Raw genomic sequence first — 72089 nt, forward strand, 5'->3', positions numbered from 1 at the left:
CGCCACCCAAAATTTTTGATTAAGTTTGACAATTTATAACTTTATTACTTGTGCTCCGATTTTCAAGATTCTTACATCAGTTTGTAGGTACATGTATTCATATTGTTTGGTATTATTCCGGTAACAAAAAATTTCGCTTGCATGTCATTGTACAGGGGTGAAAGGAAGCGTTGTATTTTCTCCTAAATTTAAAAAATTCTGTGGAAAAATGGAATAGCTGATTTTGTTTCATAGTCCTGTCATATTTACAAAAAATGGTACAGCTCTTACAAGAAGACTCCTTGTCAAGGAAACAAGAAATCTTGAAATAATATTTTAACATAACATATTTTAATTTATGGAACACTTTTTTTGCTAAAACGAATTACAAGCATGTAAATTAAAAATAATAATAATTAATGATACTTACCCAATCCTATTGAAAATAAAATTGCAAACTAGATTTTATTTTAAATAACAAATTTAGCACATTTTTAAATCGGAATAAAATTGATAAGCCATGAATTAAGGCAGATAACTCTTCTCATGGAGTCAACGCCTAGCAGATATCTTGGCTTTGCTATTGTTAAAGCTGCTATTGAAAATATAATTTCCGCAGGTACAGATGTTGCTGGCGTTCCGAGAAAATCCTTGGCCATTTTCGATAATGACGGGTAGATATTTTCGTGTCTTCTTCACCAATCAAGTATATTCTCAGACCAGTATATTCTGACCTAGGCTCATTTATGTATTTTTCAATTTCATACTTCCAAGATTGTAAGTTATCATTGTCAGCGTTCTTAAATAGGTAAGTAATATCTAAATCAAATTCGTGTTCTTCTTTTTTCAGACTAAGTTCTGGCTCTGGTATTGGATTATGTAGATCATTCTGGGATTTATGAAAATAGTAAACTTTAAATATTTCTTCAAATTATTGTACTGTCTCCGATTGTAGAAGCTTTCTCCAAGATGAAGAGAAAAATGCCTGTACTTTATGCTGAGGATCCGAAATAAGAACTATGCAGTATATTCAATAATCAGTTTTGTTATAGTGTTTCAGTATTTTATCTCTCGCAGCTTGAATGAAGTAAATTAACTACTCCGTCGGTAGTGTCTCTATCAATTTAATTATCAAGTTAATGAGCCCAATATTTCCAGTGTGTCTAAAAGTAAGTTTACTCCAATTACCACCAATAGGAGTGTGCGATATTTTTGCCCTTCGAACCTTCGAGTATTGAAGAAAGTGTTTTAAAGCTTCTCAGATACTGACAAAATTTACTGATCAGAACCCATTCTTTATCTAATATTTTGCATTTATTTATATTTTCGATCGGGACTCCCCCTAGTGGACGTGTTAGCACGCAATGCAATAAAAAGTTCGCCGGGGGAATCACCGAACCGGATAATCAAGAAATTTCAAGATCTTGAAATTTCTTGAGTCAAGACAAAATATAAAATGTCAAGAAAACGTCAAGACGAGATTTTTTTAAATTGCTTGATTTTTTCTCAAGACAACACAAGAGGTTGTTGTCAAGACAAGAACTCTTGTCTTGTCGACCCCTACATTTAAAGGGGTTTCACCCTGATATTTCTTTGGTGGCTCAGCTAGCATTCAACCTGTAAGTATAGCTAAATTGCTTTAACCTTGGTTAAAATGTCAAATATCCACTTTGTATTCATTAACGCGGTTGTACTTACTTTTTAGGTTTATTTTTTAACACTGATAATGACTTTGTAAACGAAAACGTTCTGTGATATAGCCCTTAAAGGGATTTTAATAAAAATTTTTATACCGTTTACAAAACATTTTTTAATAAAATTTGTGTGACTGATGGTATACAGACAGCTACAGGAAAAATTCTTTCTTTTCCTTGTAGATTTTCACAAATATAAATTTTGTTAAAGAGTAAAGTACCGATCCTTATATTTCATAATATCAAAAGTTGTTATTATGAAAAGTTGTTTGGCATTTTAAATGTTTTAATATGCAATTAGATCCTTCAAATTGAAAAAAAAATGCAAATTTTTCTCAAATTATGAATAACCAATATCATTTTATTACAATTATTAGGATAATAATTTTATTATCAATTTCAAGTAAAAAAGTTATTCTTCATAAAATGCTCTACCTGGTCTAAAATCTAAGATGCAACCATGAAATATCAAAATTTATCAATTTTATACGAGTTATGTAAAAAATATGAATTTCGCTTAACAGTTAAGTACCTTTATAGGGTAAGAATAGAACAAGTAGGTCGAGGTGGAGGTGTAGGTCGCGGTGGATGCTACTAGTTTAGTCATAGCAAGGTGGTCATCTGCGCTGTCAGTCGAGCTAGAACCACTATCAAGTGAAGTACTTTAATGAAATTTGAATGACAAAAAGATTGTGCTTTTGCGATTTTGTGTCAGTCAAGTGATGATAGTGATGAAATGTCGGCTGTAAATAATCAGATCCTCCTTCATATTTCAAAAATTTAGTGAATTTAATTACTTTAGAAATACAAAAATAAACTGAATAAAAAAGGGATTATATAAAAAGTATCGACTCAGATAGCGCAGGTAATGACAACTTGGCTTCGAACGGACCAATCACAGGGAAGAATCCTTGAGGGCCGCGCAGTAGACATCCATGTAAAACAAACTCATTTTATTTTCAAAAGCATCGATGTCAACTTCCTGGATGGCATCGCGCTAAACCTCCACTGCGACTTACCTGCTCTGTTCTCTTCCATTCACTACAATGTGTTTGTTTTACATGGATATAGACATCGACTGCGACCTCCACCTCCACCTCCACTGCGACTTACTTGTTCTGTTCTTAGCCTTATAGTTCACAATACAGTAGAGCGTCAATTATCCGAACTAATTGGGGGACATGGGTGTTCGGAAAACCGATTTGTTCGGATAATCGAACTATATTGATATAGTCAAACATATCTAACCACAAGTGAATGAAAGCCATACATATGTATATACCTTCATATTTATTTATATCTTTAATGACAAATAGCAATGAAACAAAAAAATGTAGGCTTTGCAACAACATATTTTTAGATACAGTATTGAAGAAAATTGAAGATATTTTAAGTGTTAATTACTAACACCTGTATGGTACTCGAATGTGGGGCGCGAGATTCGGGAGTTCGCATAACCGGTCATTCGGTTGATCGACGTTCGGATAATCGACGCTCTACTGTATTTCAATTAGAAGGATGTAATTAAATATTGAAACATAGTTTTTAATTCCCAACAAGTTTTCTTGACAACAATTATCGATATTGTGAAATATAAAGGTACTGTCCTCTTGAGCGAAATTCATATTTTTTTACATACCTCATATAAAATTAATAAAATTTGATATCTGATGGTTGCATCTTAGATTCTATACGATGCAGAGCATTTTATAAAGAATAACTGTTTTTCGGAAAACTGCAAATAAAAAGTTATTAATCTTTATATTATAAGGTTTTTATGTAAAATTTTCTGAATTTCTTAATGGTCAAGTCAGTTTTTTCTAAGATTTATATTTTCGTAGGTATTTAAAAAACAACTAATTTTGTAGTTCATTTGTTTAATAAAAAATGAAGCACCCACTTCTAGATTAGAACTTTTTGATATTTGTTTACTAATAATTTCTTAATGAAATTACAAAAAGTTCTATCTTATTTGATTTTTTCCGTAGGCAAAAACTCTATTGACTCCCCTAAAAGTGAAAAAGACGGTTTCAAGGATGAACTGTAGATGTAAATATATTATCGGAATAAAATTAATTAAATTTTAACTTTGACATACGCAAACAAGATTTTTCATATATTGAAGTCAAATTTACATTGGTTTATTTCAGCATTATGAGCTCGTTCCAAATAAAATTAAAAAGTATAGGAGGTTCCTAAATTAAAAACGCTCTTGTGTAAAATTGACGGAAAAAATTCATTAAACTGGATTTCTCCCTCATGTGCCCTGCATTTTCTTTTATAATTGTACGTTAGAGATGAGCTATCTCGTTATATTTAAACTTACTTACTTACTTACTTACTTACTTACTTAGTCCTAAGCCTTTCTAACTTTAGGTGTAAGGCTGGTGGAGTTGAGTTTGGCATTGTAGTCTCCATGCTTTCCGATTTTGAGTTAGGTTTCTTGCACTTTCCAATGTCAATCCCTTCCTCTCGACTTCTTTCCTGATTTCATCGACCCAGATAATTATTGGTCTTCCCCTTTTGTTTTTCCCCTGCACTCTAGTTTCGAACACTCGTTTTGTTAGCCTCTCGTTCGACATTCTACACACTTGCCCTAACCATCTAAGTTGTCCCTCCACTATTTTTTCATTGATTGGTTCTAGTTTTAGGTTTTGTCTAATTGGTTCGTTTCGTATTTTGTCTGTTATCTTGCAGTTAGCTATTTTCCTTAGGAACCTCATTTCCATAGCATTGACTCTGGATTTTTGTCTCCCCGTCAATGTCCATGTCTCGCTGCTATACATGATTGTTGGTCTAACTACTGATTTAACGACTGCCGTTTTTAATTTCTCTGGTTTTTTTTCCCAAAAATGTTGTTTTCATAGCGTTAAATAAGCTTCCTGTTCGTCCCATTCTCTCGTTTATTTTCATGTTTTATTTGCCATTTGATTCGATTATTACTTCTAGGTATTTAAAATATTCCACTTGCTCTAGTTGTTTCCCGCCTAATTCTATTGCGTGTGTCTTCCTCGTATTTGAAATTATCATTGTTTTTGTTTTCTCTCTATTAATTTTCATATTTATGTTTGATACTTCTTCTTCTAGGATTTCAAGATTGTTCTGTAAGTCTTCTCTGTTATCAATACCATGTCGTCTGCAAATATTAGCTCCGATAGTCTGAAGTCCGTTTCATTTGCCAGTATCTTAATGTTAGTTTTCTCATTCTTCTCTTGGCTTTCTTTATTGCTTCATCCAGTACCACTGAGAATAGCAGTGGACTCAGGACGCATCCTTGTTTGACGCCTTGACTTGTAGTAAATTCTCTGGATTCCTCGTTATTGGTTCTTACTGTATTTGTATTATTTTTGTACATATCGTTTATTGCTTCTATTATGTGTCTGTCGACTCCCCTTTCTTTTAGTGTCTTCCATACGTCCTTTCTTCGGATTCTGTCAAACGTCTTTTCCAGGTCAATGAAGTACATATGTATATCTCTATTCTTCTTAATTACCTTCTCACTTACTTGTCTTAATGCGAATAATAAGTCTTGCGTGCTTCTGTCGCTCCTGAATCCACACTGTTTGTCTTCCATAGTTGTTTCTATTTGGGATTTTATTCTTGTCTTTATTATTTTTGCGAATACCTCCCCAGAGAGACTTGAGATGGTGATACCTCGGTAATTATTACAGTTTCTCTTGTCTCCTTTTTGTGTATTGGTAATATAATGTCTTTCTTCCAGTCCTTTGGTCTCTGCTCTATATATGATATTATTTATTAGTTCTTTCATTCTATCCATTCCCTCTCTCCCCATGAATTTTATCATTTCCGGGGTGATATGTTCCTTGCCTGGTGCTTTGCCCAATTTTACTCTTTCTATTGCTTTCTCTAATTCCTCTCTTGTTATGGATTCCACTTGTTGTTCTTCATTCCTTTCTTGTATCTCCCATATGGTGTCCTTGTCTGCATGAGTTAGCTCTTTGAAATGTTCTCCCCATCTTTCCATTACTTGTTTTTCTTCTGTTAGTACGTTTCTATTCTTGTCTTTTATATTCGGCATCGTGTGTTCTTTCTTTTGTCTGAGTTGTTTTAATGCGCCGTAGAAGAGTTTTTGGTTTTCCCTATAATTTTTTGTCATTTTTTGTCCTAATCTCTCACATGACCTTTCTTTTCCTGCTTTTACCGCTATTTTAACCTCTTTCCTTTTTTATTTGTATGCCTCGTAATCTTCCGGGTGTTTTTTGCTTAGGTATCTCTTCCATTTGTCTTTTCTGTTCTTTATTTTCTCTCGTATTTCTTCCGTCCACCATTCCGTTCTCCTTATGTTAGTACTTGCTATTTTTGCTTTCCCGCAAGTTTCCTCAGCTGCCTTGATTATGCTGGTTTTTAGATATTCCCATTTTTCTTCTATATTTGTATTTTTTGCCCTACCTTTCAGAGTATTATCTAATTTTTCTTGGAATTTCTTCTTATATCTTTCCTCTTTTAATTTGTAACTTTTTATTTTTTCGTTTACTAACTTTCTGCTTTTTTCTTCTTTTTCCTCTGTTGTTCTCATTCTCCTTATTACTAGATGGTGGTCACTGCCTATCTCTGAGCCTCTTTATACTTTCGTATCCTGTACTCTTTTCCATTTGTTGCTGCTTACCAAAAAGTAATCTTTGATTGATTTTTCGTTCCTGCTGTCTTGTACTTTCGTGTATTTGTGTACTTCTTTATGTTTAAATTTTGTATTTGTTATAACTAGTTTGTTCTCCATACATATTTCTATTATTCTTTCACTATTTCTGTTTAGTATTTCTTCTCCTTCCTTTCCCCTGTACTCCTCTATTCCGCTGTTGTTGTTTCTGACTCTACCGTTTAGATCTCCCATTATATTTATGTTTTCTTCCCTATTATCAATTTGCATTTGGAGCTATTCGAAAATTTTATCTTTCTCTTCCTTTCTTGCATCTTCATTTACTCCGTATGCAGTTATTATTGTCCATATTTCTTCGTTCATCAAACATATGTTTCTTTTATAACGTGTTGTAGTCTATTCGGTGCAATTATTATCCCGACTCCTTCCCGTTAGAGATGAGCTATCTCGTTATTTTTAAACAAACTTATTTTACTTAATAGTAAATCTAGTCATCTTTTCATCATCATAAATATCAGCCATAATTTGTCCATTGTTGAACATAGGCCTCCTCCAGATATTTACATCTCCCTCTGTTTTACGCCTCTGCTATCCAATTGCTCACAATTCCTTTAAGGTCGTCTGTCCATCGCATTGGACATCTTCCTCGGCTTCGCTTGCCTGCCCCTGGTCTCCACTCAAGCAATTTTTTGTCCATCTATCGTCTTTCATTCTTACAGCATGTCCCGGTCATCTCCATTTTTCCCTTTTATTTTACTAGGCAAAAGAAGTCATCATTTACCAAATCGATATAAGTAGCAGTAATGTTATCGTTAGAACATCACGTGGAATTAAGGAGCTCACCGTAGCGAACTCGGCTAGTTCTATGGTCGATTCTCGCACACATATTTTGGGAATTTCTTCTTCTTTCTATTTTCGAAGTACCAGCTGAATTCAGCACATGCAAGGAGTAATCTTTGAGAGGGATAAGGAGAGGAGGATAGGTAATAAAAACACAATGTTCGTATACTAACAAAAAAAGATATATTAAATAGTTAAATTAGTCGGAGAATGAATGAGAGATAGCAGGTTGATAGTATAAGTTTAAATTATGTGATTTGTAAGACAGTTTCTTACGCATAGAGTTTTTGAGAGAACAGCGAACCGTTTCCCGTACTGGCAACACCGCGAACTTGACGAGAGGTAATTGAACAACATGTACATATGATTATCTTTGTACTTACAGTAGATATAGCTGATATTGTTTTACTGTTTGGCACTATCACTTACTGCCTAGTTGATAAGGCCACAGACATTAACTATATTGATATACTTGAGGTGAAAATAGACAAAAACTGCATTATTTGGAGCTTCTGAAATACATTGTGCATTCAACGAAGGTTGCAAACAGACTCTTAGTTTGTAGATGGGCAACTTTTAGCATTGTTGTTTGGCGGGAAAGATAGTTGGCGGGTATATGGGTAAAAAACTAGTTTTGAAGGGACAGGTACAAGGTTCTAATGTGTTGAAATATTAAAAATATTTGTTCACTGTAGAAATTTATGGGAAATTTATACACATCTTATAAAACATAATAAGGACAAAAACAGCGTCGTATATCCTGGGAAAATAATTGATTGATTCGACCATTACCTGATGGAAGTTCATTTTATCTAGCAACAAAATACTGAAAACTCTTGTTTTCGATACTTTCACAAAATTTATTATAATAATATGTGACTACAGCTGTTTCGGCAGAGTGTTTTTCCTAAGTGATTTATTTTACTATGGTATTTGCATTTTAAAGTCTTTAACAGAATAGGTTGAGGAGTCGGGAGCTGTTTGTCTCAAGTTAGTCATTCAGAATTATACCTGAATCTGTATTTTTCAATTTATTAATTTCCATAGATTCTAATAAAGATAGCTTAAGGCCTTTATTTCGAATAGGAAGAATTTGAAACTGTTCATTAAAATATTGGTTATGATGTATAAGGTGAAGTGCGTATGTAGAATTTGTTTTTCTATTGTTGATAGCCCTTTTGTGTTCTGTTATCCGTTTGTCAAAGCTTCTGCCATTTTGACCGATGTAAGTTTTCGGACAGTCACCACAAGTCAGTTTGTAAACACCACTCTATAGTTGCTTTCTCTTTCGATTCTTATTGTTCTTAATGCATTTGCTTAAGTTGTTGTTAGTTCTGAAGGCTGGTGTTAGTCCTTTCTTTTTTATGTATCTGGCTATTTCTGTTGATATCTTGCCTGTATATGTGATAGACCAGAAGTTACTGGGTTCCTTCTGTGGTGGTGGATAGACTTATTTCAGATCTTTCTTATGGAGTTTTTGGTTTAACATTTTGTTAATTGTTTGTTCGTTGTAGCCATTGTTTACTGCTATCTGCTTAATGATCTTCAGCTCTATCTCGAAGTTATTTTTTGACATGGGAATTTCTGTCAGTCTATGTATCATGCTACGGTAGGCTGCTAATTTATGTTGTATAGGATGGGATGATGAATTGTGTATAAATAGTTGTGTCAGTATGGGTAGGTTTATGAAATACGAGGAACTCATGTTTGTTGTGCAGTTTGGTAATTGTTAGATCTAAAAAGTTTATGGACTTATTCTGTTCTGTTTCTATTGTAAACTCAAGATTATTATGGAGTAAATTAAGTTATGATAAAAATTGGTCAAGTTTCCTGTTAGTTCCTGTAAAGCATACTGGTATATCATCCACGTATCTTTCCCAATATAAGAACTGTTTAAATACGGAATGTTTTGAAATTGTTCAGATATTTTTATGAACCAGCTTGAAACAACCGTATTTCATAAACCTACCCATACTGACACAGCTATACACAATTCATCATCCCATCCTACACAACATAAATTAGCAGCCTACCATAGCATGATGCATAGACTGACAGAAATTCCCATGTAAAAAGATGATTTCGAGATAGAACTGAGCATCATTAAGCAAATAGCAGTAAACAATGGCTACAACGAACAAACAATTAAGAAAATGTTAAACCAAAAACTCCATAAGAAAGCCCTGAAGTTAGTCTATCCACCACCACAGAAAGAACTAGGGATTGCAATCCAGCAGCGTTTTCAGTCCAGATGGATTTTTGCAAGATTAGCCGTAATCCAGCTGGACAAAGCGCGGATCCAGCAAACTGTGGAATCGAAATAAAAACACGATTTTGGGTGATAAGACGATAGTCCTAACAAATAAACCTAATTCTCACAGAGCTGCACATATAGGCGGTTACAGAGAAAGCCCTTTTGGCCTCTACCCTGGTCGATTTTAAGGTCTTTAAATAGGCATAAATCATGAACAAATGATCGCTTTTCTCTACTTCGGTCTCATAATCGGTCATTCCTTTTTCAAAATCTTTTCGTAATATTTTTGAGAACCAGTTTTTTTTATAAAAATTTTCTCTCTCTCTTTCTCTCGTTTCAGTTTAATCTCGAGTTCTTTTTCTAAAGTAAAATTCTCGGGCTCCAGACTCGCTGGCCCGTCTTCTACTTCCATTATGTTCTTTTGCACTGGTTCCACAATCACTTGTTTATTTATACGACTCAACAAATTTTTCATCCCTCGTCACATTGCAATTTTTTTCGGCATGGGGAAATTTCCAGGATTGTTTAGTCCTTCGTCAAACTTATTTGGATTTTGTAAGTATATAGCGACACGCTTCATTTATTATTTTTTTAATTGCTAATTTTAAATATCAAGTTTCTTTTCTAAACGAAAATAATATGGGTCATTTAAAATTCACATGTGTTCCGCTTCTAAAATACAAAACCAGATTGTATAAAATGTTTTTTCTGGGAAACAAATTCCCAATTAAATAGTTACCTTATCAGACCCTAGGTCAATAAATCACTTTTTAAATGCATTCGAAGACGCTTCTTAAAGGGCCAGCCTCTTTATATCAATACATTAGTCTTTAACTTAAAACCACAGACATGTGTTTTCAGTTCAGTCGATCAACAACAACGAGTGGATACACAACCCCATCAGGCATCGGTCGGTCATACAACCCTCGTTGGGCTCAAATAATAACATTCCCTCTTACGAGATATAAACACGTCTTTTTAACAAAAAATAAATAAATATTACTTAATTATTATTAATTATTATTACTTATTATTACTTATTATTTTAATTCCATTTAATTGATTCCGTACACCACCAACGGAACAAGTACATTAATGCACCTGTAATTTCCGAGAGGCGTCGTTCCGCGATTCTTTTGCCTAGTACTTCCGATAACTCGACACTAAGGCTAAAGTTGTGGCTATTTAGTTTGTCTAAGACAATTTTGATGGTTGTGTCTGCCTTTATTAAAGTGGTCTCTCTTCTGCAAAAAGCTTCTACAGCGTTTCAACGGTTGAAGAGTGGCGATCAAGTCATTGATTATTGACCAAACGACAGCAGGGCCACTCGTTAGCGGAGAATTTTATCGCAAAATCAATGTCTATCAACGCTTTATCGATGCAAACTTTTAGGCTGTAGAAACTTTCCAGCCTACTGAGCAAACTGTTCCACCTGATATGGCAGTCAAGAATCAAACTTAATTCCTTGCCTTTCCCTTCCTTGACATATTTTTACAGGAACATATCGTCGTTGGCTGGATCCAGCCGGATTGCTGGATGCTGGATCCAGCAATTGAAATCACTAGAAAGAACCCAGTGCCTTCTGTTCTATCACATACAGGCAAGATAACAACAATAGAGAGATACATAAAGAGAGGAATAACACCAGCTTCCAGAACTAACAACAACTTAAGCAAGTACATTAAGAACAATGAGAGCCGAAAGAGAAAGCAACTACATAGTGGTGTTTACAAACTGACTTATGGTGACTCTCCGAAAACTTAGATAGGTCAAACTGGCAGAACCTTTGACAAACGAATAGCAAAAATCTAAAGGACTTTCAAAAATAGGAAACCAGATTCTACATACGCACTTCACCTTCTAGATCATAATCATTATTTTAATGAACAGTTTCAAATTCTTCATTTTCAAAATAAAGGCCTTAAGCTATCTTTATTAGAATCTATGGAAATTAATAAATGGAAAAATACGGATATAAATCTGAATGACCAACTTAAGACAAACAGCTCTCCACTCCTCAACCTATTCAGTTAAAGACTTTAAAACTAGTCACATAGTATTATAATACATTTTGTGGAAGTATCGAACACAAGAGTTTTGAGAAAATTCCGATAAAATTAATTAAGAACTATTCAGACAAACTTTTCAACAAAATGATGTGTAAATCAAGTTGTTAATGGTACTTATTATCGGAAGAGTGAACCACGGCTCACATAACTTCAATCTACCAAAAATAGTCCTCCAACTACCAGTAATTAGCGTATTTAGTCCATCATATGGAACATTGCTACTAGATCTCATTGAACTACAAACACCAGTTGCAAAAATCACGTTATTTTTGTGGATAATTATTCAGTTATCGACGTCTACTACGGTTCGTTTTAAAATGGTTTGGAAGTCACTACAAAAAACAAATATTAGTTACACTCTCATTAAGGCATTTAAAATTATAGTGAGTTATCTTCAAGCATTTGAACGGGTAACAATATTTTAAAAAAATTTCCTGTAAACAAAAGGTTTGAATTCAGGGTCTTGTATCTCACCGACACTACTTAAAATCACGAGCTAACTACATAAAGAATGCAAAAATGGGATCTGGAAATGAATATTCAAAAACAACTTTCCAATAGGAGTTTAACTAGAAAACATCATGTTAAAAGCAGAGGATTTAACCCTTAACTACAGATATCCCATTATTAACACTTAACAACATATCCCCGGTATTTCTACCGGTCATTTTAAAGTAGAGTCAAAATATAAAGTTAATATTAAGAAACAAAAAAAATATGCATTATGTGTTTTTCTGGAGTCTGTAGATATGAGAAAAATGGTAAAATGAGTGATATTAATAAAATAATAATAAAGTTTTTTAAAGAATAATCTATTAAACCAGAAATTGTGGTAACATTTTTGGTCTATTGAAACAAACGGCCATAAATGCTATGAACAAAAATTTAGACTTTTTTTTTTAAATAAACGTAACATAAGGTTTGTTTTAGCAATCAGTCAAACTAGTTAGAAACCGTCAGCAAACAGTTGGTCAGTGAGAGAACATAATAAAGTCACCAGTGCTATCCCCTCTACTCGCGCTGGTCGACTATTCGCTGATGGTTTCAAACCGTTTGCAACTGATGCTAGAACAAACCTATTGAATCACAAAAGAAACATAAAATAGCATTTACGATCATTTATTCACGCATGAGAAAAAATCTACAAGGGGTAAAATTGTAACAGAATTAAATAGCAATTCCATCTTTGCAAAGTTGCGTCAAATTTTTTATCTTCAAATTTAAACTTCATTGAAGGTCCAGGATGACTACCACAGTCCATTTCTTTACTTTTCCCTAATAACACAAAAAAATAAAATAAACATTTCATATTTTCAAATATAGTACCCACATAAAAATACTTACTTAATACAGACATCCGGTAATTTTTACCGGTTAAGACTTTTGATGTGTGCTACAAAAGGAAATATTGATAATACACACTACTCGCTTTGACTATACCCTATTCCACGAACATACGCCTGTTTTGGATTACTTCGACAACGAATATTTTACTGTGCAAAATAAGAAGAACGAAAGTAAATTGCAAATTACATTGTTGTTTATTGGAATAATTATTAGCGCCATTTAATTTCGTACTTCTTATGTTGCACAGTAAAATATTCGTTGTCGAAGTAATCCAAAACAGGCGCAAGTTCGTGGAATGGCCCATAGCACTGTTATACAATCTGCCCGAGAGGTACAGAGACACATGAACTTGTAAGTGGTGATGTTGCTACGAAATCCACATTTTGGAAAAGCCCACCGGTAAAAAATACCTGATCTCTGTAGTTAAAGGTTAAGGAAAAGAATAGCATAAGCCAGAAAAACCGCAACTGAGTAGGCTGGAGCTCTGGACTAGAAAACAACCAAAAAATAACATTAACGAATCCATTTTCAAAAGCAGGCTAACCTGTGATATAGAGTAATGGAGAATCACGAAAAACAACACAAGAAAACTCGACAAATATACTTAGACAATATTTGAGAATATCCATCGAAGACAGAATTAGGAAGGATGGAAAGGCCTTAGAATGTAAGATCAGAGTAGATAAAAATAGACTACACTACCTGATCAAGGAGAGCATACAAATGTGACCTTGTAATTAATTTCAATATTTAGATAAGTACAGTGGAAACTCGATAAGTCAGATTAATCGGGAACGCGGCCTGTCCGGGTTATCGAATATCCGGGTTAGCCAGAAAATATGGTGAAAATTAATAAAAAACATGAAATATATATGCACAGTCCATCTAAATTATGCAGAGTTGTACATAGTTCATTCTTGCTAAAAAAGCTAAAAAACTCAGTCAAATCGAAAAAATTTTTGTGTTGTCTGATGAAAATCGGTTCGGTTTAGCCGGACTTCCGGGTTATCGGAGGTCGACTTATCGGGGTTCCACTGTATTGTAAATTAAGTTAGAACTGCTTTATTTTGCTTTATGTCACAGAAATTTTATAGTTTATTTTATAATTCACAATACGGTAATTACTCACTCAGTGAAGAAATCACATGTTTAAGAATATCAGTCGCTCATCTCTATTATACATTTCAATCTGGAGCTTGCTCATCATATCAATAAATAAATTTTAATTACAAACTGCAAGCTTGTCTTATTAGTTGCGCAATTCTACAGTAAGAAGGGACTTAGCGTTTTTATTTAACAAACAATTCTAGTTTTTGCTAATTTTTCATAGAAACAATAAGCCACTATTTAATTCGTCTTCTTCTTTTCTTTTTGTATAGACATGACTCTGCCTGTTTTTTCAATATGCCTCTAGTACTTTGTCGTTCCATCGTTTTCGTGGTGTTCCCACTGATCGTCTTTCTAATGGGGAACCGTTTCTCGCTGTCCTGACTACCTTATTTGTTGTCATTCGGCTTAATGTGGTCATTCCATTATATTCTTCTGTTTCTTACCCAGTTATTAACGTTATCCACCTTGCACCTCCGTAGTATATCTGTGCTTCTAGCTCTGTCCCTAGAGTCTTACCATCGGTTTTTCGAAGGGTTTTCATCTCCGCTGTTTCGAGCAATCTTTTTGTCCTCTCTGTGTCGGGTCGTGGTTCTGCCGCGTATATCATTATTAGTCTGATGACTGTTTTGTAAATTCTGCCTTTCATATCTTTTCCCAAAATCTGATTATTATTTATCGTAAAATACGATGAGATATATGTGGCATCTTTAGGCCGTCCGCACATGACTCGATCGAAGACCCGTCTCGAAGTTCGCGCGTCTTGCTCGTCTTGTACGAACCTTGAGGCACAAACGATTGCTCTCCGCACATTAGTCGATTCAGTTTGCTCACATCTTTCAACCATTTTTATATATCAACCAAAATGACTATAATATTTTTGATCTGTGAAAAGCACGGTGTTGTTGCATTTTTAGTATAATTTGTATACAATGGGCATTACACAATTGAGGGTATTTTTATACTTTCCCAACGAATTTTATAATAAACACCTAGAAACAGAAGTTCAATGTTTTCAGAATTTTATATTACAAACAATATATTTACACAAAGCTACTAGTACTACAATTAAAGGACATATCACCGATTTAAAAAAAAACTAAAATTTAATTTAACACCATGATCAATAAAAAACGAAGGAAACAAATAAAATAAACTTACCTCCATGACTGAAAACGTGCGTCTCACTCGAACTTTCTCGTGCACTACGGATCGCAAGGAACGAGAGTCGTACAAGACGAGGAGATTTGCAATCCTAAACACCTCGTCTACGGAGCTCAATGCCACAACGAAGGAACTTCAAAGGCGAGGAGAGATCTACGCGACTGGAATCGAGTCGAATACATCGAGCGTCGAACCATGTGCGGACGGCCTAACGCAATTTACTATATTTTTTAGGAATAAGACACAATTTTACTTTTAAAATTAAATTTATTTGACGTTTCTATTTCCCCATAGAAAATCGTTATCACAATACAAATATATTGTTAATGATCAAAATTTTTTTGATTAAAATAATCGTTAATAAAATATAATGTTTGCCTTTCGATAACAACAAACGTTATATAAACTTAATTTTAAAGTAAAATTGAGACATAGGTCCATATAATAATAATAATACTTGATATCTCTACTTTTGTGTCAGCTTTTGTTAGTTTTCCTCTCAGGCTTGGACCCCTGTGAATGCAGGATACTCTCTAGATATCCGTAGCCGTAGGGTAGTAGGGTCACATGCCATTTAACAAAAACTGTCACCTGCTACTAAGAATAAAATTCACACCCATTAAAATAGTGATTAATAATTTATGAGGAGGTGTACATCTGGAGATACGTACATTCGCAAGAAAATACCATTTTTCCTTGCTCAGGCTGCCACTTATTTATTTCTGAAAGATAAAAAAGCTCCCAAGATCTAGCCAAGTACCGCCCAATTACTTGTCTTCCAACTTTTTAAAAACTAGTTACATCCTGAGTCACCCTGCATACCTACCAACACTGTGCTCTAAATAATATAATATAGCCATAATAGAAACCATACTCCAGGGTTCAATAGGCTGCAAAAAACAACGGATAATCGACTCGTATAGTCACTTATTACCAGCCATGCACCAAGAAATAGATCTTTTAGTTGACTTTGTTGACAAGTCCTTTGATTCAATGCTGCACGAACGGTGCTAAGAATATAATATACAGTTGATCGTAATCAAAATTGATTGAAATATGATATAGTACCTAACCTTTTACCTATAATGATCAATTGAACTACTAAAATCCACCTTCAATTACCTGGTGAAATCAATATTGTAACTAGAACTATTCCAATCAACGGGTACCCGTTCCAAGAGGACTCTTTAACTCCACCGTGGTTCGGTCCAGCTATTCCCTGTTCCGCCTACTAAACTTCATTGAGTAAGATTTTAGCATCAAAAATACCATTTGAACCCAAATTTTAGATACCCTTTTTATGTCAGAGGTTTCGTCGTCCATTTCATCTCCATTCCAAAACTATTTTTGTCCACTGATCATCAACTGCTCTTGGTACATGAACTGTCCAGTTCCATTTAGTGTAGTAATTCTTTCAAAAAAACATCTGCTACTCTGTAACGGTCACGTTACGAAATTAGCTCTTTAATTATTATTATAATTATTTTCCCTCGGTCTCTCATTTAAATTCTCTAATTTCTCGTAAAAGACTTCTGATGTGACGTCACACTTCGGTGATGGAACGTACTATGTACGCCACCTATCGAGCAATAGTATTTCGTGTTCTGAGGCCGTCCTTGTGACAGTCGGAAAGAAACTCAGCTGAGCTTTCACTTTTAGTTGGGAATTGTTCAGAGTGGCATGGGACTAAATTTAGATCAAGTACCGGTTAATACCTAGTTTTAAAAAAGGAAAAATGTGAATTCCATTCCAACCCATTGAGGATTATTTGGGAGAAATAATTATTCTTCCAATGGGGGTTTCTATACAACACCATCGAGTCTCATGGTAACTACAATTTTCATATTAAATTTTTTATAACAATCTGTTGTCACCCTTTCATGGTGAAATATATACTTTTTCCGATTAAATCTTATGTGTAAATTTATTCACTAAAATTAGTAGTTATCTTTAATTATTCCAAAATCTTTCAGAGAAAATCCTAACCCTAATTTTTAGCTATGTATCTGTATCTTTTAGCTTTGAATTATTCCATTATTAAGCAATATCCTCTAATTATGTTAAAGAAATCATATTTATTCTGTATTTAAATCCCAAATCCACGTGGCTGTAATTAGAAATTCTCACATAAAGTTTGTCAAGGTTAAGTATTCAGTAATTTCTTGTGCCTAACACTAATGAGTTGTTTATTACTATCTATACAAAAAAACACTTTCTTGGTTTTTCTTCTATCTTTCCTTGGATCCTTTTTTTTCACACACTAAGCAACTGAAGTAAACGGAAATTTTGTCTTTTTAGCAACTCCCTTGAAAACTTAGACCTCCCAGTGCCATCGGAGAGGTAGGAAAATTTCCAACCACAAGTCATCCTGGGTAGTAATTTTTGGGAACAAGCTATTTGGGGGCATTCCGGCTCCTTTTCATTCTACACCTGGACCTACAGGAGGTACCAGTTCGTACCGTCCAGGTGCTCATCTTGGGATGCAGTAGCGGACTTTTAGGAGTCATTTGGGATTTGTTTGGGAACATTTAAGTTTGTGTGGATTTGAGTAACTATAGTGTTTATATTTCAGACATTTGGTTAATGTAATATTTCTTTTCAATTTAGCTTAACTTTGGTTTTTATTATAACATATTTGTATATTAGATTGTTTGGTTCCCAAACTTTGTATCTACGGTAACTTCTTGTGCACAGGAATAAGCCTAGAGAAAATTAGGTTTTTAATGCTTTATTATTGCTTTGATATTGTTTATGTAATTCGGGTAAATTTATTTTTTAATATTACTAGCTTGTTTCCCAAATATTTTACTGTTATTCGCTTTATTCCATTTGTTCGGTTAATTTAGGTCATCGTCGGTATTCATCTCAACTTCATTTCTACTTTAGTCAATTGTATATTTAACTTTATTTATTCATTATTGTATTTTCCCTTAGTGAGGCTTGGGCCTATTTATTTGTAGTATTTTCATCTTTGTCAGTTTCCTTTAGTTGTGCGTAGCAGGCGTACTATAACCATTTGGTAGAAGACTTATGTAATTTTGTACCCTATATATATGTAAGAGGTATTTAAGTTTGTAACAGATAACATTATTGTTGTTATCTTTAAAATATATATAGCTTCTTGTATAACTTAGGTCATTTTAGAGTCACGTGATATACACTTTGTGTAACTCAGAGATTGTCAAAAATCTAGTAGTTATTTTTAATAAATATGTATTTATTTTGTATATCAATTATTTTATAACTCCTTTATGTTCATTATTACAGGTTTGATATATTTAATATTCGACAGCAGTATAAGATACCTGGGAAAATGATCGAAGATCATTTTCATGGCGCCCATGATTAGTTAGTTTTATTTATTTTGTTCGTTTTTAGTCATTATTCATCTCCATTCATTTTCAGTACATTATTCTTATTTTATTATTTCATCTTTTAGTCATCATTACTATCTATATAGAGCTACTGTTCTTCGACAGGCATGCAAACGAGCCGTATCCATCCTTGAGTGTCAAGTTGCTCTCTTGCATCTATAGCTAGCCAACTCTATTCAGTTTGCCTCTGTCTCTTCCCACTTTACTTCTATCCCTTCTAATCCCCCTTTCTTCAGTACAACTGCAAAGTAGTATTTTTTTTTTGTTTTCTTACTTCGGCTTCTCAACGTAGAAGTCACTTCACTCTTTCCTGTACACACCCCACATTCTCTTCTTTCAGCCACAACTATTTAGTTACCTAGTCTAGTCTTTCTTTTCTTTTCCTTACTTCTGTTGGAGTATATCTTTCTTTTTACTTTCACTCCAACAGAAGTTTTCTTATTTTTGTTACACAAGTAGTATTTAATTTTTTCATTACTTCTGTTGGAGTATGTCATTCCAACAGAAGTTCATTTTGTTACACTGGCGCCCAACGCCTTTCTCTTTACAGCCCATCTCTCTACATCTATGTCCCATTAGTTATTTATTTACTTTTTCCTTCGTCTGTTGGAGTTTATCACTCTCTGTGCATTCACTCCAACAGAAAATCCTCTTCTTTTTTTTTTCCTTACTTCTGTTGGAGTACCTATATCTTTCTTTTTACTTTCACTCCAACAGAAGTTTTCTTAATTTTGTTACACTGGCTGCCCAATGCGTGGTGCCAACCGTTTTATGGTTCTAAGACAGTAGTTCTTTTAGTTCAATTTTCTTTTATTGGAATTTTCTGTTTTATTAACTTTTTGATATCTTTGTATACATGTTACTTCTGATTTATTTTTGGTCTTTAAAAGTTTACGAATACTAAACAGGTAGACTTATGCTGCTTTTGGTTTTGATTAGTTTATTTCGATACCTCATTTTTAGTTTTAGTGGTACAGCTCATATCTTAGTTTGGATTTTGTATTTTTATTGGAAACTTATTTATGTATTTAGATTGAGTATACATAACTGACATTATGTTCTATTAGTTAAATTTTTATTCCTTCTACCAATGGTAGTACGTTTGCGCGTACAATTAATCGTTGAATATATGCATACATTTTTTTCTAGTATGGTTATATTTTATACATAACTAGAAATCATTTTTAGTATTTAGGTATTTTATTTACGCTATTGATTTGATTATTTTTATATATTTGCTGGCATTTTTTATTTGTTGGTGTATCGCTAATATTTTCTCCATATGTATATTTGTCTTACAAACTTTAGATTATATTTTATATTTGTTATTTTTGATATTTGGATTGTTTGGTAAGACAGGCACACACCACAAAGCAATATCAGTCCAGAACATTAGCGTCTATACATGATACGTTGAATTCGCATGGTTCGGATGATTACAGATGTTCATCCATAATTTATGTTCTTTAATTGGTAGTGTTCAACATAACAATTATAATTATTGTATGGTAAAGTAGTTCCATTATCCATCTCAGCTTCTAGTTTTGTTAATTTTGACAATAATATTATATCAGTGTGGGTACCATAATGTACTTAATGCTTTTATAAATCAGATACTTTAGGTTGAGATTCAAATATAAATTCTTTATTAGTTAGGAAACATTGATACTATTTTTCTATTAAGTTGTAGAACAATCTTCAGAAGAAGATTACCTTGAAACAGAGTTGTTCAAGCTAATCTCTTCTTCTGTTTGTCTTTAGATTATTAGCTCAATCTTTAGTATGGTTATAAATTTTAGTCCAATATTTTTTTTTATCATCTGATAATGCAGGTACCCACATACATTGCTTGATTTCATCTTTGGCTTAGTTTTGATGACTTTTATTTATTACTTATTAATTTAATTATTATGTAGTACTTTATGTATGAGTTTATTTTTTTTTGGTATTAGGTATGGTGCATTTTAATTATTATTATGAGTCAATATTATTAATTGCTAATCCTGTCAGTAGGATTATCCAATTAATAAAAACTTCACTTGTATTTTTGTCTAGTTTTTGCACACCTAACCCTTAAGTTAGAAGGGTTGTTGATTATTATATATTTATATATATTTGGATAGGTGAACTCATACAAGTACTCTTGTTTAATATGGATATTATTATGGAACTATGTTGCACTACCATATCTCAGGTTATATTATTTTGAATATTTGATTACTTACTAATTTTTTATCATATTTATATCTTGTTATTGCATTTGCCATATTGGAAAGATGTGGTTGTTAATTTGTTATTGGGTTACTCTATTGACATTTGTCACAGATATATTAAGTACATTATAATAATTCAGACCCTTATTTCCTATACATTATGATTCTGGAATTAGTTTGGAATTTTGATGTAAGTATGTGTGAATTCTTAAGTCTTTCATATTATTTCCTCTAAGAATTAGTCTGTGTGTACTAGGATTTAGTGAATACGTGGGTTCGAAGTTGTTGTTCGGTACGTGGCCAGTGCTGTTCGATTAAATTTCGTAACCTATGTCTTTCATGGCTGAGTATGCAGATGTTTATTTATCATAATATTTCTGGTCAGCAAATGACGGGCCCATTTCCTAACCATTCTAGTGTTATTCCCATTATTCCAGTTACATTTTTACCATTTGATAGGGAAGTGTTTAGTTTATATTATGTCTCGTACTTCATAGTATGTCTGTTGCTGACTATCCCTATACATAGTAGATCCCTTAATTTAGTATTTGAGGTGTTTAGACAAATGAGTTGTTCATTTGAGTATATTCCCATTTCTTTCCTTAGGCATTAGTTTTGTTATTTAGATTTTGGAACATTTCCTGAATAATTCCATGTATGTGAGAATGCATGAATCTGCAGTTTTATTTAAAACTTGTTGCTCGTTCTCGTCAATTTTTTTTCTTATCACTTATCCTATTTTTTTTTTCCTATCACCAATCACATATTTTTTTTGCCTAGCACTTATCATAGTGTCATAGAACTTATGAGTTCATCATTTATTCTTTTTCTTTCTTACTTATTCTTACGTTATTAGTACTTTATCTGAGTCTGGTTATTCTCATACATCTGTTGTAGCAACATGCTATAGTTCGCGAATACCAGCATGAATTAGTTTATGTATTTTCTAGAATACTTTAGTCAATACACTTTAAGTATTTACCTTACCTTTGATTTAGTTTGGTTACCTCTCTGTTACTTAGTCTGTTAGCAATATTTATTCTGACTTATTTTGATTACTTAGTTTGGATAGGTCCATATTACCGGATGAGGGTGTATGTAGACCTAATTTATTTATTTTGTTCAGTATTAGTTACCATTGGATCCAATAATTTAGTTTATTTAGTATTAGTAAGAATTGGTCCATAAATTTGCCTGATCGTTCTTCTTTGGATATACTCCTATATAAATCTGGTGTCCATTGATAGTCCGATTCTGGATAAGCGTCCGATTCTTCATTTATTTTGTGTATTTGGTTGGATAGGTTCGTATTACCGTATGTGGGTGTACGTAGACCTGATCTGTTTATGTGGTTTAGTATTGGTGTGAATTGGTCCATAAATTTGCCTGGTTGTTCTTCTTTGGATATGCCTTTTATGAATCTGGTGTCCACTGATAGTTCGACTTTGGATTAAGTGTCCGATTCCACATTTATTTTGGTTATTGAGTTTTGGATTCCTTTGGTATGTTCAGCATTGGTATTATTTGGCATTAGTGAGAATTGTTCCATAAATCTTCCTGATTGTTCTTCTCTGGATATACTATTATGAATCTGGTGTCCATTGTTAGTTAAGTTTTGGATAAAGTGTTCAATTCTTTACTTATTTTAGTTACTGATTTTTTTTTAATTTCACTTTGGTATATTTACTTGTGATGGTTCGAATTGGCTCACACCTTTTCCTGGTTGTTCCGTCCTTGGATATACCCTTTATAAATCTGATGTCCATGGATAGTTCAATTTTGGTTTTGGTGCCCAGTTCGACACTTAGCATTATGATGAACTTTAGTGCAATATTTAGTTCTGTTTTGACTTTTAAGCAATATATTAATATTTGGTAGCAGAGAGTAACATAGTAACATTTTAGTATGAATTTGAGTAATTTATTTATTTTTCCTGATCATTAGTTTATTCTTATTGGTAATCTTGCGAATCAACGTGGATTGTTAGACTATTGCAAATTTAATTGTTAATATTTTGATATTTAGGAAAAAAAAATTTTATGGATAAAATTTTTTTTCCCGAGTAGAAGGGGATTGTAACGCTCACGTTACGAAATTAGCTCTTTAATTATTATTATAATTATTTTCCCTCGGTCTCTCATTTAAATTCTCTAATTTCTCGTAAAAGACTTCTGATGTTACGTCACACTTCGGTGATGGAACGTACTATGTACGCCACCTATCGAGCAATAGTATTTCGTGTTCTGAGGCCGTCCTTGTGACAGTCGGAAAGAAACTCAGCTGAGCTTTCACTTTTAGTTGGGAATTGTTCAGAGTGGCATGGGACTAAATTTAGATCAAGTACCGGTTAATACCTAGTTTTAAAAAAGGAAAAATGTGAATTCCATTCCAACCCATTGAGGATTATTTGGGAGAAATAATTATTCTTCCAATGGGGGTTTCTATACAACACCATCGAGTCTCATGGTAACTACAATTTTCATATTAAATTTTTTATAACAATCTGTTGTCACCATTTCATGGTGAAATATATACTTTTTCCGATTAAAGTCAAGCGTCCACAGACCCGCATCGTACGCATCGTACGCAACGGATTTTAGTTTGACAATCGATAATGCGATCCGTACGATGCGGATCAGTGGACGCGGTTACATAAGTTTCTGTACAAGGCAAACTAAAATCCGTTGCGTACGATGCGTCCGATGCGTACGATGCGGGTCTGTGGACGCTTGCCTTTAATCTTATGTGTAAATTTATTCACTAAAATTAGTAGTTATCTTTAATTATTCCAAAATCTTTCAGAGAAAATCCTAACCCTAATTTTTAGCTATGTATCTGTATCTTTTAGCTTTGAATTATTCCATTATTAAGCAATATCCTCTAATTATGTTAAAGAAATCATATTTATTCTATATTTAAATCCCAAATCCACGTGGCTGTAATTAGAAATTCTCACATAAAGTTTGTCAAGGTTAAGTATTCAGTAATTTCTTGTGCCTAACACTAATGAGTTTTTTATTACTATCTATACAAAAAAACACTTTCTTGGTTTTTCTTCTATCTTTCCTTGGATCCTTTTTTTTTCACACACTAAGCAACTGAAGTAAACGGAAATTTTGTCTTTTTAGCCACTCCCTTGAAAACTTAGACCTCCCAGTACCATCGGAGAGGTAGGACAATTTCCAACCACAAGTCATCCTGGGTAGTAATTTTTGGGAACAAGCTATTTGGGGGCATTCCGGCTCCTTTTCATTCTACACCTGGACCTACAGGAGGTACCAGTTCGTACCGTCCAGGTGCTCATCTTGGGATGCAGTAGCGGACTTTTAGGAGTCATTTGGGATTTGTTTGGGAACATTTAAGTTTGTGTGGATTTGAGTAACTATAGTGTTTATATTTCAGACATTTGGTTAATGTAATATTTCTTTTCAATTTAGCTTAACTTTGGTTTTTATTATAACATATTTGTATATTAGATTATTTGGTTCCCAAACTTTGTATCTACGGTAACTTCTTGTGCACAGGAATAAGCCTAGAGAAAATTATGTTTTTAATGCTTTATTATTGCTTTGATATTGTTTATGTAATTCGGGTAAATTTATTTTTTAATATTACTAGCTTGTTTCCCAAATATTTTACTGTTATTCGCTTTATTCCATTTGTTCGGTTAATTTAGGTCATCGTCGGTATTCATCTTAACTTCATTTCTACTTTAGTCAATTGTATATTTAACTTTATTTATTCATTATTGTATTTTCCCTTAGTGAGGCTTGGGCCTATTTATTTGTAGTATTTTCATCTTTGTCAGTTTCCTTTAGTTGTGCGTAGCAGGCGTACTATAACCATTTGGTAGAAGACTTATGTGATTTTGTACCCTATATATATGTAAGAGGTATTTAAGTTTGTAACAGATAACATTATTGTTGTTATCTTTAAAATATATATAGCTTCTTGTATAACTTAGGTCATTTTAGAGTCACGTGATATACACTTTGTGTAGCTCAGAGATTGTCAAAAATCTAGTAGTTATTTTTAATAAATATGTATTTATTTTGTATATCAATTATTTTATAACTCCTTTATGTTCATTATTACAGGTTTGATATATTTAATATTCGACAGCAGTATAAGATACCTGGGAAAATGATCGAAGATCATTTTCATGGCGCCCAAGATTAGTTAGTTTTATTTATTTTGTTCGTTTTTAGTCATTATTCATCTCCATTCATTTTCAGTACATTATTCTTATTTTATTATTTCATCTTTTAGTCATCATTACTATCTATATAGAGCTACTGTTCTTCGACAGGCATGCAAACGAGCCGTATCCATCCTTGAGTGTCAAGTTGCTCTCTTGCATCTATAGCTAGCCAACTCTATTCAGTTTGCCTCTGTCTCTTCCCACTTTACTTCTATCCCTTCTAATCCCCCTTTCTTCAGTACAACTGCAAAGTAGTATTTTTTTTTTGTTTTCTTACTTCGGCTTCTCAACGTAGAAGTCACTTCACTCTTTTCTGTACACACCCCACATTCTCTTCTTTCAGCCACAACTATTTAGTTACCTAGTCTAGTCTTTCTTTTCTTTTCCTTACTTCTGTTGGAGTATATCTTTCTTTTTACTTTCACTCCAACAGAAGTTTTCTTATTTTTGTTACACAAGTAGTATTTAATTTTTTCATTACTTCTGTTGGAGTATGTCATTCCAACAGAAGTTCATTTTGTTACACTGGCGCCCAACGCCTTTCTCTTTACAGCCCATCTCTCTACATCTATGTCCCATTAGTTATTTATTTACTTTTTCCTTCGTCTGTTGGAGTTTATCACTCTCTGTGCATTCACTCCAACAGAAAATCCTCTTCTTTTTTTTCCTTACTTCTGTTGGAGTACCTATATCTTTCTTTTTACTTTCACTCCAACAGAAGTTTTCTTAATTTTGTTACAACTCCTGATCTTTACTTGAGTAACATGTAGTAACATGAACATGAGTAAACTTGTCGTTTACTGATTGTTATTTCTGTGAACGTTAGTGTTTCTGTATCATAGGTCAGCGGTTCTTTAACTTTTTGAGTCATGTACCACCGACAGTTCTTTTTATTATTTTTGGTACCACCTATATTTTTAGTACTATTATTTTAATTTTTTTTGTGTTTTATGTACCACCGCAAATGATGATATGTACCACCAGTGGTACATGTACCACAGATTGAGAACCGCTGTCATAGGTTATCACGGGCAGAATGCCATACTGATTAAATACTTTTCTTTTTAGACACACTGGAATCTTTGACCCAAAATATCCTTCAGCTTTCCAAAACGAGTCTAAGTAGGTTTATTCTTGTTTTTAGAGTAATTGTTCAGCTGTATCGAATTTTTTTGATCTCATGGCCCAAGTATTTATAGAAGTCAACTCGGTCTATATTCTTGTCTTTAACTGAAACGTTTTAACTGTAGACTAAATTGCTAGACTGCTCGCCGAAAAAATATAGATTCAATTACCTATAAACTCACTTTAAATTAACATTAAAAGATTTTTCTAGTAAGGAGTTTATTTCATTTTTTATTAGCTTCAATTTGGGTAATAACAACTTTTTTGTAAAAACCTATGGTTTTTGAGTTATTTGTGAAAAATCGGTTAAAAACATGCATTTTTCTCATGAAAAATTAAAATGTTTGATCTTTAGTAACTCAAAAAGTTTTGATTTATTTAAATAACTTTATATAATACATTTTGCTTAGAATTGGTCCCTCTATCGAATTATGGGTTAAATTTTTACTCCCGAGAAGGAGAGGCATCCACCCCCAGGGTAAAAGCGCAAGTTGGCACCATGTCACTAGTGATGTTGATTATAGTTACTTTGGAGTATTCGTTACAAATCGTTACTTTTATATAAAGTAATTATTTACAGTACCTATTCGTTACTTTGATTACTATGATTACGTTTGTTACTTTTGTATTTGAGTACCGGTAATCATATCGAAAATCGTATTTCTCAGTAGGTAGGTATTTTGTATAAAGTAATCATTTACAGTATTCATTACTTTGATCACTATGATTACTTTTGTATTTGAGTACCGGTAATCAAATCGAGAGTCGTATTTCTCAGTAGGTAGGTATTTTGTATAGGAATTCCTATTTTGTATAGGTATTGTATAGGTACATTGCATATTATGTATAGGTGATGGTCATAGTATCGATATAACAACGACCTTTGCCGATCTGTTTAAGGGATAAAGATTTGATTACTATGAATATTTTGTATTTGAGTACCGGTAATCCTATCGAGAATCGTATTTTTCAGTAGGTAGGTCTGTATAGGTGTTCCGATATAACAACGACCTTCACCAATCTGTTTAAGAGATAAAAATGATTTGATTTCTATGATTACTTTTGTACTTGAGTACCGGTAATCATATCGAGCATCGTATTTCTCAGTAGGTAGGTATTTTGTATAGGTATTCCGATATAATAACGACCTTCACGAAGTAGGTACGAAGTAATCAGAGTAATCAAAGTAGATACAATAGTCGTTACTGGCTCTGATACGATTGATACGAAGTAACGAAGTAATCAGAGTAATCAAAGTAATTAATGTAGATACAATAGTCGTTACTGGATTCTCGTTCTGACCTCCGTCAAGCAAACATCGTATCGATAGCATAGCCAATTACGGTGATAATTAAAAACTAATTTTGATAAAGTTTAAAGTTTTTACCGCAAAAGTAAAATTTACTGTAGTGAATAAAAACAGTGATTTAATCAAGTTCATCCAGATTAACGTTTGATTCTACAAAAGCTGTAAATAAACAAAGTTTGTTTACATATATTTAAACAATTATTGTCGAAACTATTATTTCTCAACCTTGATAAGTTGAGATATTAAGTTCTTCACGGGACAGGACCGTACTCGCTCAATACTTATATTATAAATGTGGATTTTAAAAAATGGAGAATTGTTTTATCTGGTGTGTGCCCTAGCATACCATATTCTATTTTAGAAGCCGAGCTGATAAAGCTAGGCTAAATCTGCTATCTCCTATCAACTTTCTTAAAATAAATGCCTCTCGTCCAGAATTTAGTCATATTCTTAGTTTTCGCCGACAAACGTATATTACCCCATTAGAAAATATTGCAACATTACCAGCTTTTTTCTCATAAATTTTGACAATATATCATACAGAATTTTCCTAGCAACCAACAATCTCGAATGTTTCTCCTGTAAACAACCAGGTCACTTAGCTGCAGTGTGCCCACTTCTATCACATAACGAGCCAACTTCATCAGACACTTTCACCCAACGCACAGAAGCCACCAACACTATAGGCTCTAATGATCAATCTCACCAAAACATAAGCACAACTCCAGTTAATCAAGATGGCAGTGTACATTCCGAAAAGAAAAACGAAGAGAATACTGAATCCATGAAATCATTTGAAACGGTAGCCCAAGAAACTCCAACGGTTTCCGTTAAACGACAAATGTCAGAATCCACATCGCCGCACGAAGACCTCGAAAAACAACCCACATTTCAAAAACCCAAAACTAAGAAAATAAAACCGGACAAATCCATTTACGATGAAATGCAACCATTACAACGAATGTTTGAAAACAACAAAAACAAGCTTACACTGAACTTTAACCAGACTTTAAATTTCTTTGAAGCAGCTCCACAAAATGCAAACATACTGGATCTTCTTAAAACATATACAGACAATGTACCAGGTTTCCTTAATGATCTTGACACTATATACCCTCAATGCTCAAAAAAGTTGAAAACAAAAATCACAAACATTAAAAGAAAATTACACCATCAAATTTATCAACCCGATAAACCGACACCAATGGACAGCGAACTCTCATCCTCACAAGAATCCTTAAATACTTAACATTCACATCTATAATACAATGGAACCTTAACCGGTACCATACCCGTTGCAAAATGTTACAAAAGCTAGTTGCTCAACAAAAACCGTCAGTTATTTGCCTCCAAGAAACTCATTTCAAAGATTCTTACCATGCTAGGTTAAAAGGTTTTAAATGCTTTTACAAAAACAGGACCAATAGAGATAAAGCAAGTGGTGGAGTAGCAATATATATCAACCAAATTTACGAAACAGAACCAATACATTTAAATACATCTTTAGAAGCTGTTGCAGTCACTATTAATAGTGATATAAAAATCTCAATATGCAACATTTATATCCTACCAAGTGAAAATTTTTCAACGGCCGTAATTGAGGAACTACTTCAGCAGATCCCATCTCCCCGTATACTCTTAGGAGATTTTAATAGTCACAGCCCGTACTGGGGGGTCCAAATTTCGATCATCAAAAGGAAAAACACTAGAACAATTACTTGACAGTAAGAAACTAAACATCTTGAATACAGGGGAACCCACAAGATTCAATATACAAACAGGAGAACATTCAGTTATCGGCCTGAGTTTGTGCGATCCTATCCTACAAACATCTTTAAATTGGGAAGTCCACCCCTACTTGTACGGTAGTGATCACTTTCCTCTCCTTATAACCCGTCCTTTCCAAACCGCATCAACAACCCCTCTCTCAAAATGGAAATTAAACCAGGCCAATTGAACACTCTTCTCAGACGAAGTAGACCAAAAACTGTCATACCTTCCTGACCCTAGTACCTCGGATATAGCTCTAACTTATGTACAATTTTCCGAGGTACTATTGGAAGCGGGGCATAAAGCAGTGGGAAAAACCAAAACTCTAAAAACTTACACACCAGTACCGTGGTGGAATAATGAGTGTGACGAATCCATAAAAAAATACAAGCGGGCTTTTAACAAATTCAGACGATGCCCAACTACACAAAATCAATTAGAATATAAAAAACTAAGAGCTGAATCGCGGTATAACATTAAGCAAACCAAAAAACAAAACTGGAAATCTTTTGTGGCATCCATCAATAACTCCACCCCCCTCTCTACATTTTGGGGAAAAATTCGTCAACTATCTGGAAAACAGCAAAACGCTCAAATTAGTTTTTTAAAACATGATGATAAGTTAATTACCTCAACGGAAGAAATCACAGAAATTTTTGCTGACCTTTACGAACAAAATTCCAGTACTAGCAACTACTTTCCGAGTTTTCTTCAATACAAATCTAGAAATGAAAAGGAGCTAATCGTCACAGAGAACACGGATGACTACATGAACTCTCCAATTTCACCAGAAGAATTAAACGATGCATTGTTTGGCATGAAAAACTCTTCTCCAGGATCGGATGATATACCAATAATGTTTCTCCAAAAACTAAGCGCAAACGCTAGATCTTACTTTCTTAATGTTTTAAATCAAATGTGGATACAACACTACTTTCCAAAATATTGGTCAGAATCCTATATTATACCAATCCCCAAACCTCAAAAACCTAAAACAGATCCCCAATCATATAGACCAATATCCCTAACCTCATCAACTTGTAAGCTACTCGAAAAGGTAATAAACCGGCGCCTTACATGGTTCTTAGAAAACAAAAAACTGCTAATCCCGGAGCAGAATGGCTTTCGTCAAAATAGATCAACCACCGATAACCTAGTTGATCTTGAATCTGAAGTTCACGAAGCACTCATTAACAAACAACACTGCCTAGCTATTTTCTGCGATATAACAAAAGCCTACGATTGCACATGGAGATATGGTATAATAAAAAAGCCTGGGGTATTAATGGACAATTTCTAAAATTTATTCAAAATTTTCTTCAACTCAGAACATTTAAGGTAAGAGCAAATGGAACACTCTCATCAACCCGAATCCAGGAACACGGAATCCCTCAGGGCTCGGTGTTGAGTGTAACTTTATTTCTTATTGCAATCAACGATATTTTGGAACAATGTCAACAGCCAGTTAAAGGTAGACTGTATGCGGACGACCTGGTTCTCCTACTAAGAGGAACAAATCTAGAATCCACCCAAAGAGTTCTTCAAAGCACATTAAATAATCTACAGAAATGGTCCGATAAAACGGGACTCAACTTCTCTAGCGAAAAAACAAAATGCCTCCTTTTCTCAAAAAAGCGAAAAGAGGATAATCCAGTTTTAACGTTGAATGGTAAGAATCTTATCTTTGTAAAAGAAATAAAATTTCTCGGTCTTACATTTGACAAAACATTGGTTTGGAAAAGTTACATTAAAAATTTGGAAGGTACTTGCCAACAAAGTATTAATATTTTGAAGACACTATCAAGCATCTCCTGGGGCAGCGATACATCAACTCTTCTACGAATTTTATCATCCTTGGTTCGATCAAAAATTGACTATGGCTCAGTGGTATATAACTCAGCTAAGAAATCTGTTTTTAAAGAACTAGATGTCATTCAAAATACGGGATTGCGAGTCGCTTTGGGCGCTTTTCGAACAAGTCCCATACTGAGTATATGCAGTGAGTCAGGGCAAACTCCCCTAGAATTTAGACGAGATTTTTTGAGTTTGTCGTTTGCTTGTAAAGTTCTATCCTCTCCAGATAACCCAGTTTATCATAATGTGCATACAAATCGTTTTAATCAGTACTTCTCATCTCACCCTCAATGCAATCCGCCTTTCTATGAACGAATCAACCGATTACTGCAAAAATATCATATAACATTCCCGACCCTATACCATCCTGCCGAAAATCCTCCTCTTCCATGGACTGTGAAGAAACCACGAATTATTACTGATCTCTCAAGATTTAATAAACATGAATCCCATCCAACCATAATATTAAATCATTTCAAAGAGATTATGGATATATTTAGCAACTACCAACAGATATACACAGATGCATCAAAATCAGCGGGCGGAGTGGGGGCAGCAATTTTTTCCAATGCCCATAATGCTAAATTTAAGCTGCATAACAACTGGACTATTTCCAAAGCAGAGCTGTATGCAATCCTTGAAGCTTTAAAATTCATTAACAAATCGAACCAGAGAAATTACACAATCATAACGGACTCAATGAACGCCCTTGGTGACATTCAAAGAATATATTCCTGCAACCCTATTCATAAAGACATTTATCAAGAACTTCAACATGCTTCAAAGGAAAACAAACACGTGGTATTAATCTGGGTTCCATCCCACATTGGAGTACACGGTAACGAGGTTTTGGACCGCCTAGCTCACGAAGCAGCAATAAGTGATCTAGTTCATCTAAATAAAATTGTGCCAGGTGATGTGAAATTGTGTCTTAAAAACGTAGTTATTAGTGCGTGGCATAACAAATGGTCGCAGTGCTCCGAAAAATTAAAACAAATTGAAGGCAACGCTGTACAAAAACCGGCCTTTTCTTTACCTAGGAAAAAACAAGTTATCTTCACTCGGCTCCGACTTGGTCACACCCGTCATACACATCTCTACAAAATAACTAGACTCTACAAATCTCTACAGATCTCTACAAATGTAACAATTAAACATATATTATCCGACTGTCAAAAATACCAGCAAACGAGAAGTAAACTTAAACTTCCCAGAGACATATCTGAGCTTCTTGGAGACGATAAAAATATCAACAACATCATCAAGTTTTTAACGGAAATAGGAATAAAGGACATTTAATTATACCACAAATTTTCCAGGTTTCTTTTGTTCATATGTATTTAATTAATATTGTAATAACTGTTTATTTTTAATAATTTATTTTCGATTGTTGTCGTTTATAACCCCAGTGGTTCGGACGACATTAAATAAAAATAAATAAAAAAAAATAGTCGTTACTCGCACTAATACGATTGGTATGAAGTAACGAAGTAACTAGAGTAAACAAAGTAATCAAAGTATACACAATAGTCGTTACTCGCTATGATACGATTGGTACGAAGTAACGAAGTAATCAGAGTAATCAAAGTAACGATTTGCCTCTCTGTATAGTAATCGTTACTTTCGGTATTCGTAAGTAACGAGTACTTTGTAACGAATAGTTACTTTTTCAACATCACTACATGCCACCTTTGTTCCTTGAGACATCTTCTAACCACCCAGCAATGTTCATGCAAATCGATGGAGGTTCAACTAAATTGGAGGTAATAACTCATATCCACCTTCATTAACTGCAATACATGTCAAAATCATTATACAGGGTGAGTCACCACTAACGGGACGGAATATTACAGCGAAATGGTAAAATATTTGAAAAAAAATTTAAATTAATAGTTTGTAAGTTGCTAAAATCTACATTTTAAAATTATTTTGAAATATACAGGGTGTCCCAATAAATGGCGGCGTATCAAAGTTATATTTTTTCTTATGGAACACCCTGTATTTTATTGAATTTTTTGATTGTCCGCAAAAAATAAGGTAGAGTTTCATAAGGCTTCCCTATACCTATGTACAAAGTGTTCTGAGCTATGGTGACTTTTCTTAAAATGTAAAGTTTTAAAAGAAGGCTTATTGTCAAGTTATTTAAGAAGTTATGAAAAAATTACTTTTACATTTAAATATTTGGATATTGGTTGAATGTATTCCATGATTAATTATTACACAATTATTTACGGGGTGTTCAACATTTACAGTTCCATTATTGGATTATTCAATGTGTCATATGATGCTTATTTTAAATGGAACACCATGTATATTAATACACCATTATACTAAACGGAGTCACCTCTTTCGAATGGTATATGGATGGCCTATACCTAGGTCTAATAGTTATTGCGTAATTTACAATTATTTAAATTCTTAATCTGTAAATCAACTTTAAAAGAAAAGATGTATCTCATTATATGAATCGTCATTTTATGACAGTACGGTCTGGTAATTATCAAAAATATAAACATCCGTGTATGATATTCAAATTTAATTGTTCCTAAAAATGAATAATCACGTTATCTACGAAAGAGTAGACATGCGGTACTTTGCATTGGGGACTGTTTGTTAAATTGTATCTTACCTTCTTAAGTTTACGCTCAAAATGGTGAACCTGATAGAAGACACCCAAAAAGGACGTTTTTGAGAGATTTCAATAGATTCCGTGCTACTGGTAATGTTGCATACGGAAAGATGAATAAAAATAAACCAGTTATTTGTGATGAAGTCAAGGAGCTTGATGTCCTGCTTTCTGTTACGGAAAACCCAAATACTAGTAAAGAAAAAATTTCGGGTGAATTGTAAATCAGTCAAATGACTATTAAAATACTTAAGAGAAACCACTATTATCCATATAAAACTCAACTACACCAGTATTAGACCAAACAGGATTATGATATATATTTAACTTATCGTTTATGGACTTTAGACTATAGAAGATCCTGATTTTTTTAATGTATTGTATACAGACCAATATACCTACTTTTCATAATAATGGTCTAGTAAATAGACATAATTTTCATTTCATTATGATACAGTAAACAAATATTTATTTCGTACAGTTTAAAAATCGCGAGTGGCTATAAATATTATTTTTAAAATCAATTTACCGTTTAAGAAAATTGTAAATTACGCAAAAACTATGACTCCTAGTTATAGAACAGCCCTATACCATTCAAAAGAACAACCTGTGCTTAGTACAATAATTTATTAATATACATGGTGTTTTATTTAAAATAAGCATCATATATGACACATTAAATAATCCAATAATGAAACTGTAAATTTTGAACACCCTGTAAATAAATGTGTAATAATCAATCATGGAATACATTAATTATAAAATAAAAACCAGACCGTACTGACAAAAGGTGACAATGTCATACAATGCGATTAATTAACTGTATCTTTTGTTTTAAAATCGATTTACAGATTAAGAATTTCATTAATTGTAAATTACGCAAAAACTATGAGACCTAGGTATAGGACATCCATATACCATTCGAAAGAGGTAAAATTGTTTAGTTTAATTATTTATTAATATACATGGTGTTTTATTTAAAATAAGAATCATATGACACATTGAATAATCCAATAATGAAACTGTAAATTTTGAACACCCTGTAAATAAATGTGTAATAATTAATCATGAAATACATTCAACCAATATCCAAATATTTAAATGTAAAAGTAATTTTTTTATAATTTCTTAAATAACTTGAGAATAAGCCTTCTTTTAAAACTTTACATTTTAAGAAAAGTCAACATAACTCAGAACACTCTGTACATAGGTATAGGGAAGTCTTATGAAACTATACCTTATTTTTTGCGGACAATTAAAACATGCAATAAAATATAGGGTGTTCCATAAGAAAAAATATAACTTTGATACGCCGCCATTTATTGGGACACCCTGTATATTTCAAAATAATTTTAAAATGTAGATTTTATCAACTTACAAACTACTAATTTAAATTTTTTTTCAAATCTTTTACCATTTCGCTGTAATCTTCCGTCCCGTTAGTGGTGACTCACCCTGTATTAGAATCATTTCAATTTGTATACTTATTCTCTCTCTTGCTGACTTGTACATCTCTTAGAAGATGTAAATATGAAGAAGAAGGAAAATTCGACCAAACTAAAGAAAGTAACAGAAATAATAGAATAATAATAAACAAATTATGTTTATCAAAAAAAAAGACGTAAGATAAGGTAGATCCAAAATACCAATTTATAAAAAGAAACCAGACAAAAATTATATTACGTTATGTTAATATTAGCAATACGCTGTTTGATAAAGAAAATCATTTAGACCTTTTTTTCGGAAAAAATGGATCTTTATTTTCCGCCCATGACAACGAAAATGAAAATCTCAAGAATAACTCACCATTAAAAGCAATACAAGGGCGAGAAAATCCCTGCAAAGTTAATAAAAGCGGATATTTGAAATAATGTGCGAAAAGCAAATATATGTCGGATATTAGGCTTTAGTTTGCTTCCCCCGTGTAAGCGGCAAGTACAAAAAGTAATAAAAGAATTCTAACAGACGAAGACGTCTTTTATACACTGTTAAATTTTAGCTGAAATATACTTTTTTGGATTAAAATAGTTAACTTTTATCTTGTGTTTTAATACATTTTGTAATAAGTAAAATAATATTGACAAGGCAATCCTTGTAGAAAGGATTCTGAGCTGTACAGAAAAATGTAAGCGGGTAATGCTTGTTTTAGTTACATAATATTTAGTTGCATGTATAGTAGATCAGTGTTTTTCAAACGTTTTTGAAATAAATGGGGGACCCCTTTTGTTAAAAAAAAGTTGCCACTAATTAGTAGTTAGTTAGTAGTTCGCCGTGTCTTATGTCTTATCTTTTACCAAATTCATTCGTCATTTAATATCATTGCCAAATCAAGCGAATATCTAATACGCCTTCTATGATTTGGTTCACTAAACAAAAATATTTTTTTTCTACGACTGTTTAATAACATGCTCATTATTCGCTATTTTTTCATAGATAATAGCACACATTACTGTACCCGTGAGTAATAATTCAATACTCACGGGCTGAAGTTACTCACGGGTCATTACTCACGGGGTGAAGTTAGATTCAAGTGACGTATGCCACTTTTAATATTAATCGTATATAAACTGCAAATAAAATTACTTAAATTTGTTTATTTAATACAATAATTATTCTAATTTATATCAATAATTAACTTCTAAAATCTTTTAAAGGAATTTTAACTGTAACAATGTCAGTATATTTTTTACGATTATATTTTGTTTACTAAAAATTTTGACGTTTATCATTTATTTTACTGACAGTGACATTAGCTCATTTTGTTTATGTTAATTGGAATTTATAACTAATATTGTGTTTATTTTTTAAGTTATATTGTGTTAAATATGTTATAACATATTAGGTATAGTTATATTATTATATTATACAGTATTTTCCTGTAAGATGTGTTCATATGGAAACTTTTTTATTATTAATTTTACGAAAAAAAGTTATTCTTCATAAAAAGCTCTGCCTGGTCCGAAACCTAAGATTTAACCATGAAATATCAAATTTTTTGAATGTTATACGAGGTATGTCAAAAAGTTTGAATTTCACTCAAGAGTAAAGTAGCTTTATTTTTCACAATATTGAAAATTGATATTATGAAAAGTTGTTTAGAATTAAAAAGTATATTCTAGTATGCAATTACATCCTTTCAGTTGAAAATATTTTTTTGTTGAAAAATTATGGATAGCTAATATTATTTCAGTTACATATTTCAATTCAGATAACTCTTTTATTATTAATTTTACGAAAAAAAGTGATTCTTAATAAAAAGTTTTGCATGGTCTAGAACCTAAAATACAACCATCTTATGTCAAATTTTATCAACTTTATACGAGTTATATCAAAAATATAAATTTCGCTCAAGAGTAAAATACGTTTATTTTTCAGATTATCGAAAATTGTTATTATGAAAAGTTATTTAGAATTAACAACTATATTTCAGTATGTAATTACATCCTTCTAATTGAAATATTCTGAACTATAAAGGTACTTTAGTTTTGATCTAAATTTATCTTTTTTTGACATACCTCGTATAAAATTGACAGAATTTGATATAAGATGTTTGTATTTTAGGTTTTAGACCATCCAGAATTTTTTATTAAGAATCACTTTTTTTCGTAAAATTAATAATAAAAGAGTTATCTGAATTGAAATAACTGAAAATAATGTTAGTTATCCATAATTCTTAAAAAAAAAAAAATTGTTTTTCAATTAAAAGGATGGAATTGCATATTACAATATAGTTTTTAATTCCAAACAACTTTTCATAATAGCAGTTTTCAATATTGTGAAAAATAAAGCTACCTTACTCTTGAGTGAAATTCAAATTTTTTGACATATCTCGTATAACATTTATAAAATTTGATATCTGATGGTTGAATATTGGGTTTTGGACCATGCAGAAGTTTTTATAAAGAATACCTTTTTTTCGTAAAATTAATAATAAAAAAGTTTTCCATATGGATACAACTTACAGGGACATACTGTATATAGTTAAATATACATTATAACTATTGAAATACGTCCACCGACACCAGCCATTTCCTATTTATTAGATTAAATTGACAGTTGGTACAAATTTAAGCTTATAATTTTTCGGAAACGAATAGAACTTATGTTGACTATTTCTAGTTGTATTTTTACAATAAATAATAATTTGGTAATAATAGTACCCAACCAATTATTCAGCCACGTACTAGGGGTAAATAGCATTTAGGCATTCTTTTAAATTATTATAATTTAAATCTCGAGTAGTTGATAATTAAATTTTTTACTAATTAAAATAAAAAAAAAAAGGTCGTAGAAAAAGTATAGTATTCTACTCGCATGTAATGGCTATTATTTACTCTGATGAATTACGACACTCGCCTACGGCTCGTGTCGCAAACTTCATCATCGTGAGTAATAGCCATCATTACATGCTCGTTGAATAATATACTATTACTTGTACCACATTTGAGTTAGTTACACAATTTCTTTCTTTTTATATCTACAAGATAAGGCTCTACATTAATGCCTTGTATTTACTGAAACTATGAATTTGACTTTATTTAAGCAAAGAAGGTGATTAACGTTGCACTTTCTTGTAAGGTAAAGTGTAAAGTATTCGTAAGTTATTTGTTATACGTTGGTTTTTTCATCTGCACTATTTATTAGACATGAACAATAAAAGGTAAGACAGATTTTATAGTGATGATATGATCAAATTTGAATAAGTCACAGTGCATTATTTGATGATAAGATTTGTTCGGCATTTAAATAGCAAACCTCCAGAAAAAAATAAGAACCATGCAGACCTTTTTGAAAGAAGCATACCTATAGGTCTTTTCATAATTAACAAGCGACTTTTCATCATCATTTACCTACTAGTAAGCTACAGAGTTGCATATCGCATTGCAAAAACAGTAATCCACATACAATTGCCACATACATAAAAATTATAAGCATTCCCCTTTTTAACAATACTATCCAAAACAAGCTGAAAATGCGAGCATTATCATAACGAAAACTTTGTTTATTTACGTATTTTAATTCATAATATGGAAAATTGCTATTATGAAAAGTTGTTTATAATTAAAAATTATGTGTTAATGTGCAATTGTATCATTCTAATTTAAATGTTGTGAACTATAAAGGTACTTTAATCTTGATCGAAATTCATATATTTTATATACCTCGTATAAAATTAATAAAATTTGACATAATATGATGGTTGCATCATAAATCTTAGACCATGAAAAGCTTTTTATGAAGAATAACTTTTCTTCGTCAAATTAAAAATAAAAGAGTTATAAATGAAAATGTTGTTGGTATCCATAATTTGAGAAAAATCTTCAAATATTTTTTCCATTAGAAGGATGTAATTGCAAAATTACTAAATAGTTAATAATTACTAAATAATTAGTAATTTTGCCAATTTTGGCAAAATTTGGCAAAGTTACCCACACCCTCAATTACAGTATCTTCAATAGTTAACTTATTATAGTAATGCTTCCACACAGCCATGATATGGACAAGTCAAATTTAGCTCAATGGTACCTCGAGCGTGAAACATTGGATATTTTATACATCCATGTGTAAAGTCACATAATTTTTATATGTTCCTATGACGGATTAATTTTAAAGGGTTTTTACCCTAATATTTTTACTTTGGTGGTTAGCATGTTTGTTTCAAGAAACACTGATGATGATCGGTCCACCGATTGAAAACTAGTTCTGTTTGTTTTATGATGTAGCCCTGTATAGGGATTTTAACAAATATACCTTTTATAAAGGATTTCATAATTTTTTTAAATACCTACCAACTAAAATCACTAGCAAGTTGTGTCTGAGCTTAGCGAACCGACTATAATAACAATTTTTATTTCATAACAAATGGAACAGTCCATTTATCATTATAAATGTAGGTACTCCCATTAAAGGGGAGGCCATATACTCGTATAAACCTTTTAAAATTGTTAATAAAATACTGCTTTCAAAATATACTCAAATTATATTTTTGAACATCGTATTTATTTTTTATAATAATTAAATTCACTATCAAATGTCATTGATATTTTATTAATACTTTATTTAAAATTTAGTGTGACATTCACGAAATATCAAACTCAAATAATGTAAATAACCTACGCTTTGCTTAACAAATTCAGATTAAAAAACTAGCCTACTTACTAGCAACGATTTCAGCTGACGTTTGGTGTGTCAGCAGAAAATAAAAGGATTTTGACGTCACATTTTAGACTTTGAGGTCGATTATCTCGAAGACCGTTAGAGATATCGAAATGCCGTTTTCAGATTTGGATTCAGAAGACAAAACTACATAAGCATCTATCGATAAATCTGCTCTAAGTTTTGCAGGAACGGCAACGAAATAACACACACACTTTGCGAATTTATAAACGAAAAGTTTTCGTTGAAAAGTGACATGACAGCAAATATTCCATAACATAATTTTGAAAATATTTAAAATTGTACGTACTTCTCTGCAAACATTAATGCATCTACAGATATTTCCAACTGTGCGCACTTTATAACATGAACAACAGAAGATATTTTATTTTAAATAAAATAAAAATAGACGGTCTCGTTTTAATTTAATTCGATTTTCTTACCATCCTCTGTCCCGTATTTCTAGGTTTACCCGTTATCGAAGAGTCTTTGTAAGAATACTGAATTAGATCAAAACGCACCAATTGCTTGGTAAATATATTTAAAGATTCTACCCATGTATAACGAGGAAAGATGAAGTAAGTGTCAATAAAGTATTTTATTTTGTTCTCCACTAGAGACCAGACTTAACAGAAAAAATTAATAGATGGGCTGAATACATAAGAGAATTGTTTGAGGACAACAGAAATAACATTGACAAGGTAAATGGTGAAACGGGACCTGAAATCCTAAAATGTGAAGTAGAAATGGCACTTAAAAATTCCAAAACTGGAAAGGAAAATGGACCCGATGAGGTTCCTACTGAATTACTAAAGCTCTTGAATGATGAATCAATAGGTATAATATTGCACTTATTTAACACAGTATACAATACAGGTATTATACCTCAAGAGTGGCTGCTGTCTACATTCGTTACACTGCCAAAGAAATCCAATGCAAAAGAATGTTCAGAACATCGAACAATATCTTTAATGAGCCATCTACTAAAGATATTTCTAAAAATCATCCACAACCGAGTTTATCAAAAGTTGGAGTCAGATATTAGTAATACACAGATGGGGTTCAGAAAAGGACTAGGTACTCGAGAAGCTCTCTTCGGTTTGAATGTTCTTACACAAAGATGCCTAGACGTTAATCAAGAAGTACATGCATGTTTTATCGATTTTGAAAAAGCGTTTGACAGAGTACGCCACGATAGGCTAAGAGACATTCTTGAAAGAAAAGACATAGATAATAAAGATCTGCGAATAATTCTCAACTTATATTGGAATCAGAAAGCTAACATCAAAATAGAAAACGAGATATCAAAAGCAATAGAAATACGTAGAGGAGTAAGACAGGGATGCATTTTGTCACCACTGCTGTTTAATGTATATAGTGAAAGCATCTGTCAGGAAGCCCTTTTGCAAGCAAATGAAGGAATCGTAATCAATGGAGAGGTTGTAAATAATATTCGATACGCAGACGACACTGTACTAGTTGCAAGAACAGTAGAAGAATTACAACGATTACTTACAAACATAAATATTGCTTGCAACAATTATGGCATAAACATTAATATCAAAAAAACCAAGTATATGGTCTTCAGTAAAATCATGACACAACCAGCACATATTAGTATAAACGGCATTCAAATTGAAAAAGTATCAAGTTATAAATACTTGGGAACTTTAATAAACGAAACTGGAGACCAAAACAATGAAATAAAAAGACGTATCGAAATTGCCAGGGCCACCTTCATAAAGATGAGAAAATTCTTCTGCAACAGAGATATAAGCGTCCCTCTACGATTAAGAATGCTAAGTGGCTACGTATTTAACACGCTATTATACGGTGTAGAGGCCTGGACTCTCAAACAGAACAACATAAAAAATATTGAAAGTTTCGAGATGTGGTGCTACCGTCGAATGCTGAAGATAAGTTGGGTTGAAAGAATCACAAATCTTGAAGTAATACGAAGGATAGGAAGAGACCCAGAAATTTTATTAACGATAAAACGAAGAAAACTCGAGTATTTGGGTCACCTGATGAGAGGTCATAAATACGCATTACTTCAAAATATAATGCAAGGAAAAATAGAAGGAAAACGGAATCCAGGCCGTAGAAGAATGTCGTGGATGCGGAATTTGAGAGAGTGGTTTGGCTGCACCACTAATGAACTTTTTAGGTCAGCTGTAAACAAAATCAGGGTAGCCTTGATGATTTCCAATCTCCGATAGGAGTGGCACAAGAAGAAGAAGAGAGACCAATACTACCGGAGAATATTTGTTTGAAACATGCAAAATACATATCAAAACTATATTGACTGGGCAAAATGTATTGTTACGACAAGACATACACACACCCAAACTTATATGGAATCATCTGATATTTCTTACTATTTCGTGAGAATTTGAAAAAACAAAAACACGAAGTCAAACAATATTTATTTTAAAGCAATTTAATAACAAATACATAACAATTAAATAAAACACTAATAGTATATTATTCAAAGAGCATGCAATTATGGCTATTACTCACGATGATGAAGTTTGCGACACAAGCCGTTGGCGAGTGTCGTAATTCATCAGAGTGAGTAATAGCCATTAAATGCAAGTAGAATACTATACTTTTTCTACGATCTTTTTTATTTGGATTAGTAGAAAAATATAATTATCAACTACTAACATTATTTAAAACGAAATATTTTATTTTTCATAAGAAAATATATTATTATATAACTATGGCAACACTGTTAGAAGTACACTCGTTGAGCTTATGAAACAATAAACAGTTGTCATTGTGTCATGGAATGGCGGTGGCTTTTAAAAATAAGACATATTTTAAGGCAATTGCATGGAAAAGAACATGTGCTCACAATTAAAATCTTTTGTACAATGAACAGTAAGTAAAACAGAATTCAAATAATGAATTCAAAGCAGAGTTTAAAACAGAATTCAAAGATTTTTTGAGATTAATTTTTCAATCTACTCAACTATTTATTACATTCAACAGATATTAACATAAATGAATCATTTTTTCATCTATTTTTTCATATTTGCCTTTTTCTAACTGTTTAGTAATATCTCATAAAATCTCATTCATTGCTGCACAAATCATCATAACTTTATATTACTATAAATTTAATTTCATGTACAGTTAGTTACCTTCACATTTGAATTTAATTCTGAATTATTTATTAATGATTTTATAGTTTGACACTTTTAAATTTTAGCAAATTTTTACCTATTTACTATTGTTCAGTTTAATTTCAATGTCTCCAACAAATAAAAATTAAAACATTTTCACAATCACACCACAAATAATACACAATTGACCAATTCTGGTTTTAAGAAAATTGCACAGCCAATCTTACATCCATCAGTTCTTGAACATCCAGAACAACATCTAATAATCCCAATAAATTTAAAAATATACACTTTAAAAAAATTTAAAAATAACATCACTTTATATGTAGGGTGTCCCAAAAGTAGTGGAACGGTCGAATATTCCGCGAACTAAACATCGGATCAAAAAACTGAAAAATACGTGTTCAATCATTTTCAAAAATCTATCCAATGACACCAAACACCAACCCCCACTACACCCCCTGGAGGTGGGGTGGGGGTAACTTTAAAATCTCAAATGGAAACCCCTAGTTTTTCTTGCAGATCTGGATTCATTACGTAAAAGTAGGCAACTTTTATCCAAGACATTTTTTCGATCTGTGGATAGATGGCGCTACAATTGAAAAAACCATTTATCCTGATATTATAGCTAAATTATAGAAACGGTCTAATATCTCGAGAAATACACTTCCAAATGAGAAACCAAAAAACAGGTTTTTAATATTTTTCGAAAACCTATCTATAAACACCAAACATGACTTTCTAACTCACCCCCTGGAGATGGGGTGGGGGGTAAATTTAAAATCTTAAATAGCAACCCCCACTTTTTATTGCAGATTCGAATTCGTCATGAAAAATTAAATAACATTTAGTCGAAACATTTTTTAAAATTGCTGATAGATGGCGCTAATAAATCGTAATTTTCCAATTAAAGCGCCATCTATCAACAATTATAAAAAATGTTTCGAATAAATGTTGTTTAATTTTTCATGACGAATCCGAATCTGTAATAAAAAGTGGAGGTTGCTATTTAAGATTTTAAAGTTACCCCCCACCCCACCTCTAGGGGGTGGGTTGGAGGGTCATGTTTAGTGTTATTCGATAGGTTTTCGAAAAGTATTAAAAAACTTTTTTTTGGTTTCTCATTTGGAAGTGTATTTCTCGAGATATTAGACCGTTTCTATAATTTACCTATGGTATCAGGATAAATCGTTTTTCCCAATTGTAGCGCCATCTATCCACAGTTCGAAAAAATGTCTTGAATAAAAGTTACTTACTTTTACGTAACCAATCCAAATCTGCAAGAAAAACTAGGGATTTCCATTTGAGATTTTAAAGTTACCCCCCACCCCACCGCCAGGGGGTGTAGTGGGGGTTAGTGTTTGGTGTCATTGGATAGATTTTTGAAAATGACTGAAAACGTATTTTTCAGTTTTTCGATCCGATGTTTATTTCGCGAAATATGCGACCGTTCCACTACTTTTGGGACACTCTGTATAACTAACAATTTTTGGTTTCACGGTTTAATGTCGTGTTCCCTTACTAATCCCCTCAAGATCCTGCCAATTTATTTTTGATTTGTTTGTACATTACAATCAAATCTGTCCCTCTAACATCTCTCCCTTCAGCATAATTTGGAGAAAAAGTATGATATTGAATACTACTATATTCTTCCCTTATACCGGAAAGTAAGTGTACATTTTATACTTATACTTGACATACTTTAGTTGCCACTACATTTGAATGCTTGCATGTATGTGAGTGTGAGGGTTGTTAAACCATATTTAAGTACTTACATTTTAGCATTTATATGTATGCATGAATATATATACTTTAATATTGGCTTGATCTTTACCCTTCGATTTCAACCAGACCACTTAACTAACTCCGGTTTTTTGTTATTTGTAGCATTTAATTTTACTTTTACCGTGACCTGAAGATGCTGTGAATATTGTAGACAGCGAAACCGGTCGTCAGTTGTAAAATAAATTGTTTGTGAGAACGTCTCTTTTTTCTTTACTACAATAAAACAGAATTCATTGATATGAATTTCATATCCGTAGGTCCTTTTACGAAATTAATACCGATTGTTTATTGTTTACCTTTTTATAACGTCAATCTTAAAATGTTAAATGTTTGAAATTTAAACGTAAAAAATATACTAACCCATTGTAAAAGTTAAAAATCCTTTAAACATTTTTCAAATTTAATTGTTCATATAAATTACAATGAATATATTATTTTAATATATTAAAGTAATTTTATTTGCTAATAGGTATATTAAAAGTGCCATGCACCACTTGAATCTAACTTCAACCCGTGAGTAATGACCCGCGAGTAACTTCAGCCCGTGAGTAATGAATTATTACTCACGGGTAAAGTAATGGGTGTTGTTATCTATTCAAAAATAGCGAATAATGAGTATATTATTAAACGGCCGTAGAAAAAGTATTTAACAAACAAATTAAAAGCTGAATTCAAAACAAATTGAAAGAAATTGTTTTAAAGTCAATAGCATACAAAAGGACATCGTACACATCTTATGGAAAATATAATGCCATTCAAATTCAATAAAATTTATACGAATAGATTCGTTTTAAATTAACGGTCAAATCTTATCATTGCGCCAACTCTATATTTTTAATAATAAGAGCAGAAATTGATATAAATAAATCTGAAATCAAATGGGTACGTACATAAGTTAGAGAGAGAAAAAATATTTTAAAATACCCAAATTGTCGGTACTCCATAAATCAGCGGATTAGTTTCACTAATCCGCTTAGGCCCAGCGGGGTTTAAGCTCTTTTGAATAGCACCCAGAGCAATAGTGATTGTAACTGACACTTTTACTGACTCGTAAAATCTGATTCCGATAAACTTTAATTGCAATTTGCGCCGTAATTAATCATAATTAAGAGTTGGCGCAATGATAAGATTTGATCGTTAATTTAAAACGAATCTATTCGTATAAATTTTATTGAATTTGAGTGACATTATATTTTCCATAAGATGTGTGCGATGTCCTTTCAATGTAAAACGAATAATGTTTAAATTGTTTTTATTTATTTTTTTTTGTATTTTGTGGTAGTCAGTGTTATCACCTCTAGTCCTTATGCCAGCTTCAGTTTGAGTGGGCATGCTCACGCGTGTGAGCAGCTTGTACTAGTCGTGCGGTGTTTTGTGGATTATCCCGGCGAGCCCTAATTTTTCTTTTAAACATATCCCACAAATACTCTATAGGATTAAGCACGGGCGAGCAAGCAGGCCACTCCAAACAAGGGATACCTTCTGCTTCAATGATGTCTGTAGTCACTCTAATGGTATGTAGAGGTCCATTATCATGCAATAAAATTAAATTTTCTCCTGTTGCACCAAACCAGAGCCTGACTACAGGTTATCAACATACCTGTGGACAGTTAAAGTTGATTGAATGAAAATTAAAGGAGTTTTTAAACGGATCACAATTCCTCTCCAGGACATTACACTTCCCCTTGTATATTTGTGAACAGGTCTGACAGTTTTCGTTCTTGCTTGTCTTCCTCGACCTCTAAGTACACGATTTCGTGGGTCATCTGATTTTACACAAATCCTGACTTTTTTGAAAATAGCACATTTTGTCAATTCCCAATGTTCCAGTTTTGGTGGTGAAGACACCAATTTAGGTGATCAATCTTGTGTTGCCTGGATAATTTGGGAAACCATAACTGCCTCCTGCTGTATACTTCTTGGTACGAACTCTTGTTCTTATAGTTTCAACTGAAACGGTTACACCTGTAGCTTCCAAAAGCTGCATTTGGAGCTGCAGGTGAGAAATGTTTCCGTGTCTTCCAGCTGATTGGACAATTAAACGATCTTGGAGAGCCGTTATTACTTTTGTCGACTTTCCTTGTTTTATTTTTGAGTTTTCCTTGTTCCTGTTACCTAGCATAAGTTTCTGACAGAACGCCCTATATTACTCCTAGCTCTACAGCTATGTCCCCCTGAGAACATTACTTTCTCCAAAAGACCAATAATCTTTCCTCGTTGTAAGTTCTATAACCACACATCAGGCATATGTTCGTTTTTGGACGCAAAAGTTAGTTTATTTATTTGCGTTCAATTTGGAACTCAAGAAAATAACCTATAGGTACCGTACCGAGCTGTACTATCCCATTGTGTTATATATTTGTTTATTTTCAATAAAATCCATTAATATTCTCAACAATAACAAGTTTTTTCAAAAGAAATAAATATTACTTTGAAATACATGGTGATTCCATATAAGTTTGCGTGTGTGTATATCTGGTCTTATTGTTTAATTTGTCAAAAGAATCATTGTCAGAAAAAATTGTTAAGACATGGGTTCTTTATACGTAAATCTTCTTTACCACACGGAAGTCGGATGGTTTTCAAGGGGTAACATCGTAAAAAGAGTTTTTCAGTTAAGACCAGAAGTTTTGATATATCTGAAAGATAATTTAATATTATGAAGATCTATTTCTAAATTTCCTTTGCTTTCTTCGGCCAGCTCTCCTTGCCGATTTATTCGAACACTTAACCACTTCAAATAGTGGTTTGCAAGATCGTGATATTAATATACTCGTGGGTTAGGCCACTGTTGCTCTTTGCGCCCCAATTGCTAAAAAGATTGTTTCATTCCAGTGCATTAAAGAACTCATGGAAGAATTAGCCAAGTACAATACATAATAGAATAAACTTTGAGCAAATTTTTACAGATACCGACATAAGCTACTTTAAATAATATAAAATAACAACAGCTCTGTGAATATTTTCTCAAGTCAATTCAAACCGGCCATGACAAATACAGACTATGGGTACTGTAGTAGCATTTTTCTGACAATTCATTTCAACAGCTGAATTTTTGTTTACAATACTGTGCTTGCAATGGAAAATATTCAAAAACCAACAAGTGAACGGAATATGTGCAATGGCTGCAGTTTTACCGTTTTTAGCAGATGAGTTCCAGGAAAAAAGTCAAAAAGTGTCATGTATGTCGTACTTATCATATTGAACAGAGACGACTGCCAAACTTATGAAAACCAGATATACTTCAAAAATATATCAATAAATCACGCGCACTAATAATAAATAATACATAATAAATTCTCATTATTTTTTATAGTGTAGATTAGAAAGAGAAACAAAGATATCGAGTAGCTTATATGTTGTTTTATAAGACAGATATTAAAAACAGAAATTAGTATTTTCCAAGAAGCAAGAAATAATTACGATTTCTAGAAAAAGTGATAGAGCGGGTGAACGTTCTAATTGGACATCTAGAAGATACAATTAATGAAATAAAAAAGATTTCTTGATAATAAGAATTGCTTCTAAAAACAACTGTTGCTTCTTTATTTCAGCAGAAATCAGTAATGAAAGTGTTATATCTGCAGATTGAATAAGTAGAACATTTCGATAAATATATTTTGACAACTAATAAAATATGAACTGACATAACTACATATAACATTACATAACAACTGCTGTAAATAGAGGAGGATACTATAATCTCCACGCTATTTTGAACTTAAAAAAATAGAAAAGAATTAAAAACCTAAATCTAAAATCTTGACTTGAAAAGTCGAATCCGTTCAGATCTTCTTAACTGTGGAAGATCATTACGTTCTTCAACAGCAGGTTCATTAATGGGTACCGCAGCAGGTTCCTTAATGGGTACCAGTTCATTATCAGGATGATCAGGTTCTATCATTGGATCTACATTTTCGTTGATTGGATTTGGATGTAAATGGACTGGAGGTTGGATAGATGGCAGAAGATGCAGGGGGAGTTCTTGATACTGTGGCTGATAATGAATTACTTCTGGTTCGTTTACAAAGGTTACATTCTTTTTAGGTACCATGGTTTTACGAATTTGGTCAATGTGACGTTTTAAACAATAGCCATCATCAAGTTGGACTTCGTAATATAACAATCCATACTTTTTAACAATTGTGCCAAATTTCCAAAGTTCCTGGTTACCTTGGTAATACCGTACTTGTACTCTCTCCCCCACATTTAATTTTCTTGCACCATTGGGTTGATTTTCTGATCTAAGTTTTGGTGGACGTAGTGCGTCGAGTTTGATTCTTAAACATCTGTTCAGGTACATTTCAGCTGGTGATTTTCCACAGGAAAGTGGTGTCGCTCTATATTTTAAAAGAATTTCTTGTACTTTCTTACTCATGGGTAAACGATCAGTAGACATAGCTTTTAGTCTCATTTTTAGGGTTTGAACGTTTCGTTCAGCTAAGCCGTTTGTAGCAGGATGACCAGGAGCAATAAACTTTTGAAAAATACCATGACTTTTTGAAAATTTTTTAAATTGATCACTTACAAAAATTGTAGCGTTGTCTGACACCATAACTTGAGGATATCCGTGAGTAGAACATATCTCTAACAGAAGATCGATGGTTTTTTCTGATGTTGGCGTATCCCTAAGAATTTTTTTTTCAGCCCAGCGTGATGTAGCGTCAATCAAAACAAAAAAATAAAAACCTTGGAATGGACCCGCATAATCAATATGGATGCGGTCCCAATTTTCTGTTGGAGTATCCCAGTGGTGCAGTGGAGCTTTTGAAGGTGATTTTCGAATTTCAGCGCAAGGTTGACATGACTTGACCATAATTTCAATGTCTTTGTCAATGTTTTTCCAATAGCAATACTTTCTTGCAAGTTGTTTCATCTTTGTAATACCTATGTGAGTTCTGTGGAGTTCCAATAGGGCCAGTCGTTGGAGTGGAGTTGGAATAACAATTCTCTGACCTTTAAAAAGGATCTCGTCTTCTAAAATAAAATCATGTTCATTTTGATTTTGTGATTTTAAATCAGATTTAATTCTTGATAAAATAGGATCTTCGTCTGTGGCAACTTTGATATTTTGATAGGTTAGATCGTATGTTGAAATTTCTTTTATTGACTCATGGCAGATAGATTTAATTTCTTTGTTGAGAATTTTTTCTAAAGAAGATGAAGGTTGATTGATAGAAGCTCTAGAAAAACAGTCGACGTTAACGTGATCAGAAGATTTTCTGTATTCGACTTCGTAATCAAATCCTGATAAAAATGATGCATATCGAAGTAGCCTAGCAGAAGTCATTGAAGGTAATTTTGAATTTTGATGAAAAATTCTCGTTAGGGGGCTGTTATCAGTGATGAGTTTAAACTTACGCCCAAAAAGATACATGAAGAAGTGATTTACTGAAAACATAATTGCAAGTGCTTCTCTGTCTAACTGACTATAATTTTGTTCACATTTAATAAGAGATCTTGAAGCAAATGCGATAGGCCTTTCGATTCCATCAATAACATGAGATAGTACCCCTGCAACACCGGTTGGATTTGCATCACAAGCTAATACTACGGGCAAACTTGGGTCATATGGAATTAGAACTTGATCACTCGCAATTTCCTCTTTTAATTTGTTGAAAGCTGTTTCACATGAATTATTCCAAATAAATTTTGCTCTTTTCTGTAAAAGTTTCCGTAGAGGGTACGTTTTAGTTGAAGCATTAGGAATGAATCGGGTATAATACATTACCATACCAAGAAACCTTCGAACTCCATCCACATCTGTGGGACGTGGCATGTCGAGAATAGCTTGAATCTTTTTTGGAGACTTTAATATTTCGTTGTGCTTGATAAGATGACCAAGATATTCTGTACTGGTTTCGAAAAAAGCACACTTTTTGCGATTAAGGTGTAGATTGAACATTTTTAGTCGTTGAAGGCATGCGTCAAGATTTTGTCGACATTCTTGTTTACTGGATCCATGAACAATTATGTCATCAAAGTATGAGTGAGTTTTTGATAGACCGGATAGAATTTGATCAATAATTCGATTGAACTCTGAAGGGGCAGTTTTAATTCCAAAAGACAGTCGATGCATTCGATATGTTCCTCGATGTGTTGATATAGTTTGGATAATACTGCTCTCTTCGTCTACTGCTAGATGAAGATATGCTTTGAACAGATCCAATCGACAAAAATATCGTGAATCTTTTAAGCTGTTCAATATATCTTCGATTTTTCTGATTGGATAGTTTGCGGACACAATTCTCTCATTAACACCAATTTTGTAATCTACACAAAGTCTCACACCTCCATCAGCTTTTGGAATAACAACCAGTGGTGAACCCCAATCACTATGGTTGACTTTCGATATAATTCCTTGAGCTTCTAAGTTGTCAAGTTCTTTCTCAACTTTCTCTCTAAGTGCATACGGTACATCTCGTTCTTTAAAATAGACTGGCTTGGCATTTTTACGCAGTTGCAAATTTACTTTAAAATTTGATACAAGTCCAATTGATTCTTCAAATATGTCTGAATATTTTTGAACAAATTCTTCTTCATTAGCCGGTATATTTTTGATTTGTCTGATTCCTGTTGCGCTATCGATGTCTTGAAGGTTAATGTTTAAATGTCTTATCCATACACACCCTAATAAGGAGACTAATTCATGAGAAACTACGTAAAATTCTTCTGTTGAAATTTTATTTTGATATTGTATTGATGTTTTTGCTTTCCCTAGGGGATAAAATACGTTTTTGTATATGATCTAAAGGCAATATCGGATTTTTGAAGTGGTAAATCATCTAGTTCTTTAAATTTTGATTCTGAGATGAGTGTACATCCTGCTCCAGAATCAACTTCAAATATTGCCGGTTTGTTTTTAATAAGGACTGTCACATAAAACTTTTGAGCATCCGTGTAAGATTGATTTTCATAAATATCTACAATTTTATTAATGCCAAAAATATCCTCTGGTTTTCTTTCGCTGGTTGATGGTTGATATTCATTAATTAGATGATGGGTCGAGTTAGTTTTATCTTTGTTTGCTAAAAGCGTTGAAATACAGATTAAAATGACGTGACCATATTTTTTACAACCTTTGCAAAAAAGTCGTTTAGGATTGATTTTACAGTTTTTAACAAGATGTTGCTGACCACATCGTAAACATCGATTGTCTATCCCCAACTCTTGAAAATTGATTCTTGATCTAGACTGGGAACGCTTCCTATTATAAGACGCTGAATTTGGTCTCTGTCTAGATTGATTGATTTGGTTGATATTTAAAGAATTGTTACTTGATGAAAATTCTTTACTGTCGATAATTGGAGATTCTAAGATTAAAGCCTTTTCTTCTAATTTTTCAAATGATTTTTCATTGGATTCCAGCAGACGTTCTCTAATTAAGTTATCTTTGATGCCTCGAATAAACTGAGCTCGTAAAAAATGTTCAGAAATGTTTGCCTGACATTCGCACGTAGAGATAAATTCACATTCAAGAGTAGCTTGTTTTAGAGCAGTAGTATATTCGGAAATTGACTGATTTTCTTGTTGATATAAGGAAAGAAATTTATGCTGCAACACTAAAATATTTTTCTTTGGATTCAGGCGATTATCAAGTTTCTTTACAATGGTGTTGTAATCAAAATCTCTAATTTTGTGAGGTGCAACTAAGGATGAAAGCATTGAAAAAGTTGCAGAGCCAATAGAATTCAATAGTAAGTCTTAAGCAAATTTCTTGTCATCGAAAACGTGTTTGATTTTAAGGTAGTTTTCGAAACGTTCTATGTAAATTTTGAAGTTTTCTTTTTGTTCATCAAAATTTTCGAATAGAGTTATAAAATTATTAGTATCATTTGAATTTGAAGTACTTGCCAAAATTTATGCAGTTGATTTAAAATTTCCTGGTTTACCATCATAAATTGTTTAAATTGATCTGGATCCATGTTTGATATGTAGTTTAAAAATTTGGTTATTCAATGATTTACCTCGTCGCCAATTTGTTATATCTGCAGATTGAATAAGTAGAACATTTCGATAAATATATTTTGACAACTAATAAAATATGAACTGACATAACTACATATAACATTACATAACAACTGCTGTAAATAGAGGAGGATACTATAGAAAGAAACCTGCAATATTTATTACATATGTACGGTAAAAAATGCATGATTTTCTCTTCAAGTGTTCGTGGGATATTTTGTCGCGCAGTGGATTATAATATTTTCACAGGGTCGCCCATGTTGCCTCAACTGTCATCAATACGACTTCACGCGTAACATTGATACGAGAATTATAAAAAAATAAGCATTGAAATCCAGATCCCGTAATTTTTTGAGCGTTATAAAGTGAGTACAAAGATACATATTTCTTTTTTGTAATTACAGCTTCAATTTACCGTACACTTCTCGTAGACTGCCGATAAGGTAGTGTCGTATTGAGGAAACCTGGCGTGCCCCTTTTTACATGTGTTAGGTGTCACACTGCCATCTCTGATTAACTGTTATAAGTATAAAGATAGTTTTTCATTGGATTTTGTATAACAAACTTTCTTGACTTATTGCAGTTGATTTTGCTTATTTTATTATAATTTTTGTTAGTTACAGCTCTGGCAAGTAGGTAATAATATTTAGGTACCCAAGTAAAAAATGGGATTGGAAATTAACTAAGCCAAACCAAAAAGGTGAGTTACAAAGAAGAGTATTTCTGGGCTGTGCTGCCTACGGTAAAGTTAGATACATTTTTAAAGCGAAAGTGCCCATCAAGATCAAAAGAAGGGCATTCAACCAGTGCGTCTTGTCTAACCTTACATATGGTGCCTACGACTCTATCTCACGAAATAGATCTGGATCCCGCGTACCAAAAAAGTTGATTAATAGCAAGCTGAAAATTTGTTAGTAGCTTAACGGTGTCTAGTTGGACAAACTTTGATATATGGGAACACTGGAACAGGCGAAGTTTTAATTGTGGAACAAGTTAAAAATTTGGAACATCAGACTACGAAAACGTTTCATGGATTTTGTCGGACAGAACTTCCAATTGATTTGTTACCATTTCATTAAACTCTCATGCTAAAATCAGACTGGTGTCTATCACCAACTGGGCATTTTAATGAGTGAAACACGAAGAACATATCAAATGACAGGAATCATGTTGGTTAGTAATAGCAGTCTAATTTTTGCATGAGAGTTTAATGAAAGGGTAACAGATCAATTGGATGTTCTGTTCGACAAAATACGTACGACGTTTTCGTAATCTGACGATCCAAATTTTTAAACTTCCACAATTAAAACTTCCCCTGTTCCAGTGTTCCCGTATATCAAAGTTTGTCTGACTAGACACCGTTAAGCTATTAACAAATTTTCATCTTTTTATTAATCAACTTTTTTTTGGTACGCGGGATCCAGGCCTAAAACGGATTATACAAAGTAATGAGATCGCTAGGAATATTAGAGGAACTGATACGTTGAGATAAAATGACGCTTACTAATACAGTCAATACAGTCATGATAGAAGTTTCTTTAATCAGTTTAATATCGATAATAGGGGATTAAAAGAAGGAGACCCCCGGTAATTAGAGTTATTCAACCTAGTACTAGAAAACATAATCAAAGGAGCCAATCTTCAGACAAGCGGTACGATTCTGCACAAAAAACTACAGTGCATAGGTTTTTAAGATTATTTGGTGTCTCTGACATGTTCAAAAATAGAACTTTGAAAAATGTTCACAAAATGTTCACAAGAAAAACCAAGTGTGTGGAAATGAGCGAAGGAAATAAAGAATAAAATAAATGGATCACTCTAAAACGAATGTTAGAAAGTATAAATTTGAGAAGGTAACAAAATTTGAGTACCTTGGAATAACATTTACAAATAGAGGAGACGAAGATAGAAAAATAGATAAACGATTCCTAAAAGGTAGAAAAACAGTAGGATCATTTAACGCATTGCTGAAGGCAAAAAGCGTGTACAGGGTAGCCATGATTCGATCTTGTAAAATAATAATGAGGACAACGGTGTTGCATGCATGTCAACATTTGACAATGAATCCGAAAGAAGATAAAAAGCTTTGGGAGAGGATAATCTTTAGAAAAGTTTTTGGTGGTATATCTAAAAGAGATGTATAAGGGACTTAAAATAACTCAAAAACCAAGGTGCAGAGAGTCAGATGGCTGGGATGTGTTTCAGGAATGCCACAAGGAAGAAACATCTTATTATGAGTTTTGCAATCAGAAGAACAAGGGAAGAAAAGAACAGGGAGGCAATGAAGGAAGTGGTTTTATGCAGTCCGGACTGGCATAAAAGAAGTGGGAATAATAAACTGGAGAGACCAAGTAAATAACTAGTAAAAGTGGAAGAATTTACACAAGACTCTCGAAGCTAAAATAAGCTTTTATAGTGAGGAAAGTTAGGTGTAATTGAGCAATTATATCTTCAGCATAAGTGGTTTTATCACACTTTTTACTACACTCTGTATAAGTAATAACTATACAGTCGAACCCGCTTATTGGAATAGCCTTCGTACCAGGCAAAAATATTCTTATCACCGGGATATTCTAATAACCGAGCATTGGTGGCTAGCCGTAATAAGTGTACCGAATATACGTAATAATAGTACATACTATGTTAATATGTATATGTATGTATATGGTTTTAGGCCTTTTTATGTCAATAAAACAATAGCATAATGTATTTATTAAAAAACCCAATTTCATTATATTATGTGGATGCATACAATAATTAATATGAAATGTATGCAATATAGAGATTATGTAAATATTTTCGTATTAAAATACATAATATACTTAAGGGGATGGCTACTTATTTTCGGCTGAAATGCTATTCAAATGGAGATTCCTTTTTTTCGAATCCTGAGAAAACTAATAAGTATTTTTGAAAAATTTAAACGCAGAATTAAAGATTACGTTATAAGTGAGGGCCGAAAGTCCCTGAGAACTATAATGTTTATTGTAATAAGTTACAGAAGTGCAAAACTAAGAGAAATTTAGTGTGATTTCCAAATTTTAATTCCAAATATCTCATTCAAAATAAACGTTTTATTTATTCTAAGGGACTTTCAGCCCTCGGTAATAATTTAGTCATTCATTCTGCGTTTAAATTTTTTAAAAGTATTTATTAGTTTTTTCAGGATTCGAAAAAATGGACACCATTTCCGTGGTAATATTTTCCAAATCTATCTTTGTCTTACAACGCACTCAGTCGAATAGAATATTATCTCACAATAAAACACTGAAAAACGTTTGTTTTCTATACTTCAGTATCTTCAGCTTGTTTTATTGTGAGACAAAATGAACTTCCATCAAGTAACGGTCGAATCCATCAATTATGAATAGAATATTGTCAGCATATTGTCAGTCAGACAGTGACAATCTGTGAAAATTTTAAATATTTGACATGGCATCTGGAATAATTTCAGTTGTTAATTAAATAATATTGATATATAGTGTATTTGATAAATAATTGATTTAAGACGTGAACTTAGCAAAAAGTTATTTATTGTGTATTATTTGTGGAAGATCCAAGCAGAGAATACATCAGGATAATATATATTCTGTGATCCAAGTATTTTGTTGTTAAAGATGTTTAAAATTGTAAGGGTTCCATAGTAACAATATATTATTAAAAAATCACTTTAACACCTTCTCTTTTATAGATTGAGTATTAGTTTTTGTTGTACATATAAATTATTACAATCACTAAATACACAGTTAGCGAAACAATTATCACATTTATTAACTGAATTAATAATTTGCAATTATACAAATAACAGTTATCCAAGAACATTCAAAAGCCATCTCTTTAAGTTAATGATGACATTTTCAAGTAGAATGACATTCTAGTAATGTTTACTATCCATACCAGTGTGAATTTTACTACACGTAATTTGCCGTGTAAAGACAGAAAAAGTAGGGATAGCCGTAAAATATTTGCGAATTATGTACCCATGGCCTTAATAAGAAAATTACTTATTTAGTCTTGATAAATAATCGGTAATTGTAGCTTGTTTTTTTGTTACATAAAATACTAGTCACTTTTGTTGCTCTGAAATATTATAAAAATTAGAAAAATTTACAATGGTTTGGCCATCCCGAAAACGTTTAATAGTTATACAAGCATATAGGATGGGCGAACTGTTTCTCATAACGGGCAAGAGGGTGGCAATAGGTATAGTTTGTAGAAAAAGGAAATTATTTTACGACTGAATTTGTCGGCAAATGATTGAATTGGTACTCATAAAAATGCAATAAAATATTTATTACCTATCTGTCAAACCCAAATAATATAAAAAACAGCACTACAGGCCTTCGGAGCCCTTGGCGAGAAACCATAATACAAGACATAATTTAAATTTTTACGAAATTCGAAATTGTATGTAAAAATTTATTCGTTGACCTGAATAATATTCTAATAAGCGGTCTTGTTTTATTAATACGTATTCCAATAAACGGATAAATTTATTAAGGAGTAAATGAAGACGTTTCTGGACCTCGAATTTATATTCCATAAACCGGGTTATTCCTATAATCGGTACTCTAATAAGCGGGTTCGACTGTATTATAAAAAGTATTAGTGATAGTATTAGATTTAAGTATTAAGTAACAATTTATAACGGCATTTAAATAATTTAAAATTATTTTTAATTTGCATTGATTTTTATTTAACCTAAATTGAAAAATAGATTTTATTCGTTTATTTTCGTCATTGTGAAAAGATGCGGCGACGCTTGATTTCCGGGACTATGCATTTCGGAAAACTGCGGTGGTAAAATGCCTATCCAATTAAGTCTATCTTGACGCTAAATCGTAGAGCTGGGAAACTATAGTTAAGACAGGATATAATAGGTGCAAATTAGGATAATTGTCATCTCAGAATTCCAAGCATATTGCAGTAATTAGATTTCAGTAATAGTTTCGGTAATGCCGGCAATTTGGCTGATGACACGCGATGAGTTTTCGCGAAAGCGTCTCTGCAGATTTAATTAACGTGGATTCTATTTCAGGAATACTACTAAGTCTTAAACTGGTTTATGGATTCGTCCACGAAAGACGGCATACTTTTGTGACAAGGCTCTTATTTTATTATCTTGATCTATTTAAATATTTTATTGGTTTTCGACAATGAAATCTTTATCTAATGCAATTAGTTTATTAATTTACCTAACAGCATACTAACAATAAGAAACCAATAGAAAATTGATCTGAATCAACCAAGCAGTCAATCTTTATTAACTGATCTGAATCAAAGTGAAAAACCCATACCTTAAAATAACCAAAATAGTACATTCTTTCACGGCTTTTGCTGTAAATTTTAAAGAACCGCATGGATTGACATAAAATTTGGCATACGCATAGCTAACATGTCAAAGAAAAAAAGTGATATGGTGCCGATGTGTGTTTTTGCCCTGGGGGTGAGTTTCACCTCATCTCGGGGTGAAAAAATATATGTCCAAGATAAGTCCTGAAATGGATAAACTAACTAATTTTAAGCAAATGTTGATCTATAGAGTTTTTTCAGCAAATCAACACTTTTTGAGTTATTTGCAAGTGAATATGTTCATTTTTCAACAAAATAACCACGTTTTTAGACGGGTTTTCGCAAATAACGTAAGCATTTTGTCGAAAAAACTATTCTTAGTAAAACTATAGCATATCAAAAAGTGAAAAAGACGGTGTATAGATTAAGCCTCTATAACTAGCAAAAGCAGAGGTATAGCTATTGAAATATAGGATTATATTCAAAAAATTCCAAGTAGAATAGTTCAATGTGAAATATCCAAATAATGAAGCATTCATGGGGAAAACACATTAAAACTTTTTTAAAGTGTTTAAAAAAGCTTTATTTCTGTTTTTATAAAAAAAATTTCTAGCATCAAATTTAAGCAAGTTGCGCTCAAAATAAATTTGGTCCCTTTTGTTTTGGCAAAAAAAAATCAGTATGATCACCCCCCAATTAGCAACTTATATGAAATTAATCGTTATCGCTTCACAAGTTACCTTACTTATGTTGTGTTTATATGATCTGTAAGTTTCATCGATTCAAAGTGCTTATTTTTGAAAAAAATTGGTTTTACAATAAAATTTTTAAAAAATTTAATTTTGAAAAAATGCTTTTTCTCAAAATAACTTTAAAATTGTTAGGGATACCAAAAATGTTAATCAATAAAAAAAGTCACCTTTACTTTTCTGAATATTTTGTTTTTTTTTTTTGTTTTTTTTTTGTTTGTAAGACAAAAATTGGTTTAGATTCAGTGTTTCTAAATTTGCGTACACTCGAGATAAGTGACTCGTCCAAGCCATTTTAACTACAGCTTTTTCAAAAATATGGACTTTGAACCGACTTTAAACAGATCATATGATCAATACGTACGCGAGTAAAAAACTTGTAAAGTGGTAACAATTAAGTTCATTTGAGATGCTAATTAGGGCGTGATTTTCCCGATTTCTTACCAAAAAAGGACCAACTTTATTTTGAGCGTAAATTGTTTACTTTTGATGCTAAAAATTTTTTGAAAAGACAAAAATAAGCATTTTTTTAAACACTTTAAAAAAGTTAAAATGAGTTTTCCCCAAAAAAAGTGCTTCGTTTTTTGGTTATGGCACTTTAAAATATTCGATTTGAAATTTGACGAATATAAACCTATTTTTCATTAGCTATAATTCCGCTTCTACTAGGTATAGTGACCTAATATATACACCATGTTTTTCACTTTTTTACGTGCTATATTTTTTATAAGAATTTTTTTCTCTACGAAATACTTACTTTTTGAGTTATTTGCGAAAAAACCGTCTGAAAACGTGGTTATTTTGTAGAAAAATTAACATATTCACTCGTAAATAACTCGAAAAGTATTAACTTGGTGAAAAAACTTTTTAAAACAGGTTGCTTAGAATTAGTCATTTTATCCATTTCGGGCTTATTTCAAACAAATATTTTTCACCCCCGAAAGGGGGTGAAATTTAGCCCTAGGGCAAAAGCACACATCGGCACAATATCACTTTTTTTCTTTGACTTGTTAGCTTTGTGTGTGCCAAATTTCATGTCAATGTCAATCCAAGCGGTTCTTTAAAATTTAGAGGTTTTGCAATATTTTACCTTTAAAGAACGTACTAGGTGCCTTTTTTCTTTTTGTTGTAATCGATGAACTACTTGGTTGCTATAGTAACTTCATATCGCCACCTTTGGATGTTCGAATACAAAACACAGGGATGTAACAGGCGCTATGTTGCCGCACTGCACTTGTTTTCTTGGTAATGTCTCTTTGGTAGAAATGTTCTAACAATCTCCTTAACATTCTTCTTCTGCTATTTCGTGTTATATGAAAATGACATTATCTGCTTTTAATATGCCTCAATGTAAGTTGTCGTTCCATCGTTTTCGTGGTCCTTCGACTGATCGTCCTCCTTTGGGGAACCATCTCTGTCTGTTTTTACTACCCTATTTGTTCTCATTTAGCTTATATGATTGTTCCATTCTACTTTTCTCTTTCTTACCCAGTCCTTACAGGTACTTTTCGATATACTTTTCAATTGCCTACAGGCAGCAGGACTTGACCACTACGATATAAGACTGCTAAAATACTTATATTACAATCAAGTAGCATTTATCCAAGTTGGAGATAGTCGTACTGAACAACTACCCATCAAACAGGGTGTGCGACAGGGTTGTCTTTTGTCACCCATTCTCTTTAATCTGTACTCTGAAGAAATCTTTAGGGAGGCTTTGGACGACAGACAAGAGGGAGTAAGACTGGGCGGAGAAGTAATCAACAATATCAGATATGTTGACGACACAGCCATTCTTGCAGAAAATTTAGAAGATCTCCAGACATTAGTAAATCTAATCAGTGAAGCAAGTTATCGAAGAGGCCTAAAAATCAATATTTCAAAGACAAAGTGGATGGTAGTTGGAAAGGTAAATGTAGATCAAGGCGTGCTTTCTCTTGATGGAGAGGAGATAGAACGAGTAAACCATTTTAAATACCTTGGTAGTTGGTTAAATGTAAATTACGATTGTGATGAAGAGATAATAACCAGGATTGAAATATCACGTAAGGCTTTTATCACCTGGAAACCAGTTTTATGTAACCGAAGCCTGTCGATGAAGATTCGCAAGAAGGTCCTTAAATGTTACGTGTGGTCTATATTATTGTATGGGTGTGAGACATGGACGTTAAAAACCACAATTGTCAATAAATTAGAAGTATTCGAATTGTGGTGCTATCGATGAATCCTAAAGATATCGTGGGTTTCGCACACTTCCAATGAAAATGTTCTCCAAATGATGAATTCAGAACGTCTGCTCATTAACATCATAAAGGGGAGAAAAACAGAATACTTCGGCCATATAATTAGAGGGCCTAAATATGTACCATCTACTTCGCCTTATAATACAAGGAAAAGTGGAGGGAAAGAGATGGATTGGTTAAAAGAAACTTTCATGGTTGAGTAATATTAGACAATGGTGTGGTTCCACGGTAGAAGAATTATTTCGCGCAGCAGCCGATAGAGGGAGGTTTCAGGAACTTGTAAACATGATAACGGCCAACGTCTATAATACGGAAACGGCACCTGAAGAAGAAAACCCAGTCCTTGATGTTCTTCACTTTGCATCTACTTAAGTATGTACCTACTTTTAGTTCTGTTCCTATTTAGGCCAATCAAGTTAGGTTTTTACTAGACATAACGGAAAAGACGAGGTTTGACAGTTGAAATGTGTAGTATTAGATATTACAAAAAGACTACCATCTTTGGATTCATCAATTTTTTAGTGGAACATTTTTTAAATAAACAATCAAAACGTCAAACTTAGTTTTTTACTCATAACTTAAAAACTTGTTTATTTAGAAATTTGACGTCCACAAGTAACTTTCTTAGAAAAAATAGATACATCGAATGAGATACGCTAAATAAAAATCGGTTAATAAACAAAAAAGTTATTGCAAAACGGATGACAAAATCACTGTTTTTGAATATAGTTAATAACAATTTTATTGTTTGTTAAAATACGTTTTAATATACCCAAAATTGAGGGCACTATGGTGTTTGAATGGTGTGCAAAAAATGGTCCAGATCTGTTAAATAGTTTTCGTAAAATTTAATTTGTTTATGAAATTTTTTGAAAAACGAACTAATTTCTGAGGCTGGTCCAGTTAATATGGCTGAATGTATCTCAATAATCCGGGGCTCATTTCCTTCGTTAAGATATATGCTAACAGCTTATAAAAAAAGTAAAAAAAATTATATATCCGTACACAAAATTATTTGTTAATAAATAGCAGTTTTTAAGCCTATAAACAATTACAATAATTTCGTCAAAATTAGATCAAATTAAATGGCAATAAAAAATACGGAAAGCTGATTAAAATACACAACTTTCAAAAAAAAATTTTAGGTCCTACGACCCTTGGGGTCTGAGATAGCCCCTTTTTTTGAAAAAATCACTGTTACGTTAATTAACAACACTAAAAGCTGAAATTACCAATCTTTTATAAGAAAAGTCAAAGTTTTTAACAAAGTTTTTAGTAAGAAAAAATGTTAAAAATTGTTTAAATAGGAGTGTTATAAACACAGAGTATTTTGCGTTCCGACTAAAGTAAAAAATAGCGGGCGTAGTCGACTGACTGAATAGTGGGCGCGGTTGGCGACCGGCATGCGGCAGCAACTATTAAAATTACGTTATCCCGACCACAAAAATCGACTTTAAGGTGAATGACAAATTTTCGTCATTCCTTATGTTTTCGAGGTCTCTGAATTCGAATATGGAGTTAATTTTTTTCTAGAGTTAGTGGAACATGTTCAAAAATCAAATTTTATGCAAAAATGCGAAAAATCAATTTTGATGATTTTTCAATTTTAACTCACTGTATTTTTGGTCGCTGTAAATATTTCCCTTTGAAAATTTTACTGTGTTATCTTTGAAGCATTTAGATAACAATGAGATTTGTCCAAAATGACTCAACACGTTAAAAGAGAAGTTGTTAATTTTTAAACATTTTGTCGTCAGATTTCGTTAGTTTCATGTTTACTTAAAAAAGTTGAGTGACAAACTTTTTAGTTTATAATTTTAATTAACACAGAAATAAAATATAATTTATGAAGAAGTTTTCCAAAAAAAATTTAATTTAAAATATGCAATAGGAAAAATGTTATGTGACTTTATAGACGAGCGATACACCCCAAAAAAAGCTTATTTCTCGAGATACTGATACTAATTTTGGTCATACTTTATATTTTTGATGGTGCTCAAAACTAAAATTAGGGTCGTTTTGAATTTTACGTGGGGGAACATTAACAAAATCGCAACTTTACCCTAAAAATAAAAAAAAATCACGTTTTTTTTGAGTTTACTTCGCTACAACTCTGTTCCATTGTAATAATTTTTTCTGATATTTTTATAGTATATATTTCTCACCTTTCTGAAGACAATGGGACCTGCTTCAATATTTCTGTCTTGCCATAAAGAAAGTTATAAATTGTTTGAAGTAAAAGGTGCAGATTCTTGAATTGCAAAGTTTAATCGCAAAAGCTGAGTAACAAAATTTGAAATTTAGCTGTTTAATTAATTTTAAGTTAAAATCTAGAGTACAGAGAACAAAATGTTTTATAGAGAAAAAGTGGTGTAACTTTTAATTTGAAGAAAAACGTGATTTCATTTTTTTTTTAATTTTTAGGGTAAAATTGCGATATTGACAATGTTTCCCCATCTAAAATTCAAAATAAAACTCATTTTCGTTTTCAGTACCATAAAAAGTATAAAGTAAGACCAAAATTAGCCATTCACCACACCGTGGTTGATATCTCGAGAAATGAGCGTTTTTTTTGGGGAGAGTACCACGTACCACTCGTCTATAAGGTCGCGTGACTTTTTTTCTGTTGCATATTTTGACTTTGTGGCCTTTTTATTGTTATTTTTTAAATTTATTTATTTAAAATATAATTTTACTAAATAAATGTGCAACATAATAATATTCATAAAATTCAAGTTTCTACCAAAATATATAAATATAATATTAAGCTTCAAATCCGGTATACAGTCAATTTTAAAATTGGGCTGCAACGGTCTAGCGCTAGCGAATGCTAGTCCGCGAATTTATTCTCATTCGGCTGGCCCATCATTTTTTTTTACTTTAGTCGGAACGCAAAATACTCTTTCTTTATAACAATACTGTTTAAACAATTTTTAACATTTTTTCGTGCAAAATCTTTGTTAAAAACTTTGACTTTTCTTATAAAAGATTGGTTAATTTCAGATCTTAGTGTTGTTAATTAACGTAACAGTGATTTTTTCAAAAAAAGGGGCTATCTCAGACCCCAAGGGTCGTAGGACCTAAAAATTTTTTTTGGAAGTTGTGTATTTTAACCAGCTTTCAGTATTTTTATTGCCATTTAATTTGATCTAATTTCTACGAAATTATTGTAATTGTTTATAAGCTTAAAAACTGCTATTTATTAACAAATAATTTTGTGTACGTAAATGTAATTTTTTATACTTTTTTTTTCATAGAGTATTAGTATATATCTTAACGAAGGAAATGAGTTCCTGATTATTGAGATACATTCAGCCATATTAACTGGACCAGCCTCAGAACTTAGCTCATTTTTCAAAAAAATTTAAAAACAAATTAAATTTTGCAAAAACTATTTAACAGATCTGGACCATTTTTTGCACACCATTCAAACACCATAATACCCTCAAGTTTAGGTATATATGAACATATTTTAATAAACAATAAAGTTGTTATTAACAATATTCGAGAACAGTGATTTTGTCGTCCGTTTTGCAATAACTTTTTTGTTTATTAACCGATTTTAATTTGGTGTATCTTTCTCATTCGATGTATCTTTTTTTTCTAAAAAACTTACCTGTGGACGTCAAATTTCTAAATAAACAAGTTTTTAAGTTATGAGCAAAAAACTAAGTTTGACGTTTTGATTGTTTATTTAAAAAATGTTCCACTAAAAAATTGATGAATCCCAAGATGGTAGCCTTTTTGTAATATCTCATACTACACACTTCAACTGTCAAACCTCGTCTTTTCAATTATGTCGAAAAACGGCTTATTTTTTACTAACTTGATTGGTCTAATTGCCTTATTATCGATTTTTATAATGATTTTCACCTTTACTATTTCTTCTATTTCTTTTGTTCTGTCTGTATTAGGTCATCTTTCTGCCGCACATATAATTATTGATCTGATGACTGTTTTCTAAATTCTGCCTTTCCCGTCTTTCCAGATATTTTTATTTCTCTATCTTCTACTTTCGTTTCAAGCTTTCCGTAACTAAGAAGTGTGATTCCTAAACATTAAACTCATCACTTGTTCTATTATTTGACCCTTCAGCTCCAAGATCTTAGTAAATTTGCTATTATAAGCATCTATTTTGTATTTTTTTAAGGATATTAATATTTTAAGAGATTAGTATTTCGTTTTTTGCATTGCAAAGTTCTTTTTCTCCCATCTAGTATCATTTTTTCGTTTTTACTTTTTTATTATTTCATCCATGACGGGATGGAACAAGAGAGGACTCAGGGAATCACGCCGTCTTATCCCATTGCCAGCTTCAATTGAGTCAGTTCTACTTTTACTTTTATTGAGTTGTTCTGATAGATATTTTCGATGGTTTTGATTATTTCTAGGGAAATGCAAGCTTCGCCGTGATTAATTAAGAAGGAACTATTTGTTATATATTTTATGATATTGATTACATATGTGATGAGGTAGCTCTGATTTGATTTTAAAAATAAGATAATCATTACAGACCTTAGCAAATGCCTGCGAGACGTCTAGTAATGCAGATGTAGTGTATAGCGATGGGAAAAACCTACCGGTTATAACCTAAAACCGGTTTTTTACTTCGCAATAACCGGTTTTGCCGGTTATTTTTTGTCACGGTTATAACCGGTTTTTTCTTTTTAATGTAATAACCGGTGAAAAACCGTATATGCTATCTTAGTTAATTTAACCTTAATAGTTACCGGATAATAAAAAATACTGTTTGTTTAAATGCATCAATAATTCTTGATTTGTTTAATGTTTATATTCGTTAATGACTCTCGCGCTCACTGAAATATGTTTAAAACGCTCACTATACTGCTCGAGAAGTCGATCGAAGTTCAGCGAGTACGAGAGTGTAGACAGGCAGCTACCACAGGCAGGTGGCGGTTTTTGCGATCAAATCAAAGGAACCGAAGTCGATATCGCCCCGCGTGAATGTGTTTCTCGCGAAGTTGAACGAGTATATAGTGGCATTACTTTGGACCTCGGTCAACTTTCCCGAAGTAACTCAGCGAGAGTGTGGTGCGTGCTTAAGAAATGTGATAAGCTGAACTAGCTATTTTGATGAACTTGAGAATAAGCAGGTCAAGTTTGTTGAATTGGAGATCCTATTAAAAACAGATATTAAAAAATATAAGTATCAATATCAATCAGCTGTATGCTGTGCAGAATGTGCAGTCATAGTTGTATTATATATAATAAATGTTATACCTATACACAAAGGAGCCTTGCAATTACTTAAAAAAATGAAAAAAATAAAACAGTTTTGTGTAATTTGTATAAAATGTGATTTTTTGGATATACAACAAATTTGGAAAACATTTAGGACAATAATATATCCAGTTCAGAATTTTAACCATGATTCATTATTTGTTTTGTACTAGTTTTACTATTTTTGATGTTCATTTTTTGTTTTAAGAGGAAACAGTAGTGATCAACAAGTAGCGAAAACGCGTTCCAAGATTGCGACTGTAATTTTGAATATTTTTTCGAGATATTTGGCACACGTAATCGTAATATAATAAAGAATGGCGGTACAGAGCCCAATTTGAAAAATATATTAATATGTGGAAATTACTCTGTAATTAAATACAATATTAAAAAAACGAGCCTTTACCGCCATTAAGAAGAACAAAAAAATACACTTTCTTCAAATAAACTTTTTTATCCGATGCCTAGATTTTGTGTCATTTTGGAACTACTAATGAAATAAAAATTTTTAGTAGTTCCAAAATGACACAAAATCTAGGCATATGATAAAAAAGTTTATTTGAAGAAAGTATATTTTTTTGTTCTTCTTAATGGCGGTACAGGCTCATTTTTTTAATATTGTATTTAATTACAGAGTAATTTCCACATATTAATATATTTTTCAAATTGGGCTCTGTACCGCCATTCTTTATTATATGACGAATACGTGTGCCAAATATCTCGAAAAAATATTCAAAATTACAGCCGCATTCTTGGAACGCGTTTTTGCTACCTGTTGATCGCTACTGTTTCCTCTTAATAATTAATATACATATTATGTATAAACGTTTTAGTTTTATTTACTTCATAATTACGTTTATAGTCTTATAAATAAGTACCTAATTTCACTACTTTTGTATTTTTCAATTATTTGGTATTATGTATTTGGACTCGAAACTTTCATTGGGTTAGTTTATTAGTATAAAGGGTGCAACAAAAAGGTAGGTCATAAATTAAATCACATATTCTGGGACCAAAAATAGATCGATTTAACCTAATTTACCTTAGTACAAATGTGCACTTAAACCAGTTACAGCCCTTTGAAGTTACCAAATGATAATTGATTTTTTCCAATATATTAAAAACTGTAAGATTTTATATTAAAAATAGACATTATGGAGTATCACAATCTAAAGTGCAATGTAAATAAATATGACGTTGTAACTTATTGGGTATTGGATATTGATTTAAAAACCTAAAACCAGTTTTTGGAATAACCGGTTTTTGACCGGTTATAACCGCTAGGTTAAATCGTAAGTTAAAAAAACCGGTTTAACTTAAAACCGGTGTTTTGTCAACAACCGCCATCCCTAGTAGGGTAGGACTTGTTTTCAATAATTACCATCGAGCATTTGCTCAATGGCAGTCGATGGTACCATATTTTTGTCTAAAGGCAAATTAGTAGTTTGGTAATAAGTTATTTCCAAGATAGTAAGTTCGATTCTTAGCATAAGGATCTTTTCAAAAAGCTTTATGGGCGTTGGTGGACTCGTTATCGGACGGTTAGTAGGTACGTTCGTTGGCGTAAACTGTTGCAAAACCTATAATTTTTTAAGAATCGCTTAGATTGACATGAAATTTGGTATACAAATAGGTAACATGTCAAAGAAGAATAGTGATATTGTGTGCCGATGTGTAATTTTGCCCTGGGGGTGAGTTTCAGCCCTTCTTGGGGGTGAAAAAATATACGTCCAAAATAAGTCCGTAAATGGACAAACTGACTTATTCTAAGCAACTTTTGTTCTATAGAATTTTTTCACTAAGTTAATACTGTTCGAGTTATTTGCGTATTTGAGTAAGTATGTTTATTTTACAACAAAAAAAAAACACGTTTTTGGACGTTATTTTTGCAAAACTCAAAAAGTAAGTATTTTAACGAAAAAAACATTCTTATTAACAAAAATATAGCCCATAAAAAACTGAAAAAAAGACGTATGTATGAGATCCCTACACGCAGCAAAAGAACAATTGTAACTAAAGAAAATAGGTTAATATTTGCCAAATTCCAAATCGAATATTTCAACATGAAATAACCAAAATATGAAGTACTTTTTGGGAAAACTCATTACAAATTAAAGTGTTTAAAAAAAGCTTTATTTTTGATTTTTAAAAAAGTTTCTAACGTTAAAGGTGAAGAAGTTACGCTCAAAATAAAGTTGGTCCCTTTTTTTGTAAAAAAGCGTGAAAATAAACCCCTAATTAGCATCCCAAATGAAATTAGTCGTTGCCACTTCACAAGTTGCTTTACTGGTGTATGTATCGTTTGTAAATTTCATCGCTTCAAAGTGCTTATTTTTGAATGGGCTCTAGTTGAAAGGGCTTGAACAAGTCAATAATCAAAAATGTACGCAAATTTTGGATACTGCCATATGCCATATCTTAACCAATTTTTGCCTTGCAGAAAAACAAAAAACCGAAAATATTCAGAAAAGCAAAACCTACAATTTTTTACTATTTTAATTTTTGGTATCACCAAAAAATTTTAAGTTATTTTGAAAAGAAGAGCTTTTTTTTCAAAATTGTAAATTAAAAAAAAATACTTCAAAACCAAATAAAAAAATAAGCCCTTTGAACCAATGAAACTTACAGATCATATAAATAACACATAAGTAAAGTAATGTGAAGCAGTAACGATTTTTTTTATTTAAGATGCTAGTTAGATGGTGATTTTCCCGAGTTGTTTGAAACAAAAAAAGGGAATAGCTTTATTTTGAACGTTACTTGCTTAGTGGTGGTGCACGAAAGTTTTTTAAAAATCAAAGAGAAATATTTTTTTAAACACTTTAAAAAAAGTTATGATAATTTTTTCCGTAAAAACTGCATGATTTTTTGGTTATTTTACGTTGAAATATTCGCTTTCAAATTTGTCGGACATGAACCTATTTTTCATTAGCTACAACTTTGCTTCTACTGAGTCTAGAGAGTTCATACATACACAATTCTTTTCACTTCTTTAGAAGCTATATTTTTGCTAAGAACGTTTTTTTTTTGATAACATACTTACTTTTTGAGTAATTTGCAAAAAAACCCCTAAAAACGTATTGATTTTGTTGAAAAATATACATATTTACTCGAAAATACCTCGAAAAATATCAACTTAGTGAAAAAATGCTATAGAATAATTTTTTTTTTAATTCGTATTTAAATTTATATTGTTAGATTTAATCTAATCGCGCGACTGCATACGGGGCAGAAGTGAGCGCGACTGTTCCCGGGTTAAAGTAGGCAGTGAAATAATTTTCCTTGTTGGTTTATTTGATGGGCAATAAACAACAGATCAGATCGTTTGGCCATGTCACTTTTCACTTTTGTGTTGATATCGAGGTGGCTTGTATGTTAAGTTCTCTAGTTTGTTTAATTCAAGGTGTTTAATACTATTTCTTATTATTATTGCAGACCCGCCATGAGCTACGTTATGAACATTTTTCAGAAATGAGTATTCAGTGAACCATCGTATAGTATCAAAAAAACCAATAAGGCAAGTTTACCTACAAAAAAAAACATTTATAATAAGTTAAAATTTATATATAGGAGTTATGTGAATGTATTTCTGTGTATATTTATTTAATAATAGCTATATGAATTGGTATAGAAGTTAAATTTTAAAACATTACTTTAGTTCAAATAGTATATTTAAATAGAATACGCCAAACAACAATTAAAAAAATTGATTTTAATTTTGATATTAAATCGAAATGTATCATGTTTGAATTCATTCAATATTTATTTTTATTTATTACACGATAAAAAGTCATAAAAATAAAACGGAACAAACACACATGAACCTATTTATTTATTTTTCATTACTTTATTTATTAACAACCAATTCCAGTTAAATATGGATTTAAATTTTGCAACTTTATATTACTTTTATGTATATATACAGGGTAAGTTTCTAGTTGGCGTAGTCGGGGTCAGTATAGCTCAGTGTTAGGATGTCTGACTCGCATGCTGGTAGGCCGGAGTTCGAGACCCAGCGACAGCAAGAACAGCTAGACATTTTTAAAATGTCTATTATAGGCCCCAGGTTGACTCAGTCTAAATAAAATGAGTACCTTGGGTAAACCCAGGGGTAATAATAGGCGGTTGAAGCGTAGAACTGTCCCTGTTGTGTTACCTTCGTTGTATACCATAGGCCCTAGATATAGCAGACTACCCTGCTATAGTCCCAAAGCCGCGTCAGCGGTATAAAACGGGAGACTATTATTATTAAAAAACTCTAACATGAAGTAAAAACCACTTCTATGTAATTGAAGACACAAGTGTGTGAAGGGTCTATGTGAGAATTTTTTCAAAATATGTTTTTTATGTTAAAAGTATGTTTTTCGAACCTAAAAATCTTTCAAACAAGTCAAACATGTTTTAACATTAATATTTTCTAAGTTACTAGAGCGTAAAGGATCTATGTACACAGTAAATTTTAAAATGTAATTGCATAAAGGATCTATGTACACAATATGTTACTTATATCCCTTATCCACTGAGATTTCTATGGATTTGTTGTTCATGGATCCTTTATGCCTGAATACACTGATTTTCTCCTTCCGTAATATATCACTTAGATCCTAAAAGTAGGGTTCTAGGGTTATGTAGTTATTATTTACATCTAGACGGTATGCAGTGTTCATGTTTCTCTTGATAATTTTATTGAAAAAATGTCGTTAAGGAGTAAATACATTGTTAGTTTAGTTAAAAAAAAATGAGGTTACGGAAAATGAATCTAATCAGTACGTAGAACTGAAAGATGCAGATGAGGAAAAGGGAGTTGAGAAAGGAGGACTTGATATATCCAATAAAGAAATAAGCCAGTATATGGAGTTAACAGATGGAGATGATGAAAGATGGTTAGAAGGTTAGATTAGCTTAACATTTTTGTAGATAAAAATATATTAATTTTGTATTTTATTCTAGATATTGCTGCAATTTTCACTGAGAAAGAGGAAACTCCAAATCTTTCCTCGGATGATGACATAATTTCTACATCTGATACCTCTGATAAATATAATCCAGAAAAGTCTGAACTGGAGGAGTCAGATGAGTCTTTTAAGAACATTACGAGTTTAGATAATGGAAATGACTACACAAAAGCAGACGTCACCGCAGAAGAAACTTTCATGTATCCTGCAGATGTATCTATTAAAGCGTCAACCTCTCAGAATTTTAGGATTAACAAGGTAAAGAAAAATATATTTGATTTATCCGAACAAGAACGTAAAAAACAAAAAACACATGTCACCGCAGAAGACAGCTTCATGCTTTCCTCAAGTAATGGCATATTTTCTACAGCGGACAACTCTGATGAATATAACCCGCAAAACTCTGAAGTGGGTAAGTCAAATGAGTCTTTTGAGAACATATCTACTGTAGCCTCAACCTCTCAAAATCTTCTTCTTCTTCTTCTTATTGTAATAGGACTATGTCCTGTTTCTTCTGTTACAGTCTTTGCTGCGATCCGGAGCTCCAACTCTCATACCATCGTTTTTTGGGTCTTCCTATGGGTCGCTTGGTGTTGGGCTTCTGTGTTTTCGCCCAATGCGCCATACGTTCAGGGTCCATCCGATCTACGTGGTCTCTCCACATGCGTCGTCGCGCTCTTGTCCATCTCACTACGTCTTGAACGCCTAGCTCTCTCAATGTGTCTTCGTTTCGTATTCTATCTCTGAGTGTGATACCTCTTATGGATCTTAGGGTTTTCATCTCTGTTGTTCTCATTATTTGTTTGGTCTTTGTTGTCTCGGCCCTTGTCTCAGCTGCGTATGTCAGTACGGGTCTAACACATGTCTTATAAATGCGGACTTTGCTTTCGGTGCTCATATATTTATTCCGCCAGATTATATCCCTCAGGAAACCAGATATTCTCGCTGCTTTCGTTGCCTGCTGTTTTGATTCTTGCCACAGATGCCTGTCGCTAGATATTTCCATACCTAAATATCTGCAATCCATT

The sequence above is a fragment of the Diabrotica virgifera genome, chromosome 5 (assembly GCF_917563875.1).
Source record: "Diabrotica virgifera virgifera chromosome 5, PGI_DIABVI_V3a".
NCBI classification, from domain to species: domain Eukaryota; kingdom Metazoa; phylum Arthropoda; class Insecta; order Coleoptera; family Chrysomelidae; genus Diabrotica; species Diabrotica virgifera.